The sequence below is a fragment of the Pipra filicauda genome, unplaced genomic scaffold (assembly GCF_003945595.2).
Source record: "Pipra filicauda isolate LSUMZ 115617 unplaced genomic scaffold, ASM394559v2 scaffold53_size3534045_pilon, whole genome shotgun sequence".
Lineage (NCBI taxonomy): Eukaryota > Metazoa > Chordata > Aves > Passeriformes > Pipridae > Pipra > Pipra filicauda.
Genome location: NW_024104687.1, coordinates 422174 through 494262, shown reverse-complemented (window position 1 = coordinate 494262; position 72089 = coordinate 422174). Strand labels below are relative to the sequence as shown.

The 72089-nt window shown below is 40.0% G+C and overlaps 1 protein-coding gene across 1 annotated transcript; it reads left to right on the top strand.

The window, feature by feature from the left end:
- Window positions 1-13025: 13025 nt before the first annotated feature.
- Window positions 13026-46980, top strand: RAB11FIP2 (RAB11 family interacting protein 2). Its single transcript, XM_027730467.2, has 5 exons — window positions 13026-14152; window positions 25131-25573; window positions 26266-26728; window positions 38769-38814; window positions 42484-46980. Exons 1-5 carry the CDS (start codon window positions 13800-13802, stop codon window positions 42709-42711), a joined length of 1533 nt encoding a protein of 510 aa, XP_027586268.1. The 5' UTR covers window positions 13026-13799; the 3' UTR covers window positions 42712-46980.
- Window positions 46981-72089: the final 25109 nt, after the last annotated feature.

Below are 72089 nucleotides of genomic sequence, written 5' to 3'. Positions count from 1 at the left end.
AACAAGGCCCAGCTCAACAGCATTTCTACTGTGATTTATCTAACAGCCAACTTCAGGGCCATTTCTTCTTCTTTTTTCTTTCTCTGACAATACTTTCTTGTCCTTTTTTTTTTTCTTTATTTCAACTAAAGAGGCTCTCAGGGAAAAAGGAAAAAAAAGAAAAGGAAGTTATGTTAACGAAATTGTCTGATTCCCTTTTAAAGATACAGGTATAATCTTTTACTAACATGCCTGTTGCAAATTCAGGCATGCAGGATCAAAATTCAAAATCATTATCACTTTCAAAATTAAAACAAATATGTAAAAATCTCTAGAACACAGATTTCTGTCACAGCAGAGAACACCACACCTTGAAACCAACAGCTGAGTTCATATAGAGCTGAAATTCCACCTCTAAAGGTTTTACTTCTCTGAGACTGAAGTCAGACTATATATTCTTGCCCTCTGTCATTTGACAGAGGAATGTGCTGAGCCCCCTAACATTTGCACTGCCTGTCTTGCTGACATCGTTAAGAGAACCTACTGCCTTGTAAAAATGGAACTACACGTGTTTCATAAAAATCGATATAAAAATAACAACACCGGGGTACTTACATCTTTCTGGAACAATTGAATTCTGAAACAAGCATCTCTGGTTCTTCCTCCTGCAAATGGATCAAATTACATTTCACTAGGTAATAAAGTGTGGTACAATAGCCTGCCCAATCTGTTTTCATCTTGTCTCGGACAAAGTTTCAGATCTACTCCCTCATTATTCACCCTAATGGGGCTGCTTTGGCATATATTGAATGTTAGCACTCTCTGTGGAAGCTGCAGAGGTTAACTGCTCCTAACAGGCCCTTTCCTTCCTTTCTGGCCATGTTTTCCCCATGAATAATAGAAAAACCAGAACTGAATGTCCCAATACCCCAGAATGAAGGTGCTGGTACAGACCACAGCAAAGAAAAAATGGTAGCAATTTTTTTGTCCTAGTCCTTGATCACCCCAATGGAACTCAGTCCATACCTGGAAGTATTTTGAAATGTATCAGGGAAGGAACCTACTTTTGCCAAAATGCTTGCAGAATTGAAGGTCCACATTATTAAGCACTATTATCATTCCTTATTCACTTTATTGATAGTGTTTGCATGATTGTGGCTCTCCATGAGAAAAAAAAGCACTGTCAGAGTCTGAACTGGAGATGTTACACCCTCCACTCCATTACCATTTCAGAGGAGAAAAAAAAAATCTTTTCTAAATACAGATGAACTAATTTAATGTTAACTGTGAGCTAAATAATGGTCGTTGTAGTCCTGTAGGTGGTTCTGCTGCAGGAAGTTAAAAACAAACTTACTTTTAAAAACAGAAGCCTGAAAAACATATGTATATAATTTCTAGGCTCTACAGCAAGGAATTACACCAATTGCTAATCAGGCACCAAAATGAATACACCGTTGATACGGTTGAAATGTTTTCTTTGCTCTTGTTTTGTGCCATAATATTTTTCTAGTCCCTGCACTCAAAGTAGATACATCACATTTTGATGTAGTCAGGCTCTTTTCAAGGTGTGAAATTGGTAAGTACCAACACCAAAGGAAAAAAATTCTTTTAATACTGCGCTGTGCCACTTGAAGGAGTATTACCCTCTGGCTTTGAGCCAGCAAACTCCAGTGAGAACTATTTTATAGCACATGACTATAATAAAAGATATTTAAACATGGCCTAACAATGGATTAAACTAGTAAGACATAGTTTGTGTTAGATCCCAAGGATGAATATCAAAAATAGAGGCAATAGTTTTGAAACAACAGCCAGCAGTGAAAAGTTTACTTCTAATGTAAACCAGACAGTCCCCAAAATAATTTGTGGTTTATTTAATTCTTACCGTTCATCTTGTGTTCTTTTGAGTAAGCTAAAGTAAGACACCCGCATAAAAACACCAGCTGGTTTAGATTTGGATTCTGGATCTCTAGTGAGCTGAAAAACTGTAATCTGCATCTGCAAGGGTGGGGAGGGGCTTTTGTAAACAGGGAAAATAAGGATTTGCTGCAGGGAGGAGGGGCAGTTTATGAGAAGGTGTGTTTTGGGAGAAGAGAGAAAAACCAACCTCGTTAATATATTATAATAAATTACTGTTTTGTCATTATCTGGTTCTATTTGCACAAACATCAATGGCATGTGAGCCCTGAAAAAGAACGTTTCATTGCCTTTAATACGCACTGCAGTGTGCACCCATACAAAATCATTACTGTAACAAAACCAGCTGCGGGTAATAGAAAGCAAATGATTTACAATGTTACTATAAGAAACTACTTTATTTCATATTATCATAAAAAGAACAGCACTGAAAATTTGCATGACAAACGCAAGAATCCAGGAAATTCCAAATCTAATTCATTTTTAGGTTTTAATAGGTATTAACTTACGGAGGTGAATTGTTAAGCACATTTCTTGAACAATATTTCCAGAGAGTTTAGCTGCAATATTGGAACTCATATTTAGTGAAATGTGAACCAGCCCTACAGAAGAAGAAAATGCATAAGCCTTGAATTCACTGCTGGAGTTAAAAAAAGCATATTTATTTTTATCACCATGCTATGGTTGAAGGTTTGGGTCTGTCAAGGATCTCTCAAGTCCTTAGGTCTTCAGTCCTCTGAACAAAGACTGCTGGATTAGATGCTCTTTTAAAATTTCAGTTCTGTTACCAACCTGCACAGTCACTGTTTTCAACTGTTGTGAAATTTTAACAAATAAACATGAGCAGTTTCAAACCCAAATTCTGCCTGGTCGTTGGAGCAGCTGGGATACTCTGCTGATTCAGCAGATTGGGAAGGATCAGATCCCAGCTCTGTCTCACCCAAGTCATGAACCAAGGTTCTGTTGTGTCCTGGAAGGTGAGCCTATTGTATTCAACTATCCAAGGAGATAACAGCTGTTACCAAAAAGGTGGCAGGCATGTAAAACAAAAACCGAACTCTTGAACAAATGGAGCTTTATAAGACCCAGGCAGAACTCAAACAAATGTTCAATGAAAGTCACTTTTATGGCTTTACTTCGGTTTATCACAAGGCAGTAATAAATGTGTCTCATTAAAAGCCAGTAAAAGAACACCACCTATTGCTGTAACTGCAGATATAGCAGATCTGGAATAGTTACCTAAAGACCCTCATTTCCTAGCATTTAATGCTTCCCTGTCCAAATAAACTAGCCTTCTATGGATTTAAAGACTGTTGGATGCTAAAAGCAGCAGCTGTTCCTGGGAAAACGACACTTTGAAAGCCCTGTTTCTTTCTCAAGGTGAAGTTAGAGGAAGGGTGAATGAACATGGAACTCTCCCTGGTGAAAAAAAAATTGCCAGAGGAGAACATGCCAACAGCAAAACAAGCAATCCCCCCAGCCTGGCTGCAGTGTTAGTGTTTGGCCTCAGCTTTATTGCTCAGCGGGTCAAATTCATCCCTGGTGAAACGGCAGTTCCCATGGGGAAGCTGCAAGAACACTCTGAAACCTCCTGGCACCTGTCAAGAAAGGGGGATGTGAAAGCGGGGGGAGGAACTGGCATGTAGAAGCTGGGATTAAGGGTGGGAGCCACCACATAAAAGGTTATTCTTGTTCTCGTTGTTAGAACTTTTTTATTGCGCGGAATTTACATACATGCTTATTAAGTGGTTTAAAAAAGAAGCCTGACAGATATTAAACAGCATGCCACACTCTTTATGCTGCTGCCATACAGATGTGTCCAAAGCATAAACAGACTTACAGTCAGCACTTGATTGCTCTATGGGAGAGTATCTCTGCAGTAAATTTCTCCAAACTTTTCAGGACAATTAACTTGAGAATTGGAAACTTTTTTTTTCCCCTCCCAGATTTGATCCTTTGCTTGATCTCTCGCTGCTTTCCAATTATGCAGGAAAAATATATAGTAAGGTTTTAATACCCTAGATTGAATTTCCTAAACCTAAGCTAGCAGCAGAATTACTGGGCCAGGGATTCTGGCACAAGAAGTACAGCTGTGTGTGAGCTGGTGGGAAAACTACTGGAATATCATGACTAGTCTTGGTGTTCACACTTCAAAGAAGCCATGGAAAATTGAAAATAGATCAGAAAAGAATGATTTCAAGATCTGGAGTATCTGCCTTTTAGGGATAGATGTTTGCAACCTAATCTGTTTACTTTATCAAAAGAAAGCTTAAGAGACTTGATCGATATATTAATATCTACATGTGGAGCAGATTTGTAATGGCTCCGTATTTAGCATATAAAAATTAATCAAGACAGAGAAGCTGGAAATGGTCAAGTTCTGATTATAGATAAAGTAGATAGAATTATTAACAGTGTGGTTAAGTAGTCATCAGGAAAACTTCTACAAAAGGATTGTGGGTTCCTCACCCCAGAAGCTTTTCAGTCCAGACTGGATGGCTCTCGGACACAAGGAGAGCTGTGAACTGGGCTGGGTGCAGGTTTCCCAGGCAAGGCATCCCAGCCAGGGCAAATCTGTTAATCATGTGATCCCTATGGCCATGGATGTGCTGGGGCAGGTCTTATTCAGCTGAGCTAACTGGCAAAATCCACATGAGTACAGGAACCACAGTCAGACCTACCTGAGGAGTCCTGCCTGCACAGCCACACTGATATCTGGGAAGCCCTGCCACCTGCACTTGGCTTGGTGATCAGCTCCCTCTTTCCTGATACCCTCCATGTCCTTGCTTTCCTGTAGAAAATACAAAAATGGAGCCAGGTAATCTGCTTGGTCCAATTCCACTAGTGCCATGCACGAACCAACTGCTCTAATCTTTCTTCTACCTCTTTACCTCTTTTTTTTTTCACGGACACTCAAAATTTCAGACTTGCTACTGGATAGAAAAGTCTGAAATAATGTCTTCTTTGGGAACATATACTAGATACTTAAATGTTGAAGTGAATCTCTGTCTCTGTAATGTAAGTAATTCCAGAAGTCATGTCTTGGCTGGGGTGATATTTAAGTCAGTACCTACAACTGCCTGTGAGTTTTGCTGAGTAAAGGTTATTTGCACAGTAATGTTACTCTTGGGCCTGTTCAGTCAGCACTCTCCAGGCATTACCATGCTGCTCAAACTCAGCAATGGTGCAATTATCAGTTTCTGTGATATCCTGATATTGTCACTAGCAATGGAAGGACTCGGGTAGTGGCAGGACATTGCACAAAAGACCCATAGATAAATAAATAGCAAGAATATCTGATTGCCAAAGTGAAGCATCCAATCCCACAGCCTTTTCTATCACTGGAAATGAAGGTGGACATGCTGTTACAGCAATTGGGGGAGAGAAAAAATGAGACTGAGCAACAGCAAAGAAACAAAGGAGAAGCTGAAGGAAAACAAAATATGGAGATGATTTAAAATCACTTGTGAGACCTGTGCCTGCTAATGCATTTTTTCAAATGATTATGACTTACAGAAAATACATTCAGACATCTTCTTCTCATTAGAAACACTGAGTTGAAAAAGATATAACCAGTATCCCAGTGTGTTCCTCTAACATGAGCTTTTGAACCACAGCTACGAAGTTGAATCCAACACTGATATGCCTTAATATCATATGTTGCTGGATGATGAGACATCTGTGTTCTGACATGGACAATCCCATTCACCCCAACAGCAGCGAGAGTGTTCCTAGAGAACAATTGCTGATGTGTTAGCATGGTTTCTATCTTTCCATTGAGGCTAGTATGCTCCATCTTTGAGTTCTTAATTTTCTGGCAGATGGGAATTTCAAAAGAGCTGCTGTAGAGAGCTTTTACTGTTATTTACTGCTTTTTCACAGTTAGACAGACAGTGCTGTCAAACACCGATGGAAAAAGCGAGAGGGACATTGGTTTAAGCCATGAAGCTGCAGTGAAAACCCTAAGGTAGGGACAAATCACTTTTTTTAAAACCAGGTCCATTTAAAGTGGTGGGTGAAGAAGCTCAGAGGGTGATGTCTGTATTACAACACTGTCAGTGTTGACTTTTTTAATAAGGTTTAACCAGAAAGAGCTCCAGCTGCAAACTTTTGGAAGCAAAGACAAAGGAGCGTGAAAAACAAAGCAAAAAGAGGTTGTGACACCAGGTAACTGTTCTCATTTTCATTTACTCAGACTCCAAAACCACCCAAATCTGACGCCTCGCTTTGCTTCCATGTGCACGTGCACTTCCTGAGCACAATCCTAAAGCAACAGTGGCCAAAGTGACAGAAGAGCCTCAGTAGATTACCAGTGTAGGGGAGAGGCCTTCAGAGCTGCAAATAATAATCAGAGACTAAATTCTGCTCTCTGTCACACTGGAGAAAATTCAAAGTAATTACCCCACTGACTGCAGTGGAGTGATCCTAGATTTATATTACTGTAAATGACAGCAAAAATTGGACCCAGTATAGAGATAATTTATCTAAGGCCCTAAGTATAGTTAGCTGCACAATTCAATCTGTAAATAATGCCTCTAATGCACATATGGCTAATTTACATCCAGAGTATGAGAACATATCCAGTGCTGATTTCCAGGATGCTTGAAGCACTAGGCAGTGCCAAAATAAATCTGCAGTATTCCCATAGCCCTCACAATCCTTCCAACTTATGGTGTTGGGAAGAAGATGCACTACAGATATTTTGGAAAAGTGAAATTCTATCTGCTACATTACTAGTTATTGGATAATTCTTACCAAAAGGCCATAGAAGGCTGTCAAGCAGCACTCCATGTCTATTTGCTCTGCAAGCTCTCTCCTCTCAAAAAGTTGTTTTTATCTAATTTGTCTCTTACTGGGAGCAGAATTCTAGGAGCAGCTTGAGTTTTCTAAGAATAAACCACACTTCAATGAAAGGAAGGCTTTAAGTAACATTGGAGAAGAGTGCTTGGAGTACATACATTTAACACCCATAAAACTTAACTACAGCGATTTAATTGAGATTCCTTCAGTAATCACATATTTGTCTTAAGACCTTGATGAAGCCAAATTCAAATTTATATTGCTAGGAGGCAAACCTGATATAAAAATCCAAAGTATTCAGCATCTTGGCAAAAGAAAAAAATTCTGCCAAAATACGAAATATTGTTCTGGGGCTTTATATCAGCTTTGCAATGTGGGGTGAAGGGTTAGAAAATCCATGTCTTGGTTTATCAGGGCTTGAAAGGAGACATGCGCAACAAACACATCAATCCTTCTTCCTTCATTCATTAAATATTTTATTTTATGTTATTTAATTGTTTGTTTGGTTGGGGTTTTTCTCTGTATCACCAGGGAAGAAGAGTTCTCCTGTTACAAACAGGCAGGAGGTGTTGAGACCCTGCAGTGAACTGCAGATTAATCACGGCTGGCTCAGGGCTGCAGGTGGATTCCATTAGACCCTTCAACAGCAGAAGAGACACAGAGTAGTCCTCTGCTAGAAGAAAAATCCCTGGGAATAAAGTCTGGGGGCAGCTATGCCTGGGAAAAAGTCTTGGGAACAAGCAGGAAGTTTAAGTGTGTTGTTTTAGTTAAGAAGACCAAACTTCAGTGAGGACTTTTTGCTCATTTCAAGGCATACACTGTGCTTTAGGGTGGGTTGGTATTTTACCCACTTGCTGCTAACTTATTACATAAACCAGTGATATAAATACAACAATTTAATCTTTTTAAAGATAATTCCCTTTTGTCTGTCTTCATAGGCAGCCTACTGATGTTGAATGTGTAGGTCCTGTAAAGCCCTCTGAGGTCCCAGAGAGGGAGAACCAGCAGAGAAGTTCAGAACTTCCACTGAAAGAACTTCTTTTAGGACATAATTTTATGTTATTTGCTGAGATTCTCCTTAATAGAGTTGATAACTTTGGAGAATTTGTGAGATCTCTGAGATCCTTGGAGACCCCATAAAGAATAAATGACCTAGAGAATAAATTCAGGAGTTATTTAAACCCAGGAAAAAACACCTCTGAAGAAGCCTTATACTCAGACATTGATAAAAATCTCTATTTTTTCCCCCCCTGGTTCATTAGGAAACCAGAAAGAAGGTCATAATTTTGAAATTGTTTGTTTCTATTATTAATGTTTCTTAGGTTCTGTCAAGCACAAAAAAATACTATTCTCTGCAGAGATGACAAAATTATCCTCAGCTCTTCCTCTATTACTCATGTCCCTTTCCAATGCATAGAAGTTATTTGTGACCTTCAAGCACTGGACATGGACCGAAAACGAGAAGAGAATGTGCATATTTAAGTCTAAAAATAGATGTGATATAGCTGATTTCCATTTCAATGTAACTCTTCAGTTTGAGCCCCAAATTTGTGTTTCTGTGATTTTTGAACTTTTTGGTACTTCTCTATGGGTCAGCCTGGAGGTTTCCATGAAGTCTTAGGAGAGCCAAGGGCAAACCTGGATCTAGCCCTTGGAGTTCAGCTTTGGAAGAGTTTGGTGTGGCTGGGGCTGTCCCCTGGGGAGGTGTTGCTGAGGACAGTCTGGATCCTACGGGTGTAGGGCAGGGTGATGGCCCTTCAGTGTGCCTGAGGGATGGCCATGGCAGGTTAGAAGTGCTCAAGGGCTTTGACAGAAGAGCACAATGGTTTGCCTGCTTGCAGTTTGTGTAAAAGGTGCTGAGAACTAGGTGTTTTCATCTTTTTAGAAGACTCAATTGAAACCTAACCCAGACAGCTGACTAACATCTTGAGACACAGGCAGTTCGGGTCAAATCTGGATGACTGGCAAGTTTAATTATAGTATTTGATGACTGTTTTACAGCATTTAAGCCTCTTTGAACTTCACAATGGATGAGAGCATTGAAAGGCTGTGAAACACGTTCAGCTAAAAATGAACAAAAAAGATGATGCTTGCAACACTGTCAGTGGTACCTGGCATTTATTTGAAGTCTGATATTGCACAGAGTACTCCCCTGTCTTTGACTCCAGAACAATGGATAATTCTGTGGGGTTTGTCCTGATTTCAAGCCCTCACTCTGATCTTCAAAGATGTATTTCCTTTGCTGTCTCTTGTATGACCCTGTTCATTGCAGTAGTGCAAGACAGACAGGTGAAGAGTGAGGCAGAAGAGACAAAAATTGCCTGCTGAGCAGAGGGTAGGATGATCCCATAGCTGGCTAGAGAGAACAGTGGCACACCAGAAATGATGCTGGCAGGACCTGAGAGCTCAGGACCACTGAGGTGTGCGTAGGACTTCCAAAAGCTATCAGAGAACATTCAGCCCTAGTGATGAGGCCAAAGGTCTGCTCCCTCTGAGGAGATGTTCCCTAAGAGTGAATGTGAAAGGTAAAAGAAAGCCCCCAGAGCAGGACAGTGGCCTAAGTCACCCAGCCTCAGAAAACCTGGAACATTTTGGGATGTAACACTTGGGCTCATAACACAAATTTAATGAATATCAATCCAGCTTTTTACATCCAAATGCTCCCAACTTAATGAATGTTTCTCCAACCAAAAAAACAGTAGCTTGGGAAAAACCTCCTAATTCACAGTGGTGGGTTTGAGCCCAGCTATTTGATTTCTGCAGTCAATTAATGCTGGTGAATTCCTGAAGAAATCACTAATTGAAAAAATAACGACAGCTGAGATAAAGCAAGCTAACAGGCAACAATGTGCAGTCTCAAAAATTTCATAGTCTTTCTGGAAAACATGCAGCCTGGACAGTTGCAACAGCTAGTGAAAGTTAGTCAGCCAGGCAGAAAGCAGAAGTTTGTCACATGTCTAGACAAAACCAGCCTGTTCCTCCCAACGATGTAACGTTCAAAGCAAACACATCGCCTGAGATCTGCCAACAAAGAATTAGTCAGCAAATAATTTCTAAGAAAAGATAGCATTTTCATTAAAAAAAATAACAAAATGTTTCCTACTTCATAAACAGAAACCAGGGAGAAATTAAATCAACAAATTATCTGCTACAGTTTACCACTAGAAGAACAACTGCTCTGATCCTCTTTAGCAAGTACACAACTGGAAATGAGAAGCAGAACGTGGAACCAAAATATTTTCTTGCATTTTCTTTCGCAAGGGCAGGCACAATATCAAAGCCTATCAGATATACTGGGGGGTTAGGAGGGAGAACTGAGAGCTTATTACAAATTGCTGAAATTGAAAAAAATCCACCATAATTCTTGGAATTCCCTCTTTAAAAAACAATGTTGATCTCCTGGGTCAGAACTGACTGGAAGAACATGTAATAGAGACAGACAGCACACGTGAGGTTTCAGGCTTTGTATCAAACATACACCATAGACATAGCACAGATATCCACTGTTCTGCAATAAACAATCAGTTTTCAAACTCACTCTCATCATTACCTACAAGCAGATGTAGTGCTGGAGTAGACACCAGGAGCAAAGGACAGCTATTGCAAATCAGAAATGCAGAAACAGTTTTCCTAGGCTGGAGACTCCAGTTTGGATGGCTTTCTCTTCCTCAGCAAGAATTCTGGGCTGGCTTTTCTCCCCCGGCTTCCCCCAGCTACACAGGTAGTGGCAGAACAAAGAAAAGGGACAAGGCAGAGAACAGTACAGGAGCTCCCAGCCACCCCTAGGGAGAAATCCTTTTTACCACAATGTAGCATTCGAGGGAGCTACGTATGAGTGCAAACTCCAAATGTAATGTTTTGAGCTCAAAATCCTCCAGAAGAAACCAAGGACTAGAAAATTCGTGACAGGGTATCCCCAGAGTGAGTGGGCTTGGACAGAAAACACGATACAGCAATAAGAGTGAGTTTAAGAGATTATTATTACAGACCAACAGTGGATATCTATGGTGTAATGAAGGAATGGTGCAGTCTTGTAACCAAAGTGTTGCCTAGAAAATAAAATGGATTTTCTAGTGTGATATTCCCTAAATCATGGACAGTGATGAGCAAAACCTACAGTGCATGCAGGCACTGAGCAGTAGTGGTGGCTTAGTGAATGGGAGTCTGAGTCATTTCTGGATTAATGCTCTAACATAGTGCCAGGGGACACTGTGTTGCTGGAGATATCATTATTTCTCTGAGATATTTTGTCATTTATATTGCATGTTTCATTCCAGAAGATGACAATTACTCTATTCCAAAGAGGACAAAACCAAAAGGCCAGCTTACAGCTTGACCCTGGAGGGGTATAAGAGGGAATAAAATATATCTGGTGCACCTTTGAGCAGAATTTTTTATGAAGCAGAATGGTGGAGGAGTTGAAAGGGCATTTCCCCAATGCCTGCTCCACCACCTGAGCAGGGAGGAGAGACATGAGAAAGGCTCCACATTCCTCTTCTCACATGGCAGATTGCGCACAAGGAGTAGAGAACTATTAATCTGTTTATTTTTGAAAGCAGAAAAGGAAGATTGGGTATTGTATTGATATATTGTCTGCAGAGGTGCAAAAGTTCTTCCACCTTCCCCTCTTCAGCTGCCTGCATATGTTTTGCAGTCAGCTGCTGTTTAGGAAGAAGACAATTGTATGAAATTAGAGAACACTAATAAAGCACAAATCCTGCCTGTTATAAAATCTCATAAAATTTTCCTAAGACACAGCATGCAAGACATGATGTTTGACTTAAATTTCTGATTAAAGAAATACATTCTGCCTACCTAAAATTCATTTCTTGTTTTGATTTGTTGAGTGCATCATGCTTGGTTTCTATTTAGTGCAATGAAGAATGTTGTATTAAAACAGAACTTGTATGTGGTAAAATTCACTTAAGAAATATTCTGATGTACTTATGTCTCTCTGGTTTCCAACAAGAACCCCGTGGCTTTCCCCCATGGCCTAAGTTTCCTGCAGAGCACTGTCACCATAATCCCTTCTGGCTCTTCCACCCTGAAATGCTGCTGCTCTTTTCCCAAGCACAGCAGCTCACCCTGGAAGCTTGGCAGTGAAACATTTGGGAAAGATACCTGAGGACGTGGGAGAGTGGCAGCTGCAGAGTAGGGGAAGGGATTTTCAGGTGAGGAGGATGGTGATTTATCCCAGGGAACTGATGTGCTGCCCTAATTGGCCATTAGCATTACAAACCAAGGCAGATAACCATAGCATTTATAACTCTTTCAGAAATTACTACCCCCGATAACCCATTTACATGTTTTTGTCTAAATACGGTCCCAAGACACGTTCTGAAGTTACTATTTGCAACTGGACCATCTATTTTCCAATATCAACAAAAATCACATACAACACGGAAAAAAATTGCCAGCACTGTCTCAGGTGTCCCAGCGTGCACAGCTGTCATTCCCAGCCAAAATCCAAGGGCCAATGAAGCTGTTATTGAAATTGTGCACAGAGGTAACGTGAGCTGGGACCCAGGCTGATGACTGTGTGTTGACTGGTGATCCCCTGCCTGTTCTGACCCTGCACAATAACTCGCTCAGTATTAAGAATTGTGGGCAGCATCATACTTTACTTTCTCTAATGGCCTTCAGCTTTAACTTTTTAATTTCCTGTAGGTCTCAGCAGTACAAGGTGGTCTCCCAAGCTTTTCGTTGCTCGCTAACCTGTGAGCTGCGGACTGGGGACTCATGAGCGAGGGGTGGCAGATGAAGTATTATCTGACTTGGCTGCTGGTTTCCCTGCTTGTTATGGTTTGCAGGGGTGGGATACACAGCCTTGCAACCCTAATGCTCTCCTTTTTTTTTTTTTTTTTTTTTTTTTTTTAGAAACAAAGTTAATACCAGTGACTCCACTTTCAGGTGTGCATGTAAACACACAAGTCTCCATCCTCTCCATCAACAATATTATGTGTTCTCAAAACATCTTTTATTGTATTTTTTTTACCTTTTATTGCTGTATTTTTAATATTTTATTATTGCATTTTTTATCTTTTATTATTGTATTTTATATTAATATTCATTAATATATTATTGTATTTTATATTAATCTTCATGAATATATTTTATATTAATCTTCATTGACATATTTTCGTATTTTATTATTTTCACTTTCTCGTTGAAATCCATGAGAATTGCCAGGGTGGGTGGACGGGATGGAAAATGCAGACATCCCGGAGCGGCTGGCAGCAGGATGGGCTCACCAAAACCCCCGGTCCGTGGCCGCCCCCGAGCCGCTGCTATTAAATAATAACAAAAGTAGATGTCTTCATTCAGGCTCCCTCCCCTCGGCAGCTCCTGCAGGGCTCTCTGCCCGCTCCAGAAACAAAAATAGCGATGCATTAATTACCGGGCCGGGGCTGTGAGCCGGGAGGGGCCCCGGGAGCCCAGCGCTGCCTCCGGCCGGGGGAGCCCGGCCCGGCCCTGCCCGCGGGCGGTGCTCGGTGCTGGGTGCCCGGGGCGCGGCGGGGAGGGGCAGGAGGGGAGGGAAGCGGAGGAGGGGGCGAACCCTGCCCTCTGCCCTCTGACCGCCGCCCGCAGCATGGGGAAGGCGGAAGCGGCGGAGCCGGCCCGGCAGGCCGGGCGGCGGCGGGGGGGCAGCGCGGCGAGCGGCTGAGCGCGGACGGACGGACGGACGGACGGACGGAGGGACAGAGGGACGGACGGGAGGGAGGGCAGCCCGGCAGCGAGCCCCCCGCCGGCCCCGAGCCGCGACGGGCAGGGACAGCGGCCGCCGGCCCCGCGGCGGAGCGGCCGCGCCCGGGGGATGCCCTGGGGTCTGCGGGGCCGGGCCGGCGGCAGAGGCAGCGGCAGAGGCGGGCAGGGCGAGGCCGCGGGCGGGCCCGGAGCGGCTGCGGGGGAACCCCGGCCATGGAGCCGCGGGGGGGGCTGCGGGGCAAGGGGGGGACCCGCGGGCTGGGCAGGGACACCCGCGGCCAGCAGCGCTAGGGGAGCGCCGGCAGAGCCCCTGACAGGTGTCCCCGCCGTAAGTGCCCTTAGGCGGCCGCTCCGGGGCTGACGGGCTCTGTTTGTTGCTGCTGCTGCGATCTTCAGCGATGATGCTGGCAGAGCAAGCCCAGAAGTGGTTCCCAACTCACGTGCAAGTTACGGTCCTTCAAGCCAAAGGTCTGAAGCCCAAAGGTAAAAATGGCAGCAACGATGCCTACACCATCATCCAGCTGGGCAAGGAGAAGTACTCCACCTCGGTGGCAGAGAAGACCCTGGACCCCGTCTGGAAGGAAGAGGCCTCCTTCGAGCTCCCTGGATTACTCATGCAGGAGAATCCAGAAAAATACATCCTGTACCTGATTGTCATGCACAGGTCGCTGGTGGGGCTGGACAGGTTTTTGGGACAGGTGGCCATAAGCCTGAATGATATATTTGAAGACAAGCAAAGGCGGAAAACAGAGTAAGTGATGGTTGGCTTTCTTTCACTGTAATTTGTATGCCTTGTACGGTTGCACTTGGGGAGGGTGGGAAATAGCCTGACCATCAGCGTACTTTGAAATTAAATCAGAACAGTTCTCTGTGAAATGCTGTGGTCAAACCCCTTAACGTACACAGTTATGTCATTATGGCCTGACCTCTTCCAGAGAAGTTTACTGTAATCACAGTGGTTACCCTGTACAGGGAGGGAGTGTCAGTAACATTAACTTTTTTGACAAATTCTTGTGTGTAACATGAACTCATCACAGTCTGTTTTTCTAAGGATTTTTCTTTATATTCTGCACAGGGCCATATCCCCATTCAACTCCTATCTCAGTCTGCGCCATGCATGAGACTCAGATGTCCTCAAAGCCTTGTGTTGTTCTCTTTAAAATTGTTTTCTTTCAGTTGCTGCAACCAAGCGTCTTTATAAATATTTTATATTTATGTTTTAGTGGTCAATGAACTGTGACTTAATGAAGGCTTACCACAACAGCACAGTGCTTTGCTGATCCTGATTAATCTTAGGCCGTGATCGTGCAGGCTGCACTGTACAGCAGGCCTCAACAGAGAAGACTGAAGAGAAATGTCAGCTGTTGCTGTAGCTTCCATCACTACCTACATAAACCTTTGTCAAATGAAATTGCTGCTTGCCAGCAAATTCAGACACTGGAATGCAAAAAAAAAAAAAATTAAAAAAAAAGCATCATAGCAGTTAAGCTGAACTGTAAACTTATCTAATTCTCTAGGTTTTTCAACTAAATAGGAAAGTTGTTATAATTCCTAGTAAGGACGTAGTCGCACAAAGATGTCTGGTACCTGTGTAATTTATCCTCCAAAGTCTATGGGAATAAACTGTAGGTATGAGTGTCCTGCAGGCATGGCTGGGACTGCACGGTTTGGGTTTGTTTTAGTTGTGCTTGTCCCACAGAAGTTGTCTGGGAACACGTGGAGACCTCCAGGTGAGGTCTGTGTAGGCAGCGGTGTACGAACACTGACAGATCTTTCTGCAGGGGTTAAGAACTTCCTGCTCCAGATGGTTTTCCTCCTCCAGTGTATCTTCAGTAGAACAGAAAGGCTCTGTAGAAAAATCTCAGCTGTTAAAGCCTGGTATTCATAATGGTGGTGGGTCTGCGGTGAGGTGCTGGACTTGGCATCAAAGTGACTAAAAGATTGGCATCACTTTTCTGTCACTGACTGTGCTGGGGTGTGAACTCACAGGAGGATGGAAAGGTGGAAATCCATGCAGCAACGCCAGCCAGGTCTTGTTCATCAGACAACTGTTTCTGCAGAGACCACCTCAAACCCTGGTCCTGCTTCTGTGCAGTGGCTGAGGTTGAAGGAGCACCAAAGACAAGTCAAAGCTGTCTTTGCCCTGGTGTTTGTTTGTTTGCATTTGTAAACTACATATTTAGCAAAACAGGATGTTAACAAACCATATAATAGGAAAGAAGAGGCCCATGCTGAATATCTTGTGACTTCATTGTCTGGAGTATTATGCTTTTTAATTGCTTATCACTTTAGGGACAAACCAGTTATCTTGATGCAATACGTGGTAATGCCTGTAGCCTTAGGGTCTTAATTTCTATTTATACTTGATTCAAGAAGTTTCAGTGCTCTTTAGACATGCATCTTAAAAATTCTTTAGTCATTAGTTGTAATTATCTTGCAAGTCAGTAGGTGACTGCCTTAGTTGCAACACCTAGATGCTCTACAGAAAAAAAGGGGAATGAATGAGGAAGGAATGCTACTAAATGTAAAGGCTATAAATATAGGTAGAAATATATATTCAGAAATTGGAGGGAAATATGTAATTATTCATGTGTTACTGTGAGTAACAAAACCTAGAAAAAGAACCATAGGCTCTTGCACCAATTTTGGCAAAAATAGTATTGGAGACTTGCAAAATTATTCCAGAAATTTTTGAGTGGGGTCATTAACATAGTCCTTGTGATAGTTAAACAAAACATTCAGATCTCTGCACTACTCATATATGAAGTTATGCAGGGCTTCCTAGGTGTTCTTTATTTTTTCATTCCTTTCTCTAAGTGTGAGAGAGGAGCTCCTGCTATGGGGAGGTGCAGCAGTTCTCCCAGAGCTGGGATCCCCAGGGCTCCCCGGGACACCCGCACGTTCCTCGAGCTGGACTGTGCAGTGTGGGGCTGGGGGGGGACTTTTACAAACAGCCTGAGTCCTTTCTTCAGGAGTTACTTGGGCATTTAAGATTGCAAATCTTATTAAAAGTTGATGGGTGTTAGGCTTCTAGAGCCGAACAGCCGTACTTGTAAAAGTCTTATGTAAGTGTAAAAGTGTGGCTGGTGGGGGTTTTGGCAGCGTGTACTCGCTTAGCGCCGATTTAAATTCTTATGAGGAAGGAGCCACTGAAAGTCCAGTTTTCCCGTTGGTGTCTTTAGGTGCTTAGAAACCTCAAGAATGTCCTTTCTGAAACTCACTTTTGAAAAAAAAAAATAACTCTGAGCGCTGAGGTGCATGGACGTTTTGGAAGTTTTCACGGCTGTGTGCTCGCGCTGTTGCTGTCCCCTCTGAGCGTTACGTGGACATGTGGGTGCGGGGTTGGGACGTGTGTGCAGGAGGGCAAACTTACGAGAATATATTTGCAAATGTGATCTCCAACAAAGCACTCTTTTTTTGTTTTCCTTTTATTAAATCCTTTTTGATACAAAATATTTCTAGTCCTGTGTTGGCAGTAAACTGAGGGTAATATATTTGGACCTGAAGGCCTTCTAGCTGTGACTGTGGTGTGGGAACTGAGACACCCAGTGCCTTTCCCGACCAAGTCCAGAGCCTTTGTAACCAAAGTTTTCTGAGGGTTGAAAGCTATATTCATTGTTTCAGAAACACTAATCTGTTTTATTAAGCAATGTTTTTACTTTCAAATATGTTCAACAGGCTTGTGCTGTTATTAAATCCAGAGTTATTTTCTTATGTTGATGTAACCTTAACATTTCTTGCTTTGTTTGGGGATGAATGAGATCCAGTTATTTGATGAAGTGTCTATTGGTAATATTTCTACTTTTTAATATATTTAATAGCTTCCTCTTTCCAACACAGCTGTACATATGGTGCTGTAGGAGACAGACTCAAGAGTCACCAGGGTATTGCAAAAAAGATATTTAATATTCTGCACAATGCTGAACCCTGTCAGCAATTCCCTAGTGCTTTTTTAGTAAGGAGGTATGAGAAGTGAAGGCTACCAGCTGATTTTGAATTCCTAGGAAGACCACGGGGTGTGTGACATTTGGCTTTTTGTATATTTTTTTGATTTAATATTTTATAATTTGGAAGAAATAAATTTCAAAAGTCACTGCGGATTTGGGAACATTATGTTAGGGAAAAATAATCCTTTTTTTTGCCTGTATAGCTTTTTTTTGTTATTCGTCACATCTTAAGAAACATACTCGCTGCATTAAAGTTTTCAGGCAGAGGCCTCATGATAGGATTTGCACATCTTGTGTTCTAATAAACTTGCTCTGGCTCAAGAGCTAATGAAACAAAGCCCTCTATTTACTACAGCTCCTAGTGAAAGTTTTGTGTGCACCTCGGTGCAGTGGTGCAGTGTCCTTTTCCTGCTGAAACTGGTGATTTTGGGAAGTATTAAAAATAAGTATTCCTGGAACAGTGAGATCCAGATGCGGCTCAGATGGGCCCTGACTAGGTCTGTTCCAGAGGCTTCATCCAAAGCATCTGCAGGATCCCAGGTCGTGTTCTTGCCGTCTCAGTGCGGAGATGCCCATCACCCTGTGCACGTTTGTGAGTTGGTAATTGGAAATGGACAGGGACTTCCCACTTCTGCTCTTTTCTCAGAGCTGAAAACTAGGCTGCAGATGTGGAGAGATTTTAGTGAGGTTTGTCAGCAGTTCAGAAAGCTTGGGAGATACTGCTTGACTGGAAGCGTGTTTAGCATAAGTTTTCAAATGTTACATTTCTGACGTGACTTTTATTTCTTGCAGTGGCGTCGTGTGAGTTTTTTAATTCATCCTGAGAAATACATGACAGGTTTTGTGGTCTGCTCTTGCAAAATAAATATACCTCTTCTACTCTTGCATTTGAAATGTAAATTATGAGCAACAAATGTGCTGTTTTAAAGCATGTGTGCTTTTTTGTAGTAATTTCAGTTCAGTTATAATTCATAGTTGCCTTAATGCTGCTGATAATGACTGCACAGCATCAAAACAAATTTTTGAATTACCATGGAATAAAAAAATACTCATTTACTGACATGTCTTAATTTATTGAAGTATTTTCCAGTCGTTTTTCATAATGGCCGTGCTTAGGTTTTTTTCACCTGCGGGCTAAGAGAACACAGCAAGAGAAGAACAAATTTCTGTTAGCTTTCACCATGATGTTACTTATTTCATCAGCTTTTGCTTCATCCTTGTTACTAATTCCACTCTGTTTATTGTCCATTCCTTTATTAGCTTTCCTGGACAGCTAATTTTATTGTATGTTCAGCTGATTTAAGATGCAGCTCTTGTCTGGAATGTTATAAATTTGAGGAGGCAGGAGATACAGAGTTACTATTTCTTATGGAAATGTCGGAGGAGACATCTTTTATTTGTGATTTAATTCCTCTTCTCCCCGGCGTCTGTAATACCTCAACAACACCCCCCTACACACACACTCACAAATTGCAGCACTCTTGTTAAAAACAATGCTTATTTGAGCACAGTGAAGGAATCTTGGCCTCATCTAAGAGACTTCTCTACTTACATTGATCATAAAAAATAGTCAGAACCAGCTTCTCAGCAAGCAAATAGAAAGAACTAAGGACTGACCACAGTCACTGCCCTGTGTTATAGGCACTTACTCCTCAGTGCTGCTGAGCTTCCTGAAAGATATCCAAACTGTGCGTCTTCCTCCAGATTAATGTGAATTCTTTCCTGGCAGCCTCCTGCTTGGATATGAACAGGTTCCATCTTCAGCTGCCTCTTCTCTGTCCTCTCTCTCAACTGTGGCAGCATAGGCAAGAGGAGGCACTGGAGTAGGTGGCTTCAAATACAGCTTGAATTATGAACAAGCAAACAACTGGTAAATTGTTAGTATGTTAATAATATTTCTACAAAATATAGCATACTATTATGTACTAATTTTTAGTCTTAAATTTAGGTAAAACCAGAAAAATGCATTTTAAGTGATAAATCTCAGTAGCAGTGGAATTAGCAGGCTGTAACAGAAAAAGTCAAAATGTTGTGGTTGAAGCAAGAGAAGAATCTTGTTCCACTCGAGTCAAAAGTGGGAAAAGTAGTGACTGAGAAATTTGTTAAAGGCACAGAAATAAAGAGGAGCCTGGAGATTCCATATGAGTAGTTTTGTGGCACCAGTCAGTAAATGTAAAAAAAAATGAAGGAAGGTTAGTAGTGAGGAACAGAAGAGAAAATGGTTATGGGAGAAAAGAAAAACTTCTGCCCAGTTGTAGCTTTATGGAATTATAGTGATATTTTCAAATTATCTGGTAATATTCCCAGCATTTACATTTTGACAACAAATGCATGCACATCCTCTGAGTAAGTCATAGTTCTGAGTCAGAGTCTAAGTGCCATCTGGATGGAAATGCTTCCCCATTGTCTGTGCACACACACACTGAAATAACTGGCCTTAACTCTCATACCTGCGGTTATTTTGTTTCTAAAATAAAAATATTCGCATGTAGCCTTTAGCCAAAATCAGAAGTAAACTAAGACCACTTTCATTACTGTGATTGCAGTCGATGTTGGCTGACTCCATAGTGAGGGTGTTGTGATGTCTGTCAGTTCCCATATGTTTTGTGGTGTTACAATGTCACTCTGTAATATTTATTTTAAACTCTTACTTTGAATATGTCGTTTCACTTGGCTTCCAGAAAGTAATAGTATTCATCTTTGTGAGTGTCATCACTTATTTTAATAAATAATCTGTTTTCTTCTTAATTTCCCCTCATGCACAATGTCTGTGCTCAGCCCCTTGCCTTAATTTTCCTACTTGCTGACTTTTGGGGCTGTCTCTCAGTGTGGTATCAGAATGATTTATCACAAAACATACTTCTGCATTTTTCAAAGTGCATATGCTGCTAATGAAAATGTCAGTTGTGGGCTGTGGGTGCTGGTTTTTTTTTATCAATTAGCTGTGGACATTTGTGTTAGTGGGGTTTTCTGAAGCAAGTTTCTTCAGTGTGCCTGGGTTGATAGTAGTCATCTGAGATGGAGAAGTACTTCTTGCCTGTGACGGTAATGGACACGTTCTGTCACTGGCATTCTGATGATCTTCTATAGGTTTAGAAGTATTTGCTGCTATAGAAAATTCCCCTCATTCCTGTGTAGCAGATGAAAGGTGTTTAGGTCAGGATGCTGATGTGTAAAATCAAGGTTAGAAGCCTTGCAGATGCTGTGACGATTATGGGGCTTTTTGAAATACTCCTTCAATAATTTGTGAATTAAAATAAAGACTTTGCAAAATTTTTGGGTGCAAACTAATGCTTCCAGCAAAACAAAACTACATCAGCTCAATAGATAATTATTGAGTGGAGTGAAGGCAGAGCAGTGTATTTGAGAAGCAGGGAAATGAGTGAGAAAATTCCTTCAATACTTTCCAGCTTTGGTACTGGCAAGAAGACGGAGTCAGGAGATCATCTGTCATGCACAGGTTGAATGTTCTGGCTGGAAGACTTATGATTCCTGTTGGAATTGGTAGACAAGTTACCCAGTGATTTTGGAGGCAGTTAAACTATATAATTAAAATGTAATTGAAATTATGTAGTGGTTTTTCTTACCCATGCTGTTACTGTTTTTCTTACCCACACTGTCAGCCTGTGCTGGTCCCTGTTACATGGTGAGTAGAATAGGCTGAGTGATGCTTCTTCAAAGGAAAGAGAGGGATGTGACTTGGAACTGTCAAATTCCATGGCAGATTTGGGGGACAAATTAAATTAAAAAGGGGGAGGCAAAAAACCAGTTGAAGAAAATGTGTTGGAAATGTCAGTACATTTGTAGATCACTAGCTATTTAAATGGAATAGGCAGGCCAGAATTTTGTAACTTGCTCATTTATAGTAGCTTATTTCAGTTTTCTCCTTCACTCTTCCTGCCTGTCTTTAGTAAGGTAAAGGGTTCATTGCTGCTAATACTGCACAATTTACTTTATGGTATGCAGAAGATGGTTATTGTCTTTGCTAGAAAAAAAGGGAGTTTGCTTTTTCCACCCCTGATTGTAGATATGGCCAAACCCAGGGGATTTTATCATGATTAGAAAGTAGCCATGTTTCTTCAGTTAAAAGTTTAGCTTTTCAGGACTGCCTGGTCAGCAGGATTTTTCCTATTCAGCCTTGAATGTTGATCATCTCTTTGCATGTTCAAAAATTGTCAGCATACAGAGTGGCAATTATGTAAAAGTAAAAATGATCAGAACCCCGTGCAAGGCAGGCAAAGCCCATCAGCGCACTCAAAAACAGATGAGAGAAAGAAGCAAGGGTTGTTCTGATGGAAGCCATAGGGAAAAATCCGAAATTAGGGGGTGTATGGAGGACATTGCCCTACAGAACATTGGAAGGTGAGAGCAAGAAGTATGAATGTGATTCAGAAGGCAATAGGGCTTCCTTTGAAGTTGGGAAAATTTGCCAGACTTTGTACAAGGTCTGTTTAAATAAAGACTGTCTGCAAGACTGGATGTAATATTTGGTTATTAAATAAAAGGGCATCTGCTCTCATAAAAGCCACCCTGTTTTGTTCATGTGTGTTATTGGCTATTTTCCTACTTTGTACAGACTTTCTATAGAATCAGCTCGTGGCAGCCTGACAAATGGAGCATTTACTGTGGCTAAAAGTACTGTAAACAAAACCAAAATAGCAAGTTTTATTGGCTTTTATAATACATTACAATTTCTTAAATTGGCAGTGGTATAGTGGAATTTGGTATTTTAGGACCGAAATGTTGTTATCTGCAAACAGCGGACTTCATTTTCCAGTTCTTTTGTCTGTTACACACAGTGCTGCTTTTTCTGTTTGTTGCTCACGCCCATGTGTTGTCAAAACAGATTCTAATAAGAAACATTTACAGGCTCAGTTGCTCCTTCACGTGCAGCTCCACACAAATGCATTGCCTGCATTTGTTCTCATCTGTTTAAAAAAGTAATTAGTTGCCTTTGAATTGGAGGGAAATCATGATTCGAGTCTGCTTCTCATATTGTCTTGTTATGAGCTGAAGCATATGGAACCTTCATTATAACTAAAACAAGATAAACTCTCCAAGGTAACAAAGAAACCTCCTTGAAATGCCTGTGAAAATTAAATATCTGTCTTTTATACAATGATCTGATCCAGCAATCGTTATTCAAATAGAAATTCCACTGAAGTCCAGAGGAATTTTGCTGGAGTAAAAGAGTTAGTGATTGAATTCTGTTGGAGTCAGCAGCAGTGTTGAACCTGGTCCCAGCAGGTACGAGGCTCAGTCCCGTGTGCTGTTCTGGTGTCTTCCGTGGGTAAGGAGAGTTCCTTTGTCTTCCCAGCTGAACTTGTTTTTAGTGGTGAAGAAGAGGTGAATTTCAAAATATTAAGTGGAGGTATTGCTGTTAGCAGGTGAGTACTGGCAGTGGCACAGAGTGTTTGGTGATTGATGATAAGAATGCCAATAATTGAGTTAAATTAATTTTTAAAATAAGATACTTTCTTCCACACAGCAAAAACTTAAGAATTTGTGTCTTGATATTGTTGTAAAACAAGTTAACAAGTGTCATACACCAGTTTCAAGCTTTGGTAGTTCCTAAGTAGGAACATATGAAAATTCAGCAGTCTGATCAGAGGTACAGTATTAATGTTTAAGACCCGTGAGGAGAGGGGAAGAGGGAATAAGGGAATGTTTTGTTACAGTGTAGGCCGAGCCATTAAATTTAAATGTCAAAAAGTGAGGTCCTCTCTGCCTATTAAGTCTCTTGAAATACTCATGAGCCTTATTTGTAGTTATGTGTATATTTAATGTCTGTCTAAGGAATCATGGGAGCACTTTCTCAGTTACAGGGTGACTTTGGGTTTGAGCTTTTCTCTGCACAGACAGCATCTCTCTGAGCAAGGGCTTGCCCATTATGGCTGTGTATTTTTTCTTATTTTTTTAAGAAAAAATGTGAACAGATTTTCTTTTAAAGGAGAGTTTTAAAGAAAGTAGGCTGTCTTGTCTTCCCATTTTTGCAGTATTATATAGCACAAAAAAACTTACTTGTGGTTCTGTTGTGTGTGTTTTCTGTAATGAGTCTATAGATGACTTAGAGTGTTTCTGGAATCAGTTACCAAAGAAGTGAAATGTTATTAACTAAAAGGAAAAACAATCCATCTTCTTCAGACACATATTTCAGGTTTTGCATTTCATTTAAAATGCATAAATGAAGTTACCTCACAACAGAAGAAAAACTTTCTTCCTAAAGGTTTAATTATCCTCCTACTGGTTTGAACTTCTGGGTCTACTGGTCTGGATTCATGTTGTTCAGTGCCAGGACAGAGGAGGTCTGATATATCTTAATTATTCTGGTTCAGTATGAAACCTAAAATCTCGTGGACATCACAAAGCAACAAAAAAAGGCTTAATACTCTCTATCCTCATGTTATTTCTTTAGTGTGTCATTTTTAGAAGTATTTTCTCAACTCAAATAACAGTATCTCTGCCTGAAAATTTTATTTCGGCTGTCACCTTTAAAAATATTTATGAAATCTGAAAGGAAATGGAGGGTTATTTTTCTCCTTTCCTGACCTTGTTTTCTATATTTGACAGGACTGAATAATGTATGAATAACTCTGCAATCAGTTTTGCATCTGTGCCGATAGGCAATTTAATTTCTTGGTCTCCAATTCAGGAGTTACTTCCTCATGGTGATGAGCTACTCTGTTAATCTGTGTGCATACAATTCTCCTGGCAGTGGGTTTAGAGCATTCCTTTGGAGCTGCTGGATCTGAAATATGCCCTCGTGCCCCTTTTGAAATAGGGAAGGGCTGTTGGTGATGGTTGTGGAGAAGGGATCATCTGGGTCATTCATTTGGGTGAAGCTGTGGAGGGGAGATTGAGCCAAAATTCTGCAGATGCTTCCATGGGACAATGGAGCACAATCGAGGATGAATAAGACACTTGGATAATGATAAAGCTTTAGTTGGACCTGGCAAGGAAGCACACTTGGCTTTTTGAAGCAGATGATCACACCTTTGATCTCTTTTCAAGGAGTGGGGATTTACATCACGGTTCCAAAGCCTGTGGAAATATTTCTGAAGTTAATCCTGCTGGTGACCTGCAAAGGAGAGGATGGCTGTAGATGCACCTCTGTGCTCACAGCTCTGCACCTCATGCTCCTGGAGTTGCTGTCAGCATCCCTGGGGATGCAGTTGCAGAACTGAAGTGGTAGTTGGCTGTTCAGAGGTCTCAGACATCTCTTTGCTCATGCAGTTGACAGAAATCTTAACCAGCGGTCAGAAGGAAGGGGTAGAGGGGAAAACGTTTGCTACTGTGTAAACCTGAGCAAAACCAAAGGAGAAAAGGTTACCAGATGAGGGAGTTGCCACATTAATATACGTCATATTAATGTACATTAATACACATCACTGATAAATATAGAACACTTGAAAACTATCAAGTGTTCTTTTAAATAGCAAAATAAAATGTAGCTGCATTTATCATTAATATGAGGTACAAATTCTCCTTCACAAGCAGATGTGAGCCCATTAGCTTTGATGAAGTTTAGTAAGCTTCCAGGGTTGGTGTTGGTTTTCAAAGCAGGTGAACACTGTAAAGAGCTCCCTACTTGCTTAGTTATTTTCTGTTGCAAAAACAAATATAAACAAAGAAGCTTTTCAGTACAGGAATAATTGAATCTTGATACAGGATTTGGGTTTTCATCTTTCAGATTATACTGACCCGATGCATTAACCCACTAACCAGAGTTTCATGAGTAACCTCCAGAACACACAACTGAATTTGCTCTTTTTCTCCTTTAAGGTGGTTTCCCCTAGAGTCCAGACAAGGGAAGAGAACTAAAGACAGAGGAGAAATAAAGGTCAATATTCAGTTTATGAGGAATAACATGACAGCAAGTATGTTTGATTTGTCAATGAAGGACAAAACCAAATCCCCTTTTGCTAAACTAAAAGACAAAATGAAGGGTCGGAAAAACGATGGGACGTTTTCGGACACATCCTCTGCAATCATCCCAAGTACTCACATACCTGATGCAAACATAGAGCTGTGTAGTGGGGAAGTACAGATGAAAACCAAACCAAAAAAACCTTTCCTTTTGGGGCCTCAGAGGTTGTCCTCAGCTCACTCGATGTCGGATCTGACGGGCCCGCACGTCTCCTCCGAGAAGGTGAAACCCGGCACCGTTGGCTACTCCCACCTCTTCAGGCGCCAGCTGGAGTCCTTTGGCTCCGTGGATGAAGGGGGTGAGTAAAACTCATGGCCATTACAAGCACAGTTCCCTGTATTAGGGCATTCAAAATCTGTTTCTTCAGTTCATGAAGCAATACAAGGCCAAAAAGTAAATAAATATTGCTGACCTATTTTTTTTTACTTCCTTTAGTTGGTGGTAGCTCATCATTCCTACTTCTGCGCATAAGAAATGACTTATTTTGTGAAAATATATGAGAATTTAGCTTTTCTTTTTCTTATGTTCTCATTTGAGAGTATATTGTAGTGAAGCATTGCATTCTGGGACTGTAGGCAAAATAGCACCTTGTGAGAAAAAAGTTTAATTAAAAAGTTGAAAACTATCACCAATTTTTAAATGTGATTTATACAAAGAACTGAAAATACTTTGCTGTGTTCAAAGTTATTATGCAGCAATAGACTACTATCTCTTTCTGGAATGGCACACTAGTCATAGCTGTCCTCTCTGTAGAACTTAGTTTTCACACAGGAAACAAAAATTTCCTGTAGTATCTATCTATAAACATTTCTGAACCACAAAGTCAAGCTGTTAATTTATTTTTTTTTTAAATAGCTTAGTTACTCATCAGAATTTTGAACTGACACTCCATTGCAGAGCTCCTAGATCTGAGCTAAACTGGGTTTTCTGCATGTCATAAACTGTGATACTGTGTCTGTTGATAATATACTAATGACAGATTGTTTGCAGGGAGTCTAAAATCTCCACACAGAAGGACATTAAGTGTTGATACTTCTAAAATGAACCAGCTTGACAGCACGGTTGATGAAGCTGCACTTGAAGCACAAAATGACCCATTTACCAATGTGAGTGCTTCGTTACCCCAAAAATTCGCCACACTGCCAAGACAGAAGAACCCGTTTGAGGAGAGCCCAGCAACGTGGGATCAGAACATAAGTCTGTTCTCCAAACCCGGGGAAATCAGGAAAGAACTTAAGAAAGAGAAAAAGGAGAAAGTTAGTCTTTTTGAAAGAGTGACTGGAAAAAAAGATGGCAAGAGGTCAGATAAACTCAGCAATGGGGGATCAGACAGTTCCACTGACCTGAAATCGCCCGGGGTGGCCGGTGAAGCTCATCAGGAGAGTTTTGATTATGAGCCAACTAATCCCTTTGTGACGAACTTCAAGCCCACAAGCATGTTGCCATCTTCAAGGTAGGCTTCAGTCTGATATCTTCAACATGTGATATAAATGTGAGGTGTTGAGGAACACCATCTTTGTGCTTCATATGCCTTTATATCATTGCTTGTCTGTTTCTGAGTAAGAGTTATAAACTTTTTATATAATTTTCTTCATTTTGAAGTGACTTTTTATTACTATTTATTACTGGTTTTATTACTATTTATTTTATATGTACTGTGAATGTTCTTGGGTACTTGCATCTGTGGAAGACCTTGTTTGTGCTTCAGAATGGATTCTTCCTGAAAGTCTTCTGCTTTCACTGAACACTTACTGCTAATTATTGCATTGCCCTAAGTCAGGCTTTTAGAGGGAAAAATTTCAAATCTAAGGGAAGGATGAAATGAAATAAATAAAAGAGCAAAGAAAATGTGGGTAGTGAAAACAAATCCTGTGGATGTCACTGTGTGAGGGGAAAAAAGAGTATTTAGGTTCTATATGTTAGAGTACAAGAATTAAATACCATTTTATTTCTAACTGGGGACATCCACATGGCCACCCACCTCTCCTGAATTCATTTGGCTTTCTGTGGATGGAAATCCTTGCACAAGGCAGCAGTTTGGGGGTTGAGCAGAATGAATTAAGTCCCCAGGGCTGATAAGAAACTTTGATTTAAATAATCCACTTTAATCTTTGTTTGTCTATCAACACTTTACTTGGTGTCCTTAAGAAAAAAAAGTGTATAACCCACAGTTAGATTTCTTTCTGGCCTTTGTTTACTAGTGAGGAAGATACACTCTCTGTCTCTCTGTCTCTCTGTCCACACACCCTCACATATACTGTTCACAATAGATAAATGTTTAAGAAGTTAAATAATTAACTTTTATTCATTTGCATTTTTTAATTGTATATTGTATATTAATGTCCTTGTTTTTTCAAGGTAATGATTAATTTCTATTTAAGGACTTAAATTTGGTAGAAAATGCATTTAAAATTAAAATGCTCCAAACTGTAATCTTAAGATTGGAAAATAAATCACTGTTTTAAATGGAAAACATGTTCTAACAAATTTTCCTTCTCCTGTGTATTAATTCCTTAATTAATTACATGGGAGTAGTTTCTTAAAAAGAAATAAAAACTGGTTTCTTGTTATCTTGTTCTTTAAGATTTTAGAACAGGGTGATCTTATTGTATCTGAACTCAGTTTTATTCGTAGGTTAGAATGCATGCACTCCTGATTTAACCTTAGAGTAATTTTCTTAACAAAACTAATGGTGGATGTGAATTTGATAAATGGGCTGAACTGGAACTGCTGTAGAAAAGATTCAGTTGTTAGAAGCTCACACAGACTTCAATGAATTATCTTCTTAGTGTCTTCTGTGAGTCAAGGCAGTTCCTAGTGTCTGCAATAACATGTTTACAGGCAGTTCTGGAATATTAGTTATTTAATAAAGGCTTTCTCTGGATTAGAGGAAGGTTAGGTTGTAGCTTGGTTTGTCAGAAGTTAAACTTCCGTTTAAATAAGCTGCTTTAAAGAGAAATAATTTAAATAACAATTAAAACTACATAGCATTTAATTTTTTTAAAATGAAACACTGTATTCAGGCAGATGCTAGATATAAGCAGTGAAATCTTTTGAAGTTCTTGAATGCAGCAAATCTTGATAAATATAAATGTTTAATGGTAATCATGATGGACTTCTTTTTCTTTATTTTGTAATTAAAAAGCTCATCACAGTGCCCATTCAGAAGGACTCTAGTCATTTGTTTCCTTCTTTGTATGAGAGTCTCTTTTACTAGTTCTTGACTTTTATGTAAACATAAACTTTTGATAAAACAAATAGATATTATTTTATTTTCAAAAAGAAAAAAATAAACATTTTGACCTTTTCTACAAGACAGCTATTATGGAATAGTATCTAGCGTGCAATAAGTTGAGTTAGAAACTCTTGATTTTTATGTGTTCCATTATTATGTTCTGTGCAAACCTTTTAGACTTAGTTTACTTTCTTTCAAATGTATCTTGTGCAATTATTTTCTTTTGAAGTAGAAACTAATACAAAATGTGCATATTTAATAAGTTTACAGTTTGAGTTTACCTTTTATCTGTGGAGGATTTGTCAAAGAGAGTCCCATTTTTAATTTTTTCGAACTAGTAATACTGTAAGAAAGAATTGCATGAATCTGTGGGCACAAAATACATGAGGCTGGGTAATGAATTCAGTATGCAGAAAGCATGGACAGGGAATTTAGACACTGAGTTGGTTTTTATTTACTCAACATGCTGTTAAGCTCTTCTGGATGGATCCCATTTCTGCAAGCAAATGAGGCAGTGTGTTGTTATTAAGGTGTGTCCCAGATCAGTGTTCTGCTGCGGGGAGGTGTTTGCTCTGCACTTGGATCTCCCAATTAACCCCACTTAGCTTTGGTGTGAGGGATGGAACAGTCCTGGGGCTGTGAGCTGGGTTCCTGCCTGATGAAATTCAGCTGGAAGGTGGGTCCCAGGAGCACACTGGAACCACAGAAGGACAGTCAGTCTGTGGGACCAGGCTGGAGATAAAGCAAAGTGGAAGGAAAAAGAAAATAAACAAACCACAACAACTCTTCCTCCAAAAAAAAACCTTGACCCAAACCAACTCGTCCCTGTGTGTGGTGTGGGTGTGACCTCTCAGCAGTGATGGGGCTGTGCCTGTGAACTTGGTGGGAGGCTCTGCAGTGACTTTGGGGAGCTCTGGGTCCGGTCCTAATGACCAAGTCCATCCTAATGAACTGTGGTTGGTAACGTTACTGAGCAGGAAATTGTGGAGAACATCAGTGCTGGGTGGGTGAGCTGCAGACAGAGCTGCTGAACAGCCCTTCACCCAGCCCATCCTTCCTTCTAGCTGGGTGTATGCATACTCTGTCACTAATTACTCTGATGTACTAATCTTCATTCTTTCAATTAGTAAATCTGCCACGTGTTTCTCAGCTGATGATACAGAAAATGTAGAAGTGGTTCAGCAACAGTTACGGGATTTATTTTTTTCTAAAAGCAGGTGTCTCAGGATTATTTGAAAATCATTATTTATTTTTGTTACTATTATTTATTATTTTTATTTCAAGGAGGTTTAAGAAGTATTTTGGAAAAGCAAAACAAAACCTGCTCGGTTTGTATGTAATTCTAGTTATCAGGAAATCACAAAATATGGACCATCGATTTCTGTTAATCTCTGACCTGGCAAAGGCTTTTTCTTTGGCTTTTCTTTGACAGATCTAAATCACTTAGATCTGTAAAATGGGGATGATATTTTGTTACCCCCTGCAAATGCTGAGTGGATAAATTAGTATTTTTTAACGTTTTTATAGATATTGTATTGCAGTATTACATAAGTGTTAAGATTGAGGGGTTATATTGTTGGGTGTAGGCGTAATACAGATATTTATGAGCTGACTTCCTGACAATTTAAAAATGCAGGAGTCTCATAGTGAAACAAAAAATGCTATTTTAGCAAATATTACAAAATCTGTTAGTTCCAGAGGTTTTATATCATACAGCCAGTGAAGAATTTTTAAGCAAACAATATGTCCAGTGTTCTTCAGGCCAGCATTTACCAAGGACAGCTTTGTCTTCCTACTTCTTAATCCACTGCTTTGAAACTTTGACCTAATATTGCCTTAAATTGAATTCATTCTTACAATCACTGCTATTGTCATGGCTCTCAAGAGGTTAATTTGCAGTCAGAAGCCACGTGGATTTTGTATTGAACACAGTTAAAGAAACTGAGGGTCCTCCTGGAAAACAAAGGTTGTTTTGTGCCACAACCAAACCTTGCGCATCATTTTTCTGAAATTGTTTTTGTTTAGGAAAATACATGACACCACACTACAGGCTAATAAACTGATGTGCAAATTTCTCAATTTACACCACTTGACAAGTGCTAAAAGAAAAGCATCTTTAATTTTAATGTGTTATTAGGACCTTTTTAGAGAGATTGTACAAGTTATTAACAAGGTCCTCTGAGACAGGAGACGGGTAATTAACAAGACCTACAGAAAGAGAGTTTAGGTAATTAATGAGATCTTAGGCACTGGACACAGGGAGACAAACAGGCCAATATTTAAAGCTGACAGGTTGTTACTCGTCTGATCCAATTGCAGATCTGGGAAGCTGGATTGATAGGTGTTTGGGAGCTTTCTACTAAACACTGTATATAATGTTATATACATAATTATGTATATAAAATACATACACATATACAAACAAGATAAGTGTGTGTCTGTATATACATATATATGTATGCACAGATAGGGAGAAGCATTAAAAAACCCCTTCTAAAATATGACTTCTGTTAAACTTCAGAGAAAAGAAGATAAAGCTTGTGCCTACGTACAAATTACAGTTTATCTCAATTTCTGACAGCAGGATGTTACATTCTAACCAGTGTGGAAGATGGGATAGTGGAGGAGAAAGAAACCTGTGTCTTGCTGGGATTCACTGTAACAATTATGAACCATGCTCATATTTATAACAGTCCCTGGTCAATTGGAGCATAAATTATAAAAACACTACTTAATATTATTTTCTGTGTTCTCTTACTGCTTGAGCGTTGTATAAAATTTGCAGCTCAAAAAGAAAAAAACCAGCAACCCAACCCTTAAGCTCTTTCTGCTTTGTCATTTCTGAATGTGGTTATTTTCTTCAGCCTTGTGCTCTCCTCACATGTGGCTGTTGGAGCTGCCTGCCTCTCCAGTGGCACTGTTCCAAAGAGTTTCATTCTTCCTCATGGAGGAATATTCGAAATCAGCAATGTCGCTGCACTGGGACAAGTTCATTATTAGGCTGGTTAAAAAACAAATGAGGTGCCATGAAAACACGAGGCTCTTGGTAAGAGCAGTGTGTTTGGATCCTGTTGAGTTTAAAGAACAGCTGATGTCTGCTCCATTTCCACAGACATTCACATTTTGTGTGTGTGATGGTCAGCCAGCCACAGAAGCTTTGCCAAATCGTGCTGTTCCCCTGCCTGGGTCACTGCTTGAGCTGAATTAGCAGGTGCCTGTCCCTACTCAACTGTAAAGTAAAACCTGTTCCCTTAAACCACACTGAAGGTCAGTTATTAGTGCAATAACTCCAACATCATCAAAGAGAACTGACTGTTAAATGGGTTCAATCCTATGTAGTTACTGGCCACAGCTCCATTGGAATGACCCCCAAAAGTTGCCTGATCAGAGCACAGGGTTGTAATGGTTGTATATTTATTTGCCAAATAGATCATCCAGTGTACAGTACAGTTCACTATTTCTAATTTTCACATGCCTTTTTGGGAAATGTTCTTCTCTCACGAGTTTATTACTGTGCTTGCTGTAGTAATAAAGTCTGTTCTGACATTTTGGCATATTTATGTCTCTGTTGGTCAAAAAACAACATCAGGTGAATTATGCTATTTTCAGAATTTTGTTTCCTCTATCAGTGTTAGCATGTCTTATTTTAAGAGCAATGCACTTCTGCATTGCTTTTCTTGAAATGAATGTATTTTTTTCAGTTCTCTATGGAAGTTAGACTAGACTTTAGTCAGTCTGATCTCTAGTCAAGGTAAAATATTGATGGACTATGCCAGTGCTTCAACTGTACTGTAGACTGTTAATATTTGTTAATTCAGCATGGTAAAGCTGTCAGTAGAGTATTATTTCAACAAAAGAAATACCTTGCTGGTACATGAGAGGTAAAGGGATATTACAAAGCAAGCAGAAGCCATGCAGGGATTCTTGGTCTGTCCTGCCAGGTCTGTTACCATCTGGTTTAGAAAGATCACTGCATGTGATGAGAGAAGAATGAAATCTTTTGCAGAGCTCCTACAAAGCAATGGGCACAGCATTTGAGGCATTACTAAGGGGGGTTGGAGCAATCAGTTCTTGCAGAGGCATTGTAGAAATACTTAGTATTAATCTTGACTTTTCAGAGTCTTCATCAGAAATCACTCCTAATTAGTTGACTGTTTTGGGAATACCAATAGGAAAGTTCATCCTGCTGGCTGCATGAAGAGATTTTTTCAAGCTTTCACTGTCTGTTGGTGCACATTAAGGCACATGAAATCTTTTTTGAGAGCACACATGAGGCACGTTATCTTTCCCAAGGGAAAATGCATGGCCTGTTCTATCTTATTTTACAAAAGAATAATTAATAGTTATACCCAGTTTATTAATATGTGTAGAAGCTATGTAAAGATGATGAACAATTTTTTTTTTCTGTTTCTTTATAAGAGCTAAAAATTAGTTCTATTTTTTTAATAATTTAAAAATGGTTCTGGAAGTTTCAGTATAAAATTTTACTTTAGGGTTGTTTGTTTTTTTGGGTTTTTTCTTTTTGTTGACTTACAGATCTCCAATAATAGGGCCTTCTAGTGAAGATGCTGGCACAACTTTTAGTATGACAGTTCTTTAGTGGTCTCTAGAGAATAAAATTTCATTAGCTTTTTTAGCCATAGCACAACTGCTTCGTAAAAGAAAGAATTTTTATATATTTAAAAATAATAACTTTTAATGTAAAACTGTTGTTGCTTGTTTCCTGAAACTGTAATTATAAGTCAGCTGAGTACACTTTATGAGATCACTTTTAATTTTAGAATGTCTTGTGAGTCCTGAATAACAAATGAATTTGCACTAGTAGTGTGTCCAGCAGTGTGCAAGTGCAAGTGTTATTGTTTTAAAATACTACTTGTATTTTGGCAGGAGAAGTCCAGCATTCTGGTAGGGCTCATGCAGGCAGCAGTGCCAGACAGCTCAGGTTTGGTCACCAGCCTGTTGTGGATCCCAGTTCATGTGTGTTGTCAGAACAAAGGCAAAATTCTGTTAAATTCTTCAAGGTGAATTAACTGAAAGTTTTTGTGCTTCTGTGTAGCTGCATTGTGGTTTTGCTGCTCTAAATTTGAAATACACGTGAGCCCCAAGAGAAGAGGCTGCTCCCCTGAAGGGTGTGTTGTTCAGGGCCAGGGTGGAGCTTTGTGTTCTGAGACTGGAACTTCATCTCGTGCAACTTCTTCATCTCAGGGAACTTCTTCATCTCAGGGAACCTTCTGCCCCCTTTGAAGGGCAGCAGTGTGCTCCTGAACAGACCACTTCCAAAGGAGTCTATGGAAAGAATATGTAGCTTGAAAACAAATGATTTGCAAGAAAAGTAAGCAGAGTTCAGGTTTTTCGGTCCGTTTTCTTCACTCTTGGTATCAGGCTTTATAGGAATATTAAGAAAACAGAGTGATAGCAACAAAACCTGATACTCTTCTTGTGTTCCTCTGGACACAAGCTCCAAAAGGCCATGGAAGGTGGCTTGACAGCAGAACAATTTATGGAGTGCAGTCTGTGAAGTGATGTTCCCCAGAATCTAATTGCAAAATAAGTGGTAATGTGCTTATTCTGTACTTATTTGGCTGCCAGACATGACAGTCATTCCATCTCAGAATATAAAGTGAGGTCTGCAGTGCCAGGCACAGCAGGCCAACAATATTCTGTGGAAGGCTAAGTTTCTGAATTTCATTAACTGTAGCTGATTTTATTCGTTTCTTTTGGTTTGGGTTTTTTTTTTTTAGTGCATTAGTAATAGCTTAAATGGCATCCTAATAATTTAAGGTTTTGATATATGTTGTGAGAATCCAAAGAAAAATACATAGGCACTGTAGTTAAGAATCAGTCCAAAGACCAAGAAGTAGGAATAGGAACATATTTCAACTCTAATGGAAAATGAATATGGTAGAGCTTTGTTAATTACCTGTGTGCATTCATTCCATATTAAAGGAAAAAACCTGAAACCTGGGCTTATTATGGGTATTTTACAGAGTATTAACATAGATTTCAATACTTTGAATAGTGATGATTAATGTAAATATCCTAATTTTAATTTCTAATAGTATACAGTGCAACGATCACATAACTAATAGGAATAGCAAAAGATAAGTAAAAAGCTTTTGCTCCTTAAGAAAATACACTTTCCATGGAGCATAATTTAGGAGTCTGATTCCCATTCATTATGTTGTCAGAGTAAATGGTTCAGGCACTAAAATGTTTGAATCAGTTATAGGAAAGATTTCATAAAGATTGTTTTAATCTCTAGGCATTCAGAAGCTAAATATTTAAGCAGCCACTAGACCTAATGTTTGAATTTTTAACTACCATTAAACTTCAAAAGACAAAATTACAAGCTGCACTCATAAACCTGAACTTGTGATACATCCCAAACTCAACTCCACTGAGTTGCAGTTTCTATACAAACCATAAATTATCAACAGGCAGTGTGAGTATTTAACTACCAGTAAAAATAGGTGTTATTAAAAAAAAAGTAAAGTTTCATGTAATTCTAATGAAATGTATTTAAATAGGGAAAACAGCAATAAAGTATAAAACAATATGCTTGCTATGGTTATGAAAGAGTAATCCAAAACACTCTGCAGAATCAGCACTGCAGTATGTCTCTCTCCATTATTAGTTTATACTATTTTTATTTCTCATTGCTTTCACCCCTCAGGAACATGGTGATAGGAAAGGGTTCTCATCTCAGATGAGCTAAAATTGACATCCAAGTTAATAAAACCCTAGAAATTCAAACAAACTTTACTATTCAGGGAAAAAATGTAAAGAAAAAGTTATATCCAAAGCAATAAAATAATGGATATGATTTAATCTGGTAAAAATATGTGTTATAAAATAACTGCTAAGGAAATTAATGGATTTCCCAGATGAGTGAGATGAGACTAATTGCTGTGCTAGGCTGGAGAAGTCTGTTCTACCTGTAGTGGGGTAAGGCTGGTGTAGAAGTTGGGTGTCTTGCTTGATCCCACTGGAGCTGATGTTTAATCTGTGCCCGTGGGATTTACATCCCTTTTAGTAGTTTCTGGTTGTCTCGAGGGTGATCCAAGTGTATGAAAGTTTCTTGTGTTAAAAATGGTTCAGGGGCCTGGGCCATCACCTTGGGGCACGTGAGACTCCCCGGGGTGAGAGGGGGAGTTCAGTGCTGTCTGGGCAGGTGGAAGGGTGGAAGATTACTTGATTCCTTGAGGAAGGCTACAGGAGCAAGAAGGTGGATGGTCTCTATTCAGGGAGCAGGAAGAGGAGTAGTTTAGTCAGTGTGTGTGGGTTAGAAGGTATGTCCAGGGAGGAGGTGTTGGATGTGCCAAGACCTGGAGTTACACACGGGGTTACAGGTGATGAGCCAGGGAAACCCAGGCTGACTGCAGTTCTCAGAGTGAGTTGGCAGAAAGGCTGTTTCTTGGGAAAGAAACATTATTTTACTTGTAAACTGAGCAAATTTAGTTTGGGCATAATTGAGAAAAAATAATGACAGAATCCTGCAATGCTAGATTTTTACAATCCCCGTTCACAGTAAGCTGCACTCAAAAGAACCCCAAAAACAAAAAGATACTTTTTCCCTAGCTGTGAACATATGAACTTCTTCCATAGCAGAGGTTCCCCACCAGTTTATCAACCCCTGGGGAAAAAAAGAGGAATGGGACTATAACTGGTACTATCACTATGAACTAGGACTGTAACACAGGGAAAACTGACGTTGTTTTTTATAGTTGCTTAGATCAGTGATTTCAGAATGCTCTTAGGAAGTTAAGATAATGGCTGCTTGAAGGAGGCTTGTGATGGTTGTACAGCATGTGGGCTGTAGTCCTAGAGGCATGTTTTCTGTAATTATTGCCAGTAATCGAGTGAGAATGGTGACTTCAGGGGTGTATTATTATGATGAAATTTAAATTAAAAAATAAACGCTCTCATTAATTTCAGTGCACCAAGCAGACAACTCCCCCAACTTAAATGCATTCGTAATTTTACAGTGATTTCTTTTGAGGGGACAGTGAAATATGGGTGCAGTGGTGGGAGTCTGCATCTGCTCACACTCACCTCGGGCAGGGAGCACTGGCAGGAAACCCCGCAGGGCTCAGCGAGGCCAACGAGCTCCCACCTTACTGAACAGACACTTTGGTTTAAAAAAATGTTCTGTGCAATCTCAGCACCTGTTTCTTCCTTGAGAAGCGTTATATTTTCCACATATCTCTTTAAAATATGAGTAAGAGTATTCATGGGGTTTGGGGGTTTTATTGGGGAATATTTTAATAGTTTTTCATTTTTTGCAAGCGTATTCAAATTTCTTCATGTGAAATACGCAGATGTGCTCTCTTGGAACTGCATTTGTGATGTCCACAATGTTACAGAAATGATTGCAGGTTTTTTACTGCTTAAAAAAAAAATTTAGTCCATATTGCCAGTGATTTATATTTGTAATTTTCAAACAGTACCTTTTCATAATCAGAACCAATGCTTTCCTTTTAAGCTGCTGCTATGCAAAAGAGTCCTAGGACTTATTTCACAGAAACTATAAAGTCATTCAAGGCAGTGAAAGATCTTGCTTTTTTGACCTTTCAGAAAGTCACTCAGTTGAGCAGTCAGACCGTATTATTGTATATCTTGTCTAACATGAGGAAACAGTCCCCAAAGAAAGATATCCCAAATTAACGCCACACTTGGTTAAATAGAGACATTCTTGGTTTTCAGCAGGCTAATTCAGTGCAGTTCAGCTCACCCAGTGCTTTGTGCTGGGATCAGGGAAGGCAGCCCTCAATGGAGGGAGTTCATCCCGGGTTTGACACGTCGGTGAGGGGCTGAAAGGAGGTCTGGGAGGGAGAGTCCTGCCTTTGGGCTTGAGACAATACCCCGGGAAAGAGGCCCCTCATTCACAACTGGGCTCCAGCAAACGAGGCAGACTGCTGGGGAGCACTGGGACAAACAGGTACAATGGGAATTAGCCACAACTTGACTCGGCAGACACCTCTTGATTTCTGGTTGCGGCTGTTCTTGTAATCCAGTCCCTGTCTGATCCCTCAGCCCAGCAGATGGTTCACGGGATTTCGGTATGGGCAAAAGACTGCCTGCTTTGGAAATGAAAAATATTGTACAGAATAAAAGAAATGTAAAAAAAAAAAAAAAAAAGAACTCATAATATAAACAAAAATTCTTTACAGAAAAAAATCATGGTTTATATTTTACATCGTTTCAGTTTGTAAATTTTTGTCCCTTCCGCTTTTACACCGTGAAATATATGGCTTATAAATTCAGATAACAAAGAGTGATGAGCAGTCACAAAATTCACGTTCTGTACTTTAACCTATCTTTAAAATTTATTTTAAAAAAGTCTGGACATATTTTTGTCACTCTCAGTCAATAAATATCACCCTCACAGCCAGTACATGCAGTCTAACGAAATAGTAGATGCTGTGAGGTGAAAGAATGATGTCTGCTCTGTTGCTACCAAGTTAATAGTGTTTGTGAGCCATATCCAGATTTTGAACACACTTTCAGAGCATGTTTTCTGTCCAAACTTTCTGCAGCAAGTCCATCAGAACATAGCAACACTCATTTTTGAAGATACTTGCTAATAATGACACCAACCTGAGAGACCAGTGGACAGTTTCTTAACCCTGACACTTAGACAGTGGCTGCTTTTATCAGTATCAACAACCTCAGGAAATAGCTTTGCTTTTTGGATATGTAGGATAAAAAGAACTGATTATTTACTCAGTTTTAGGTGTTGCTGACAGAGGGTTGCTTTTCAGCTCTGACTTAAGCTGGTGATCTCACTGGAATTTCCACGGGACCTTTCTCCTCTCAGAGCTGCCATGAAAGCTGGGAATACATGTTAGTCTGCAGGGTTTGGTGGTTGTTTTTCAGCAGTCTCATCCCAGGGACCTGTTTCTGGGATATTTCATTTAAAGTATCACTTTTTGCTTAGAACCTTAAGCTAAGTCTAGATACAAGAGGAGAGACAGGGAAGCCCAATCCCTGATAGCCTTTCTAGCATTTCTTAATTATTTATTCAGATTTTATGACAAAAAGAACTTGAAAAATACCAAAAATTTTGAGCAAGGAGTACATTAAAACTTCCTTTCATTTTGAATATTTTCTCTTCCTGAGTTCAACAAATCAAGAACATAAATCATATTAAATATTTTATAGCTATATACCTAATTCAGTACTGTCTTCTAGTAGATGTTTTGGTCAAATAAGTGTGCACTACTAATATTTGTTTGTTTTGGGTTTTTTTCCCACACAGTTTTCATATGAATCCTTCTGGCATTGAGGATCTCAGGAAAAAATCGGTGAGTTATGAATGTTATGGAAAGACATCAGTAAATGCCAGCTAATTGGTGCTTGACACAATATAACCTTATATTCTTTTTTAACCTCCTATACGGAAATGTTGGGGTTTTTTTCTTTCTCTTTTGACATACCCTGAAAATCTAATTAGAAAATCACAGGCTTAATGGAAATTTGGGAATAAAGAAGAATTTTACACTCAATACACAGAGTACCTGTGATGTGATGATGAGGAAGGAAAAATTTAGGTCTTTGCACAAAAAGTAGGAAAAACGGGAACCAAACTGTTTCTTTGGGGGTGCTTTAGGTGACTAATCTAGAGAAGTAATGGTCAGGTGAGGAACTCTGCATTAGGCAGTGGTGTGTTGATTGACCAAACAGGAATTTACTGTCACTTCGATCAGAGACTTGAGGACAGTCTGTAGATGGCAAATCAAAATGGAAATAATGAGCTGATATATGATAGGATTAACAATACACATAATACATGAACAGCCTCTCAGAAAGCACTAAAAAATAGAAATACTAAAAGATATTATTCCAAGTGCTCTTCGTTCTCAGAGTACCAAGAAAAAATTGTGTACGAAGAAAAGACAAAAAAAGGCATAGGCAGTGTCTTTGTTTGAAGGAAAATGTGGTCTTACTGGGGTTTGTTCTCTGAATAGATGAAATCTTTATAAGTGGGTTTGTTTTCAATCTTTAAAATATATAGAAAACAAGGTTCACAAGCAAATATGGCTTTGTACTGTTTGTTTTTTGCTGGTTTATGTAAATGATTTGTCATAACAATTGATGTTATTGTAAATGCCCAAGTTTTTATAATGTGAGTTACTGGTGGGAGATGTCAGAGTATTTGAAGGCTGCCTTTGATCAGATAGTAAACTGAATTCTACCAGGCAGTTACTTAATCTCTGACAAAAAGCGACATCAAAAAAATTGATTTAACTTAGCAGCCATTGTCTGTAAAGTAACCATAATTACAGTTTCTATGTGCTTGCAAATGTACGACTGCAAATCATGTAATTTATTGCTGGTAAAAGCATCAGTTTAATTCTTTTAAGAAATAAGATGTGAGTTGTTTTATTTAAAGGATTTAAAGGTGATAAAAGAAATCCTTGATGATTTTTCCTTTGGAATACCAGCTATCCTAAATGTCAGTCGCAGGATTATGAGGTGGCGCTCATTTAATACAAAATACAAATGAGGTGGGGAAGAAATTATATCTCAACCATAGTTTTGAATGAAACCATTTGATTTTTTTTGAAATATTCAAGATTGCTTTCTAAGGTGTTTGAAGTAATTTATTATTAGGTTCTGCAGTAATAGCCCTCACCAAGTTATTATTTTTCTTCCTTGTGCATATTATTTAGTAATTATGTTTGTATGTCTTCCACTGTGATGCCAACACCTGTCTGTGAAAGCAGTGTTTAAATGGGAGCAGTAGCCAGTTGAAAGGGCAGCGTGAGCTCTTTAAGGCCTAATTAAGAACTGAAAGGAAGATGAAGTAAGTAGGACAAAAGATGTGAAAGTAGCTTAGATGATATTCCCAGAGCAGAATTCCTCATTAGAACAATGAAGAGATGATCAGAGATTGCCTGGCCTTCATTTTATCTAATGCCATTTCCTCTGCCTGGCAGTGTGTACCCCAATAGCACTTTGTAGATGAGACAATAACTTGCATATCTTGTTCTTTAGAATCCTTTTTTTTTCTTAATAATTCATTATAAGATTAATGTTTTGCATTAAAATTGTTTTTTTTGTAAGGACATAGGTGTTCCTTATACATTTAAATATCATCTATTGGCTCAAATTGAACGTTTAAAACCTTCTTAATTTGAACAGTTATTTATTTCTAAGTACTGCTGTACTTTAAATAGAATTTTCTTGCATAATTAATGTGATAAGTTATTCTCCCCAAAAGATGTGCATGGAGCATGAATATGATACAACATCTTTAAAACATATGTATTACACAAACTTTTCAAGTAAACTTGATAGAATAATTAAAGACATCATTGCATCTTAATTCCTGCTCCTTTGCCAAATCAAAAAATTAGGCAAACTTTGTAGTTCAGACATGTAAGTGTTAATGATATCTTTTCCAATGTGTACAAAAATTTAGTAGCCTAAGGAGAAAATTTTACCTCCTTCTTGTAGAAGAAAATCTGTTAAAAATATGGCCAAAAGGTGATTTTTCTCTTCTATACTTGTTGGAAGTCAATTCCTAACGAATTTATAGATTTCATCAGGTTAACAATTTTAATAAAGTGGGAGCTACTGATTACTTACAGTCCTGTGACTTGGTAAGTTTGAAATACTGAATACACGTACATAAACATGATATGAATTAAATGGAGGGAAAAACCTTTAAAAGCACGTATTTTTGAGAACTGCTGCTAGAATATAATTGATGGAGAGAGGCTGATCTGTTGCACTTCAGCCTATTTGCAGAGCACCATCACTTTTAATTGGGTGTATTTGAAAACTTTGGCCATCTGCGTGTTTGAATGGTTTGACATATGCCAGTGTGCAAATATGGAGCTGTATGGAAGGAAAGGGAGTGGAGCATGGAAAAGGAATGGATATGACTTTATTATGCACTGTGCTTCTTAGCTGTGCAAGCTTTATATTTTTTAATGCTTCTACTGTAAATAAAAACTGTCTTGTGTTCTTCTGCCCTGTTAGAGCTGCAGGGCTTTTTAGGTTCCATATCTTCTAAATGTTTCCATTTCTGGATGAGACAAAACTTGCTGCTTAGCATGTCTAGCAGCGCTAATACTTCTGTAAACCAGCTCTCACAATCTTTTTTCAGTTCTACATTTCAAAATTGTTCATTGTCTGGTTACGTAAGGTCACAGCTAATTCTTGACCCAGAATAAGACATTCAGGTTTTTATAGTGGTTTGGATCACACGTTGCCCTTTGTTAAGAGGACTGACTTGTCCATCTCTGCTAATACCTGCACTTACTGAGTCATCAGAAATCATTACAGAAATAATGTTCCCTGCTGCTTAATTCTGGGCCCCTCCTGCTTTATGGCAAGCGAGGAGCAAGCAAGGTCTTTTATAAGCACACATTTCTGGTTTCAGTGCTCGGGTGAAAATAAGATGCAGCCTTTTACCTTCACCTGAAATTAAAAATTGGAAGTTTTATTACGTGATTCAGAAACCAAGGCCTGGAGAACCACTGATGACTAAAAATAGAATATGAAAGACAGATGAGGGCTGATGCCATTTAGGGCTGAGTAAGGGCTTTGCTGTGATGTGCTCCCAAAGCGAGAACTCGGGGAAGTTACAGCAGGACTTGAATTCTCAGGGCTCTTCTCTTGTTCTTCTGTAATAAAGGTTACCACAGAGTTGGTTTCCCAAAATGGGCCTGCCATTCTTGTGGTCGCTGCTCATATGGTCATTAACTGTGGGTACACCTCACTGAGAAGAATATTCTTCTCTGAGATGACAGTGTGGGATTCATCCATTGAGCTGTGCAGCCTGTCCCTGGTGTCTGCTCCAGTGGGGTGTGGCAGGGAAAAGATCTGGAGCAAATGGAGGTGTGTTGTCTGAAAGGAGCTGCTTCTGTCAAGAGCTGCACATGAGAAATGTATGAAAAGCAACAACCCATCAATTTGCTGAACTCTTTAATAAAATCTGGTGTTTTTTCTAACCTTCCCTGCAGGAAGGAAACCCTTTCGATGCCACTGCTGGATACCGGAACCTCACCTACGAGGAGGTTCTGCAGGAGCTGGTGAAACATAAAGAGCAGCTGAAGAAGAAGGACACCCATATCCGTGAACTGGAGGACTACATTGACAACCTTCTGGTGCGAGTGATGGAGGAGACCCCCAGCATCCTCAGGGTGCCATACGAACCTTCTCGCAAAGCTGGGAAGTTTTCCAAAAGCTGAGACAGCGGGGCTTGCTGGTACTTCCTGCTGAATGCTTTAGTGGAAGGAAATCACACTTCAAGATTTTGGCTTCTCTTCATTCCTTTTCTCCTAAGAAATTCCAGGAATCGCCTTCCAGGGAGAAGGGGCAGTGGCGTGGGGTTTTTCTTTTGTTTTTTGTACTCCAAACACTAGCAGGGACTGCCAGAAGTTATACTCTGTTAAATTACCTGAGGAACTTTTTTTTTTTCTTTTTGAAAACACCTTTAGGTCCCGAATACTTAAAATAGAGTTAATAATACACATTAAATATGTCCATGGAGTTTATATACATAGTGTTCCCCATGTGGCAGTTTCAACTGGGAAGCCTGTGCTGTTATGGGTGTTTTCTTGAATGATTATTGGTATTAGGCAAATGTATCTATTCTTTTATTACAGCATGCCACCAAGACCACTGTTTTCAGGCCAGTGTAGTAGTATTCTGCTAAAGCTAAGTGTGGTTTATTGCAGTGGAGTGTAGAGGCTGACAGTGATGCACAATCTTTGCAGAGTAAATGCTGTATTCTATACAATGTGCTTCTTCTATAACAATGTAAAAGAACCTGTGCCACTTCTGTACTGGCATATGCTGGAACCAGTTATTTTACACATAAATGCTGAATTTTGTGTGTAATGAGTGAACTTTGGTGGCGAGCTCATGACATAAGGTTGTTTTGAGGATCTTTTTGTATGAAGTTGCTGCATGCCTTTTTATGTGTTAAAGTCCTTTGAACAGTGTTAATAGAGTCAGAAGTAGGACTGGAGAGAAGTATGGAATAAAAATACGAATACTTTTGTTCAGTCAAAGTCTACTGCAATGAAAATGTAGCAGAAATGGAGAGGCTGACTTAAATAGACACGATAATTCAAAAAATGTAGAACTGACTCAATGTAAAGTTGAGTTTTACATGATATATGTCTTAACTTTTTAAATCTTATGACAATGAAGTATATGCCTTTAGAAATAGGCCATGTTGCTTAAACACATATAGAGTACTTAGACCTTTCATTAAAATATCTGTATCCGTGTAAATAGTTCTAAAAGTCAGTTTTCATTGAGGCAAGTGAAAGAAGAATGTAGTAAATATCTTCCTGATCATTTAATAATTGTTCGTGGAATGACATGAAAATGGTATCTGTTATTCAATGAATTGGCAAAATATAGTGATGTACATGTAATGGGGAAATACTGTAGGAGAAGAATCCTCAAAATATTGTCAGAAGGAGATTTTAATTTTAATTTCCTTAATAAGAATCTCAGTTGGATTGTCTGTTGCTGTGAAACAGTAAGATAATATTAACAAAAAAGTACAGAGAATATTTTTGATCTGGGTTTAAGAAAACTGTCTTTTCCTTTTCTTTTTCTTTACTTGATCTGTTTTTTATTTTCTTACAGCACCATGAAATGGTTGTTGATGAGGTGACAAAAAAGCTTGAAATTAAATTCCAATTTTTTGTTGTTGTTGTAAAAGACTTAAATATACTTTCATTTTTAAAACTGCAAAAATTGGTAATATGTTGAATAATCATAAGTGAAAAAGTTGTGTCTGAATGCCTTTGACGCCGTTAGTATTGTATGGCAGCACAGAATTCTTCCTGTTAGGGAGAAAGCTTCTTTGTACAAATATTCTCAGATTTCATTTACCTGTTTGGGGCTTTTTCTCCTTTATTTTCTTCTTTTATTTAGCAGCTACCTCCCACCCCCCTAGTGCTGTCCCTGAAATCTGTGCAGCCTGAGTGTTCCAGCCCTGCCCACATGCAGAGCTCTGCGCTCAGATGGTGGAGCAGAGACCTGCTCACACATCAGGCACTTTCCCTTTGTCAACCTGAGGAATTATCAAGCTGGGTACCTCATAAACCACATGAATGTTCTTTTTGACCCACTGAAGATCCAAATGACTGTAAATTTGTTGTAATGTACTCCAAGTGCCAAAGGTTCTGTGCTGGGTTATGGTACGTTTGCTGTTGGAACTTAGGTTTTACACTCAATTAGATTTTCATTTCCTAATTACACCAAGATGTATTTCAGTTACTCAGTATTTCCATAAAAATTCTCAAGCATTTTCAAATGCTTGGCCCAAGCAAGTGGGTTTCTCATGTTGATGGGGAAGTGTTGTGCAATTGTTTGGAATTCCACAGTCATTTTCAGCTAACTGGTATGAGACCATCTCTAGTATCTGCACTGCTTACATCAGACACACCAGTGGGGATTAACAAATCAACTAACCACAGAATGTGCTCCAATGACTTTTCACGTGCAAGCCAACTTATAATTATTAAAATGAAACTCTACTATATTTAGCACCTCTGAAATCACTTCTTTTAGAATGTAAATGTAGAATATCAAACTGCATAATTGACTAAAAGCAGATCATTTGACATATTTGCATACCAAGAACGATAAGCAGATTAAAGGTAGCGAAAAGATCAATTTTTGTGCATTAGTGAAGAAATTTAGTGAAGCTTTCAGTGTACCATCTAGTCGGTATCTGATCTGCATGTTGAATAAAAGCACCTTTTGTTTCTAACAGAAAGAGGGGAGAATGACAAATGCAATTTAGGAAAAGGTAAAATTATTTAGGGAGGCAGAATGGGACATTTACAACTATGAAAATATTTTTGTGGAGTTCTTTTAGGTAAAGATATAGGCTGCTTTTGGAGGAATTCTTGAAAGATTATATACACATTTTCTGTTTAGTTTCTATATTTTGAGATTATTTTTGAAAAGCGTCTTCACCCTACACGTGTTTTTTGAATCATGCAGCTTTCAAAACAAAAGATTTCATACAGAGTAATTTATATGTTGAAAACAAAGAAAGTTCTGTTTCTCCCATAGAATAAGATTGTCAACTTTCTTACACATCATTTTAAAACCATAATAACTTGCTACTTATAGTCAGTTTTTCTTGCCCTCTAAAATGTAGGAATGAAAATTTTTAACATCTCCATATTATTTTGATATTTTCTCTCAAAAATTAGCATAGGAGTTCATCCATGCATGCACTATACTTTGAAATTATCCTTTGAAACAGCTCTGCTCGTAGCCATGTGTTTTGGTTACTTTAAAGGACAAATATGAAGGCCATACTTTATTGTTGTAAGCAAGAAATTTAAACTTTTTGCCATTCAAGAAGGTTGTTTTATGTTTATGTATGTTACCCCTTGCTGCTGTATTTTATGTTTAGCTTGGTTTTCCACCTACTAATGAATGTAGCATTCTCCCTAGATTATCCATAACTACATTTATTGCTGTTGGCTCTGTGTCAAGAACTATTTGTAGTTTTCCAGCTGTGAAAAATGTTGCCTTGCATTTAGAAAGGTTTCATGATTTGGGGACCTAATGAAAATCATGCTCATTAGCTCCTAGTCTGCATTTCTTTCTGCCCAGGATGCCCTTTCCTTGGTGCATCTTGACAGGAGCAGAACTGCTGTCTTAATGTGTTTACTGCTGCACTGGAGGGTTATTTACACTTCCAGCTTTAAAGAAAGATTGTTGTCCTACATCAGCTGTGTAAAGTGAGCTCATGCTTTCTGCTCTTTCTGTCCCCATTGCTGCTGTAGGTTTGGTAGAGGCTTTCCCAGGGGGGATGTTTAAAGCAGGGTGACCAGCTTGCTCTCCTTGAAGTACTTGGTGAAGGATTCTAGTGCTGCTGTGTTGGGGATGCTGGATGTAAGGGGCTGTCAGCACTTTCAGCAGGAAACCCTGTTTTCAGGGATCTGTAACTTAAAAATGTAGATACAGCCACTGGAAGTACTTAATATGCAATAGGTAGCACTTTAATGTGTCTGTGAAGGGTTTGGAGGTCTCCTAAAGAGCGGTGGGCATTCGCTGTGTCTTTTATAATTTCTGTCTTGAAGAAGCCACTGTATGTTACAAGTGGTAAAGCCATTCCTGTTCATCCTAGAAGCTTCCAGATGTCCTGTATTACAATGTACTATAAAAAGCTGAAATCCAGGTTCTATAGCAAGTCTGTGAAAGATACGAACATTACTTATGACTTAAGGGTTTATTTTGTCTCGTGCAATCAATGGTAGTTTGTCTACATTTAATAATGGTACAGAATCATAACTATATGCACTTATGAGAACTATAAACTTAGAATGCATGAAAAACTTTATTTTTGTTTCATTATTGCAAGTTCAGATCCTTTTAATTTGATTAAAATGTTATCTTAATATTTTAATTTTTGTTCATTAAATAAATATTGCATGTCTAACACTAATAAAGCACCACAATGCACTACCACAGTATTTCTTGAATTGTGATATTAATCTGTGTTATGCAAAGCATGTAAGTCCTAAGCTGTGCTTAAGTGTGTGTTTGTAAGAGCCACGCTGTTAAGGCTCTCAGACCACAGAGAGGGGTGTTTCCTTAAGGACAGCTCCAAATGAATATCCCAGATGTTTGCAGGGTAGCCACTAAAAAAACTCCATATTCTTAAATGTACTAATCTTGTATTATCTTTTTTCATATTGTGTCTGCAATCCTTTTAAATGCACTATTCCTGTGATTCCCTGGGTGTGTAAATATTACCAGGAGATCTTTGGCACTGCAGGCCAGAACTGCATTTAGCATGAGGACAAGCACTTCAAATTTCGATATGGAAAACATGACACATATTTCTCTTCATACTTGACAGAAAAAACCCGGCCAGAATGACGGAAAACTCGAGCATCCTCCACCCCTGCCCTGCCCCGTAGGTATTTTTTTCAATGTGCCCACAAGTTTTTCAACAGAAAAACTTTTCCCAGAAAAAATAGGCTTTTGCCTGTCTTCTTTTCCTCTTCTGTGAAGCAGCAATATAAGAGCCCAACGTGGCTAAATAGCCTCCAGTTTCCCCAGCATGGAGTTAGTTTTTGAGTTTTTATTATTAACCGTCTTGACCCCCTAATAAAGGTTTTCAAGGATATTTTAAATACAGTTTAGCAGTTAAAAAACTCTTGAAATTAGATGTGTCATTAAAGACAATTCTCTCTCCGGTCACATTTATAAAAATATTTTTTATGGAGCCGTAAATATTTACTCTGAAAATCAGGATTTCATTTCCATATTTTAAGTTGTTTAATTTGTTTTTATGGGAGTGTTGTGCAAGTTCTGACTGCAGCTCACTTGGGATACATTGCCCTTTTGTGTAACACTGGGCATGCTTGTAAAGTTATAAATAATGATGATGAAAAACAAATCTCATCTCTTATTCTGCATTAATGAATTAAGTGTTGGATTATTTTGCTGGATTGTTTTGTAATAGTGCCATTTTATGAGAGATGGGAATAAGACTATCTGCTAAAGTGAGCTGTTTTCTCTTGTCTGTACTTATTGAGTAATGACAACAGAAGGCTGCCACACTGAGTCCAGCCCAACCTGGAGACTGTGGGGCATTGATTGTGTAATGCTTATATAAATATCAGTATATTCAGTGCTGGAAGCCAGTGGCTATTACATGGGGATTATTGCAATGTATTTATAATGTGTTTTAACAGCATTTAGTAATGTAGATCAGTCTGATAAATGGATGATGATTTAGGACAGAAAAGTACCCTATGTGGCTAAACACTGACATGTTTATACTTTAAAAGTAAGCTGCTTATGAAGGTTTTAGGGGCATGCAACATTTAAATGAAGCTGAATATTAAAAAGGGGGAAAACTTTGTGGGATGTTTTCTTGTTTCAGCCTGAACAGTGTCTGCTGTGTGACATACAGAGAGTGAGTAGAAGCAGCACTGGGGAGATTCCACTGTTGAGAACCATAAAAACCACCATCAACAAGAAGTTAGTAGGGCTGGGAGTCTGGTTTTAGGGGATCTATTTGCCTGGCATGTGCCAGGTTCTTTTTTTAACAGGAAGAGTTAACCCAGCATCCTTTCCCAGCAAGATCAGTGTCAGGGTGAACCCCCCCCCACCCCAAAGGTGGTCGTTTAGCAGGAGGGGGAGTTCCCAAAGTGCCAGGGATGTGGGGCAGGTGTCAGGCAGGAGCATAAGGCTTCAGCCACCTGCCACTTCTGCTTTTATAGCCCCCCTGACATTAGTATTGATTTCAGGGATTAAGCAAACCACTGTCCTAGGAAAGTCAGGAAGTGTCAGAGGAAATTTGGGGGTTGCAGCACGTGGCTGGCCAGATTGCTCTGCTGTTCCTTGAGGTAGGTGTCTGGCTCGGGAGTCACCACAATGTGTCACATCACCCCCTTCTCTGAATCATTCATTTGGGGCCTTCTTAGGTGGTGAACGTCTCCTTCTCCGATAACTTGCTGCTTACATTATGAATTCCTTGAAAACTGACTCCCTGGGACATCTTTACAGGAGACATCAAGGGTCTCCATTTAAATTTAATGAATATTATGTAATTTGCCAAGGACTTCTACAATACAGTAAGAAAATCTGCCTCTTTGAGACCAGAGCTTTGCCAAAATAATGGCAGCTTAATGGCATCCTTTGGAAGCAACTGCTGACTCTCAGTCTATGAGTATTTTCCATTTCTTAATAAAATGTTTTCCCATTAAAGCAGCTTATTTCATTAGTTTATAATTCATAGCTTAAACATGCTTATATTTTGCTAATTGTAGATTACTTAGTGCTTATTTTTAAGGAACACTGAAGCACAAAATACAAAATGTCAGGGGTTTTTTTAAACGAAAAGTCTTGCCTTGTGCATAGCAATTGCATTTGGATAAGCATTTTTAAATATGCTATTTTTAAAGAGTTTTTACATGCTATTTCAAACTAAATAATTAAACATCTAAAGCAAGAAACAATTTGAAGTGTTCATGCAATTTATAGCTTTAGTTCCTTTATGGATACATGCTCGAATATTTTGTAGTTATGATTCAAAAGCTACCACAGTTACATATTTTAAATTGCAATCGTGTGATTCCAAATTATTCTTTTCCAAAGTACACAAATCCAAAGTATCTGATACACTCTTTTGTGTTTTGTAAAAGTCAAAAGTGAGCTCTGGGAGAAGTAAAGTCTTCCTAAGAAGTTGTCCAAGCCTTTGTGTTGAAGTGCAGTGCAGAGAGCTGTGGCTGTGCAGCCTCAGGCACTCCTTTATCCAACAGCCTGACATCAAATCTGCCTGATTTCTTTCTAGCTGGGGGACAGGAGGATAGGAATCAGTTTGCAGCAGGTGCTGGGTGCTGCTTGTAAGGACCGAGTTAAAAGATGTTCCTGCTGTGCGAGATGTGCTCTTGGCTTTTTGGTGTTTGTGAACTGTATTGCATGTGAATACCAGCCTCACATGTTTCCAGGGTCAGATATAGAAAACTTCCTGTTTTCTTATATTTTTCACATTAAAAAAACTTGTGTAAATTTTATTGTTGGTGGCCAGATTATATTTGGCTACAATACATGTAACATTTCACTTGATTAATGTTACTGCTATTTGAGACCCTCGTGTAATTGGCCTCATAATCCTCACACAGAATACTGTGAAATAGTGTGAATTTGAAGCTGAGAGACTGATGAAAGGAACATCCGTCAATAGTGGGGAGAAATAAAATAATCCTAATTAAAACCAAAAGAATTGTGTGATCTGAATTAAGATTCAGCTGGTGGATACTTAATCTGTATTTTTTCTGGTAAGTATTTTTATTGTAACTTTCTGGTATAATTGCTTTGGAAAAAACCTCATCCTTTGTGTTTCATGGTATAAACTTTACTGGCTCTCTCTAAACCAAATACTGAATTAAGGACTTGGGCTTAACCTTTGTTTCATTGGACGTGATTTCAGAGGGGTTAAGCAGCTTTTTATTGCTGGAGCTGATGACGACAGTTATATTTGCTAACAGGGTCAGAGCTGTTCTTTTCTCTGTCTCAGGGTTTTCTGTGTGGTTCTGAGTTCTGAACATTTCACCACAGTCTATTTCGAGCACGATTTAGAACTCGTTCCAGTTCCCTTCACTCTTACGCACGCCGACGTGTTGGACTGCTCCAGAGACTGGCTCTGCTCTCACCATATTTGGAGGCTGTTCCTCTGCTTTGCTCTTGGGCTGTTCTGGAAGGGAATTACGTCTAAAGTAACAAATGAAATATGTGCCGGGAGCCGACTGCCAAAACCGGCACCAAAGCCAGTTTCTGAAGAGCTCACTGGAAAACTATCCTGAACTTTGGGAGGGTGACTCAAAACCACACTCTAAATAGAGCAAACCACAGCAAAATGAACGCCAAGGGAGAAGGGATTTCTTGAATAAGGTGTGTGTCCCTCTGAGAGCAGACAGTCCCTTCAGTCTGAGGGAAGAGGAAGCCAATAAGCAGATGAATTTCCAAGTGCAGATCAGTCAGGGTGGGTTGGTCAGCGTGTTCTGGGGCTGCAGGCTCACAGACCTTTGCAGTTCCTGTTTGGGCTCACTGCACACAAGTGTGTTAGTCAAAGAGCATTCAGACTAGAAGGTGACATTTTGTTGATCACGTCATATGGGGCATCATTAAGTTGTTTGAAAAGTTGCCAAGTTTGAGGATATGTTCTGTTAAATACACTCAGTGTCTTCCTCATCTCACTTAAAACTATGAGAACATTCAGCTTCGTTTCATTAGTTTTAGGCAGTTCACCTGAATAAAGAGGCCACATTTTTCCCTGAATCCTTCAGAGGAAGGTGTAGACTTGCAGAAGGCAGCTGCTGTAACTGAGGGGATGGCTGTACCTTGTGGTTGAGGGGGTGTTAAAAAAAGCTGGCATTGGAGAAAAGAGAGTTCTGTGAAAAACCAAAGCCTCTCTCACAATCACAGGATCTCTCAAACTCACAAGGCTTTAAGTTGTTCAGAAATAGCTGGAGAAAACCATCCAGCGGTGATGGTCTTTAGCAATTGGGAGTTGTAAAGAGAAACAGGAATTTTAGAAGGAGAGGAAGTAAAAGCTTTTAGACAGTGACTGTGTTAATGTTGATCAAATGCTAATACATGAGGTAGCTGGAGAAGGGAACAGCAGCTCTCTTAGAATATAAAAGGTGCAGAATGAGCTTGTTGAGTTTTCCAGTGGCAGACAGGAGAAGCAATAACTGCTTCCTTCCAGGAGGCAATAACTGCCTGGCCGTGGTGAGCATCACACGTCAGGAGTGTGTGAGATGCTGTGAACACAAACAGCAGCAGATTTATCAGGTTTTCCTAGTGCCTGGAAAAAAGCACACAAATTGCCCTCCAGAGTAAATTGCTTGAAGTACAAGCTTTTGATTTTATTTATTTATTTGTTTATTTATTTGTTACCCGAAGGGCATTGGGAGATACACAAAATATTAAATTTTTTACTTCTTTATTTGATTCTACCTTCGACTTGTCTTGGAAAGAAAAATCGTGGATTTTAATCTGACTAAAGGGTAACAGAGTTGGTGGTTTGTTCAGACTGACACGGAAGCAAAGAGTGATGCAGTTATAAAGGGGGGATGTCAGGCTGGTGGAGTTATTTTTACAATTAAAATCTTTCAGTGAAGGTTGGTGTTCTGCCAGGAATGCTTCTGGCCATCTCCTGGGACAACACTTCCCTCCATAAATCCCCACAGGGAGCAGCTGACATTCCAGCTTGGGAAGTGTTACTGGCCAGCTGAAATAACCACTGACTGCAGGCCCAGATACAAAGTGGTGCTTTTTCTGAGAAGGCAATGAGTTCTCATTAGAGCACTTTCAAAGATACTGAGTGATAAGATCATCACATCCTAAAATTTGCAGCATTTCATCCTTTTCTCGTTGCTGACCTAGGACTGGTGCTTGGACAGCCTGAAAACCTTGGAGCAGTCAGTTCTCAGCCCTTGCAGTTTGCACAGTAGCAGATCTCACGTGACATGTGGGTTATTGTCACCCTTTTCCTGCTGTCCCTAATGGCACCACTGTGTGTTAGATCAGCTTGTGTCACAGAAACACAGAAGGGTTGGGTTGGAAGGGACCTCAAAGATCACCTTGTTCCAACTTGCCACCAGCCCAGGTTGCTCAGAGCCCCGTCCAGCCTGGCCTTGGACACTTCCAGGGATGGAGCAGCCACAGCTTCTCTGGGCAACCTGTGCCAGGGCCTCCCCACCCTCACAGGAGAGAATTTCTTCCCAATACCTCATCTATCAACCCTCTCAACTGCTGGAGATTAATTATTGCGACTGCTGGAAAACTGCCCCTCCCTGCTTCCCACAGGTATAAAATGTGTTCATTTTGATGTGGCCCTGGAGTTTACACTGCCTGGTGCTTCCTGTGAGAAAAGCTGGCAGCATATCTGCTAAGAAACATGAATCTCTTTTTCTCAGACCATTTCTCATGAGCAGCAAAACTCAGGAGGCTCAGTCCTGTTCAAATTTATTTTTTTATTTGTCTCCAGACCCTTACTAAGTATCAAGCCGTCAAATTCCTAATAAGTGTAATTATTTTTTTCAAACTTTGAAATTAATGCAAAAATTTGGCATTATACCAGGTCAAAATGAGCTTAAAAGGCTACTAAATCCCAATATTAACAGCTAGTCCCAGTCTGCCCTTGTTTTAATGACTATCTTAGATCCAGGGCAGTGGACCCTTATCCCACCTGTTTTCAAAGCAGCAATTTGCTTTGCTGACATAGAGGAAAAATTAGGACTAAATATAAATCCTGGTCCTTGGGAATTAAATATTTTGGCTTGTCTGATATTAAAGTTGCACAAAAAGTGAAGTGTTTGTAGCCCAGGATTTTGGGGATTTGGCAATAGCATCAATCTCTTTCTTTGTGAGTCTTTTTCTTCTGGCACACAGCTAAGCACTTGAAGACACTGATTGCACAGCTTCAGTTCTGGATATAAGCTTTTTCTTCAGCTATTGAAATACTTTCTTACCTATTGGTGCACCTGTACTTAAAATTTGGCTTCAAATAAGTATAGAGCATGCACTTTGGCAAGTTGTAAAAATTAGTTGTAGAATAATAACAAGTAAAATGGCATCCTGCCCAAGCATGTTGTATTTTCATTACTAATATAATAGCTCATTGAAATTATTTTCCAGATACAGCTCTGTATATTTAAGCCTGTATCTGAATAGCTGTGCTTTTAAATCAAGAGTCAAGTAGCTACTTTGTATGCTCTGCTTATCTTAAATAGAGTTTGATTTAAAACATTTATCTTCCCCGGTATCATCTCCCGTGTCAAAGCACATTTAAATCATGCTCTGTTCCTAATATCACTTGTGTTTAAAATGGTATCCAAGTACAGAAAAGTTGGATGATTGCTCTGTTGTTTGTCCACTTTGCAGTTATTAGCTGCTCTCTCATTGTTTTCAATATCACTGGAGCTGAGAAGGAGAAGCTTCAGCAAAGTAAACTTTTAAAAATTAAAGCCAAGGTCAGACTCCAGGGTTGGCAACACTAGAAGACTGCAATTTAAGATGAGTCCAATTATGCAAAATCATGTGTTGAGTTACAGCCTCGAGTCTCCTTTGGGATCTGGGAGGTTGCCTGGGTAAAAATATCAGGAATTTCAGGAGGGGTTTTCTTTTGTTTCTCCCTTTATCTTGACAGAGAATGATGCAATTCTGGCGGTGTTTGTGGGTTTTAGGTAACTCAGAGGGAAAACTGTTATTCCAGGGGTGTTTAGTCAGTGAAGGCAGCAGACCCAGCACAAGGCTTTGGAGATATTGGGCACCTCGTTGCATTTTATTGCTCTGCACTTGTAGAACATTTAAACAACACCTCTGAATCCACAAAAAAATCAGTTGAGGCACAGCAAGTGACCCAGGAAAGCAGAGCAGATTTTACTGTTTATGTTCTTGATATTTAAACCAAGCACCATCACAGCTAGGTGGTTTTTTATAAGATCTTAACTTTCCCTCATTTTTTCTTTATCTTTTCCTTCCAATAATTGGAAAGCACAAGCATGCAGTGGTGCCAAATGTTGACTCCCAGCAAGGCTGCAATGAAGGGATCAGACTCGGTTTGCTTGGATGATTTGTGTGGAAGTTAGGATAATTAGTTTGCCAAAAAAGTCTATTTTACTTCTCTTTTTCTGGGCAAAAGAACATCATGTGCTATGCTTTTAAAGTACTTATCCCCAAGCCAAAACACAGATAGAGATATTTTGTCGTCTTCCTACTTCAGAAAACATCAAAAGTTACCACTGTTACATTTTCTCAAATTCTCTGTGAATCTGAGGGGTAAGGTTTCATCATTTTGATCATTTGTATGAAAGCATTCTTAATAAGAGAAACAGAGAGATTATGTTCAATAAAACCAGAAACACAATTCTGAATATGTTTTAACAAGTTTTTGCATTGATAAACAAAACTACTGGGTATTTTTTTCAATCACTCAGACACAAAAAAAGCACTTACTAAAGAATTTGTACAGTGCTCAGGGCAAGTTACAGCTGGATCCTCTTAAAAACCTCAATCTTTTCTAATAAATGACTCATAAAACCAGTGTAGCCATGAAGTTTTTCAGAAAATATATGTAATTAAAAGGGATTTTCACCATTTGAACAAATAGTAAGTTATTGTAAATATCTTCTTTAAGTATGAGGAGAAAACCCCACGTGTTGCTTTTGCAGAGCATTTCTCCTTCGAGCAGCCCAGAGACTGAGTTTCAAACCTGACCAATTTACTGCAGTAATTGTTCAAATGTTTTTGACAGTGATACTTCCTCCTGAACAGGGCCAAGGCACCTGGGAGGAGTGTCCTGTGCATCTCTGTGAGTCCTCCTGAGCCAAACAGCCTCCCCTTCCTGATGCATTTGGAAATATTGCTGAAATTCCATGGAGTCATTGGCAAGGGAAGTAAATTCAAACCCTGACTCCTCCTGCCACCCTCCAGGATCTGCTCTCATCTTTAGGTGTTCTTTAGCCCCCAAGACATCTCCTCTGTCTCCCACAGCTGGCAGGTGAACTCCTGGATTAAGCTTTTCCCTGCATCAGGAGCTTTTCCCTGCATCAGGATCTGCCACGCTGGAAGCACTTTCCTCTCCTACCTGTGTATCCCTCTGGATTGGGGGACTGGCTGGGGAGGCATCAGGAAAAGCTGCCACTGAGAAGATAATGACACAGCCTTGGAGAGGAGAAAAAGTTAAATTTAAGCATCTTGTCTTCTTTATGTCCATTCTAGCAGAAACAGTGTGTGCAAGAAGGGCATTAGCAAGTCTAACCAACAAAGCTGAATTATTTCTTCACACCCAGAGCACTGGGGGGAAAGAAACTCCCAGTTAATTTTAAAGATGCCTGGTGACTCACTGGGATGGGATGTCTATCCTGGAATAATTCAGGTTGGAAGGGCCCTCGGATTGGATCATCTAGTCCAGCTTCCAACACCTTCAGGCAACATCACCTTTCCAGGAAATCTGTGTAATTAAACAGTTTCTTCACAGGAATGTAACCAGCTCTTGTGGTTTTTTGTATCTCAAAATACAGAATTGCACTGGGTAACATCTTTGGAGAGGTAAAAACAAACAAGTAAAAGCCTGTTGTAATCCACAATTCTTCTACATTGCCCTATTTATGCTAACAGGACTATGTTTGTCAGCAATGGGAATGGGATTAGGTCATCTTCTAGTCAGCTGATTGATCTGATAATAATGGATTTGAACTCAGAACCTCCCAGAGATGTGTAAAAGTAAGTATTGCCTCTGTGCTGTTGTTAGAAGTGACTCCTGCTTCTAGAAATCTAAAAGAAAACTTTAGTAAAATCTAATATGGACTATAATAACAAGTAATATTGGGATTTATGGTTTTGTTCTGATAAAAAATACTCAAGCAATATTAGCAGCAAAATTATTATTGTAGCAATAAGGACAATCACAAGCTTTATAGAAAATTATTGTAATAGTGTATAATTATGTATTCTTCAGGGGCCATGTTAGAAAGGGCCAGCTTGTAAAAAGGATAAAATTGTATCTAAATATCCTGTCAAATGAAGTTCTCATAGGGAAAAACTACCTAGGTCCTCTAAATAGATTTAGTTGTAGAATACAACATGGGATAATCAGTCTATTGTTTTACCTACTGATAATAGAGAGATCAAAATTAGAATAGTTTGGGGAATAATTTAAAGTGTTTTGAGGTTCCCACAACATTGGTGTTTACCCAGAGGTCAGAGGAAGTAAAGGGAGCTGAGCTGATAGAACTGAAATAACGTGTGTTTGAACCAAAGTGGATGAGTAAATCCAAGAAGCAAGTTGGACAATCATGTTCTGGTATCCATAAAGCTCTGGAGTTTAGCAGTGCACTCCTTAAACTGGCAAAAATCACAGTCAGATAAAAACTATATCAGAATAACATTACTGAATTTCTATGAACCAACCTCCAAATTTGAAGCACAGATATTGATAGCAAGGTCTGTGTGTGGCACAGGGAAGGTGTGAGAGCTAATGAGTTTAAGGAGGTGAAATGGGAAATTCTGCAACAGGCACAGAAATGAAAGACTGGGAGCTTTGCACTCTGGGAGGACTGAGGTTTCTCCAGCCCAATCCTCTGGTGAGAATGGAGATGTGCCATTAGAGGTTTGCAATAAAGCCAAGATTTAAAGCTGATTTAAGCCCAAATATAAATATTTAATTTAACTAATATTAATAAGCAAGGAGAACAACTTTAAAGCTGCCATAACTTTGTCTTAAATTTGCTTACATATAGGCCACACTTTATCTTGTATCTATTATTTAAGATCTTGTATAGATTTGTTTCTATTTGCATTTATTGTGGGTTGGATTATGGTTGTATCCTCATTTGTGTAGAAATTATAATTCCAATGGATAAAAATCTAGGAATTAATCTTGATGCTACTGAAATAAATTATCTTGAGTAGGCTAGATACATAAGAAAACAATATAAATTCATCTAAATTCAGTTACTAAACAAAGGGAATATTGTATTTAATTAGAAAATTGAATGGATTTACTTACATTCATCCTTATCCTTCATAATTTTAGAGACGATAAATTTCTCCCTCTTACACTGTATTGTTATACACAGACAGAAAGAAGAAAATAACATCTCTTCCATTTTTTGATTTCTGTTGATTATTTTCCAGCTTTTTTTTAAGGATGAACTAATTACTAATCAGAACTAATGGCCTAAAGTAAAGTGATACAGGGTTAGGCTGGAACTTGTACCTTACCTTTGAAATCCCAAGTCACTGGGCTGAAGCAAAACTCCTGGTTCAGAAAGGCATATTTTCACACACAAAAAAAGCAAAACCAAACAGAAAATAACAAATCTTCTGAAATGGACTTTATTATTTGGGTTTGATGGATTTAGCTTTTTTTTTTTTTCTAAGGAAGACTTAGAAAATAACTGCACTTAATGTGCAGTAATTAAAAACTGGAGGATTTACTGTGGTGCTGCAAGGTCTGGTAAGGGCTCATGCCAAACAGAGTTCCAACTGCAGCTGCTCTGGTTCCTTGGAGCTGCTGGAGTTGGGAAGAACTCCCAAGTTTCACAGTCTGGGTTTTGTGAAGTGTATTATCCCAAATGGGTCAGTCTGGAAGTCCCCACAGTGAGATCTCATTGTGTTTGGGGTCTGCAGAGGTTGGGAGTCAGTCCCACACTCAGTGAGGTCACACCATAAATGGATATGGACCAGATCTGTCACACTGAGCCAACAATGACCTTCCTCTGCGTGGCTGTGCCTTCCCTTTCTGAACTCCATTACCAAGATATCTGTTTCTTAAGCCCTAGAAAGTGCTTTTCTTGGGAAAAATCCCTCAGCCTGTCAATTTTTCAACCAGTGATTATAAGGAGTCATGGTAAATCCTGCAAACTACAGTGAGACTAATCCTGGGAGAGAAAGACCTGTGCAAGTGTCAAGAGCACACAGGTACCCAGTTTTTCCAAAGAAATGAAAGTTTATTTAAGTATTTAAATAATACATGAATATTGAAAAAGGTGCACCAGTAAGTTTAGAGAAGTTCTTTGCATTACATTTCCTGAGAAACTGTTGGGCAGATTTCCATCCGAATTTATCATCACATACACAATTACTGCAGTTGAGAAAATTGCTGTTTGATGTATAAAGGAGGGAATTGTTCTTCTGAAAGCAAGATATTGTAGGGCTTGGCAGTTGTTCTGTGAGGGTTTATGGACTGTGAATGTCCTACAATGTTCTCCTGTACCAGGACTCGAAGTGTTGATGCATCTCTGAATGAATCTTGTAAACAGTGGTCCCATGGGTGCACTCCAATTGTGGAGCCTTTGTTACAGCAAAGGGAATAAAGGTTTTGATAATCCAGTGACATAAATGCAGTCTGTAGCATGAAAATGACACCACTTCTGTTTCTCTAGATCCACTTTGGTGTTACCACACACTTCATATGTGCTTATAGAGTTTTTTACACTCACTGACATATGTGGAAAAGTTTTTTTGCAATACACTGCAGACCATACATTGATGCAAGTGAATTTAAGGACAGTAGGAAATATTTAAGCTGGTATTTTAATTTATTGGGCCAAAGTAAGGTGTAGACTCCACTCAGCTAGACTCTTCTCTGTAATTAAAATGCTTCTGTAGTTTCTTTTAAAAATGGAAGTGATACTGGCCTTTTTAAAATTTTATTTTAATGAAGGGAAAGAGGAATGTGAGGAGGATAAAAAGCACATTAGTGACTAGAGGCCTTGGCCAAGCCATAGGAAATTCAGGTTCTCTGTCCTGTTCTGCATGACTGTGCTGGAGTCCAAACCATCTGCTTCCCAGGAAGATGCTTTTGCCACTGGCTGTCACAGTGCTGGGCACAAGGACACTCCACTGGTGTGGCTGCAGAAAGCACACAAAGGACAGGGCTGGTGAAGGCAGGAGGCACAATCTGAGCTCTCTAGCGCACTGAACCCTCAGAGGGTGGTGGGGCTGGGCTATAGGCTTTGAGGGAGTTTTGGTGTTGAAAATGTAAGTGCATATGTGACCTGAGGAGTCACAGTGCTGTACCTGAGTGCCTGCATTTCACTCTGTTCTTCCTTTTTGTGCTTGCATCCTTTGGCAGGTGATGGCTTTGGCCATTTGCCACAAATCCTGCAGAAAGCTGTAATGAGGAAGGGAACTGAACCAAAGCCACTGTCTTTCAGGCTGGGGACATAATTAGCAAATCATCCTCTGGCCCTGCTGTTGTGTTCTGGGTGATCCCTGTGAAGAGGATCAGGTTTGTTTGTAAGTTATCCCTTCCACGACAGATCACAGGACTCTGCAATGGAGAACTCTAAAAGGCTTAATTAGGACCCACTGGGGTGACCAAGCAGCTATTTACAAATAGGTGTGGGAAAACTCTGCAGGTCCAGCAGGGCAGAGAAGCCTGTGGGGACACTGACAGCTGTCTTGGGGTGGTTACAGCCATGTGGACTGGGAGAAGGGAAAACCACCCCAAATGTGCTCCACAGTCTGAGTCACCTGCCTGGAGAGTCGTCCTCTCCCAGTGTGACAGTCTTCAGTTACACATCACCCATTTCCTTGTCCTGCAAAATCACTTCTTTGTTCATCCATCAGTCCAAACTGACCATGGGCTCTGAGCTCCCACATCCTCTGCTGAGGCACTGGCACCAGTTCATCTGGCTTGGAGGTTGTAAAATAGTTAACAAGTAAGAAACATAGTGAGACAGTTGAGGGCCTGTAAGTGTCTCTGAGAAATGAGTCTTTAAAGCTCATCTCCTCCTGCCAACAGAGAAGGGCAGGGCAAGAACAAGAGGTATAATTTCAGCTCTTAATGTGAGCACAGTACATCCTCTGGAAAAAATCAGATGAGAATAATAAGGCAACCCTAATTTTGTTATTTTTCAGCTTTGAAACACTTGACTTTATAAACTTATATTCTTAACATTTCTAAATCCATAATTTGATATAATTTTACCATAGGGCTATTTTCTACTGGCACTGGGAGAAATTATGGGCTCAGTCTAATGCAGGTGGATAATCTTACACGAGTCACACGAGAGTAAGCAACCGTATTAACAAATTTAAGAGTAATGATGCTGTTCCTTGGTGTTCCAACAGGCATCGAGGTGTCAGTAAGGTTGGGAATCTCATGATATATGCTCTGGAACAGCCTGTTCTTACAGTCTTTAGAGGCATGAGCTGGCAGGCATATATTTGCCTGCGGTGCTTTGTGCCGGAGCGATGAGCTTTGTCAGGCCCTCCTCAAACCTCTGGGTGCTGCCCCTGGGAGACTCTTCCCTGCTTGGAGTGGAGGTGCAGCACCCAGTCGTGCTCTGCTGCATTCCAGGAGTGCTGCCCCAGCCCAAAATAGAAAACCCTAACAACCAGGGGTGAGAACTTTGTTTTGTAAATCAAAGAAAAGTGTTAGTTACAAAGCTGCAGGAGGCCACAGAAAAATAGTTATTTATCCTGGATCATAAAAAAATTATACACACAGTTCAAAGAGTGCAGATTATAAATAGGTAAGCTTTAGATCAGATTCTGTTCTTCACATCAAGACATTCAGTGCAAGCCCAAGCAACGCTGACAAAAGCTGTATTGCTCTGTAGTTCCTCTGATTGAAGGGCTCACACTTTGGACTCAGTTACCTATAGCTAACATGGATCTAAGCTATATTCTTGGAGCTGACCCTCATATTTGCAAAAAGTTCAGATGAGCTCTGGCCTTAAATGTGGCCCCCAGCTCCCATCTCACTCTCCAGCTGCAGTGAACACACCTTCTGAGTTTCCCTGTGCCTTTGCAGTTGGACAACTTCAGAAGATAAAAAGTTAATATGATACAAATTTAGGGCCACATGCTCGTACTGTGAAGGCAGGTTAATCAGCCTCCTGACATCCCCTATTTCCCCTGGCAAGTAAAGACATTATGCTTCAATCACATCAACTTTTTTTTACACTGCCCTCCAGAAAGATTTGGAAAAGATAAACATTTCCCATAACACTTTTTCCCCCCTGACTTGCATCAGCTATATATGATTTATCTTTTAATGTGTTAAGGCCAGCTCAGTACTCCCTGCCCAAGATAATCTCTCATTGACTCCACTGGGAGATTTTCCCATGGCAAGAACATTAAACAGAGCACAGATTTTATTTTATTTTTAATGTGCTCCTGACAAATTTTTTAATTATTTATCTCTTTTTTTCATTTCTGTCTAAATGATGCAGTAGAGATAATTTACTGGGATATATTTGCCACACTATTGTTTCAGCCACGCTTTAACACCTGCCATGGATGATAAATAGATAGCCTGGCCACTGGTGTAAATTATGGGAGTGCAAGTATTGCATTAGACTTCCTAAAACATTGTCAGCCACCAATTGCTTAATGGTACCCAGAGTGAATAGGACATTAACAGTATTATTGTGGCCAGTAGGGAATGTACAATTGAATGTAGGGCAGGTATTTGCATCACAGGTGTGTGATATGCCAGGCACAGGTATATCATGAAATGTGATTCTTTCTGCTGTGCTTTGCTTCTAAATTTATTTTTTTTATGGTGGTCTTTGTGCATAGGGACCGAGTTCAGTAATTTTTGGTTGGCAACATTGCTGTTATCAGTTATTTTCTCTTCATTCACTTTGGCATTCCAATATTTTCTTCAAATCCATCCTTTTTTGCTACAAAGGCACTATGGCAGTGACTTGGTTTAAGAAATTGAAAACCTACATAAACCTTGTCTTAATATTGTGGACTTGGAAGGTAAAAAGCTTTACACTCTTCTTTTTGTGCTGTGGAGACAGCCCTAAATTTTATCATGTATTTGCTGACTTAAGTTCCACTCTTGAAAAAGCTTGTATTTATGAATACATTTAGTAACAAAAAAAAGTACTTATGAAATCGATGCTGCTATTTTGCTATTAAACAGGCTTGGAAAATGAGGTCCTGCATTAAGACACTATAGAGAAATTAGATTTTCATTGGCAATGTTCTTTTATTCTACTCATCATGTTTACTGTCATAATTAAATGCTTTATTGGAAAACATTTTTTGTTTATTTCTTGGAAATAAGTTTTGATTTTTTTTTTTTGTACGACATGATCAATTTAAAACAGTTCCCCTGATGATTTTATGAGGCCTTTGAATCTTTTTTCCTCGTTCTGTGCAGTTACTGACATGTAACCAACTGCAGGATCAAAAGATGGTTTTGCTTATGGCCCGTGTTGTGAAGCAGAGTGACATTGTCCTCTCCATGTTTTCACTGGGATGCTCAGAACTTGCATCTCCCAACTCATGACAGTTCCAGTGTGAGCTTTGCCATCCAGTGATATTTAATATGAGGAGTGGGGTGATGGCTTTGTTTTCCTCTGGGCTAAACAGAGAATCAGGGAAGTATGTGACTGAGGAGGCAAAGTATTGGAGAGGCTGTGTCATTGCTGCCTTCCTTAGTTCCCTCTGGTGTCCTGGAGAGGACTGGGGGCAGCAGGACAGCCCATGGAGAGGCTGTGACACCTCTGTTTGCCATGGGGGGCCAGTCATGCTGATGAGACTGGTTTTTCAGCTCTCAGTGCCAGCCAGCTGGAACCCTGAGGGAAGGACATGCCTTGTTTGGCCTTGTCTGGTTTTGGTGTGTCAGACCCATTTTGGGGATGCACGGGGGGCTGGCAGGTGTCTCCCCACCTCCCAGTCCCTGTGCTGCCCTGATGTTTGGCACAGGGTGTGATGGCCCTGCAGTCATTGACTGCCCTGGTGCTGCATTGCTTTCAAAGCTGCAGAGAATGTTTCAGGGTGGACTTTCACGCCTGCTTTCATAAATTAGGATGTCTTAAACAAATAAACCCTGAGATCCAGTGCCACAGCTGAGCCTGAATCTCCATCCAGACCGGCCAGGTTGCAAAGCCCTGCTGTGGAACCGACCCTGCACCACTGCACAGCTCCAAAGCACAAAGTCCAGAGTCTCCCCTGGCTCCACTTGCTCCACTTGTGTTTTATTTGTATTTTCATTATCCCCACATCCCACTTTCTTAGTAGCAGAAATGGTTACCCTGCCTTAGAAACTGTGGGGCCAGGTGTAGTTTCTGAAGAACAGCCAGGAAAAGCAGAGGAGGCCAATCCTTAGCATTGTCTGCCACGGTAAGAGACCTTAGTAATGGAAACAAGGTAACAAGCAAAAATAGATTAACGTCTACAGGCTTCAAATCCAAAACAGTAAATTTGTCCCTGGGTTGATGGGTTTCCAGGCATCTTCTGGCTAGAGTGTGTTTTTCCACAGCTTGGTACCTCCACAGGTGTGGGAAGCTCATCTACACATTGGTTGTATTTCTGACCTGCTCAGTAACAGCTCCTCTCCCTTTGTTGTGTCAACCCTGAGTACGCTCAAGTGTTAGGAACACAGGCAAGGCAAAGTGCAGAAGGAATTAAAATCGTGTTTCAGATTGCTGCCACTGTATTTCCTTCATTCTCAGTCATTCCCATGAAGGAGGTGGTTTCTAGAAACATTTCTGCTCTGTGCCTGCACTCATTGCAATGCAGACTGAAAGCCTCTGCATAAACAATCAATCTGACTCCTCTGCATCAGGCACCCTTTTGATAGATGCTGCTGTAGCAACTTGTTTGCACAAGGTGAAGACCTATCACTTAGAAACATTTACTGGATATATTTACATATAATTCTGCATTCTCCCAAGACCTGTTGGCAGCATTAAGTTATTCCACAATGTCAGCTGTTACAAGGTTGGAGTTTCTTGGCTCTTCAGTGTTGCACAGAAACAAAGCACTTGCAGACACTTTGCCATTTGGCTGTAATGTTGCTTTCCATTTAACAAAAAAAGCATTTCTGGGATGTCATGTGAGCCCCAGTGTCAGATTTCGGAGCGATTAGACCCCTGGCACAGGTAGATCTAAAACTGTTGCTACCCCTGGTGTGTGCTAAACCTTCAGTAAGGTCTTTGATGTTCTACCTGAGCGCTTACAAACTGTTGCCACCTCAGTCTGTCAGCATTTTTGATGTTCCACAATGTGAAAACGATAACTCCATATCATTAGCAACCTGTTGCTGTTCAGAGATAAAAGCCAGTGATGGTAGAAGCACTGTTAAAAGCCACACAGTTATCTCAGAGACATCTATGTGAGTTGTCCTGTGCACAAGGATTTGTCTTACCACCATTAAAATAATTAATCAGCAAAATGGTATGTTAATGAGGGCTCTGGAGATGCCTAGATGGGTCCATAAAAATGATCCTTTATACCTAGGGCCTCCAAAGTAATTCTGTTGGCTTCAGTTGCATTTATTCTTGACAGCATGCGTGAACACAATCAGAAGCAGATCCATAAAACTGAGGGGAAGTATCATATGAATGAATGATTTTTTAGAATGATTGTTAGATTATTCTGAGGGAGAAAAAAATGTGGAAACTGCAAAATATTGCAAAAATTAGCTGTGTCACTAAGAACTAAATTAGGGCAGTGGTTGCAACTGAATCATCTGTCACTGAAATGTATGCAGGCCTGGATGATAGCTGGGGAAAGAAAAACCCCCTAAATGTTGATAGGAAAGTGCTTGGAAGCGAAGTGCTTAGTAACAATCAGAAGAGATGACAGATTGTATTATTGCACAACAATAAGTCTTCAAGGTATTAGAGGTATCAATTTACAGCACTTTCTATACCATCATTACCTGCCACAGTCTGACTCTAATCACAGCAATAGAAACCAGGGGAGCTCCATGGGTGTTTGTGACTTTCTCTGAATATTTATGAAGGTTATAAATGAAATCAGAATCTTGCTCTCTGTTCTTAGCCCATCTGTATAACCATGAAGGCCAAATGAAGCTTTTAGTCATTATACTTAATTGGATGAATGGCCTTCAAAGCTGTCAATAAGTGGTGTGTTCACAGCAAGGTAATTAATAACGCTATTTCCTTTTGGAAGACATATCATTAGCCATTATTTCTCGAGATACAACACTGATGTCTTTATTCAAAGAGGTAATTGCAGGTTACCCACCAATTCCCCACCAGTGACATCATCTTTGCAAACTGAATCTCACAATCTGTCACTTCTGAATCCATAATTAGGATATTTTTCTAATGACAAGTGAATGTTATTGAAAGAAATACCTACTTTGTCGTTGCAGGAGTGAGCACAGCCATGCTGGAGAGTGAGGGGCTTGGAACACAAATAAGCCTGTGAGTTGTTAGACTGAACATCTGGGGCCTTCAGAATGACTGTATTGAAGGAACCAGCAAAAGTCACAAAGGCAGACCCTCAGCTGTACCAGAGCCAGTGTGCCACCAACAATTTTGATGGTGCACTTTTAACAGGCATGCCAGAAAAGATTCTCTGCTGCAGAATTTATTTACTAATTCAGAGTATTTTATAATAACTGACAAAGAGATTCTGTTTGATTACCCCTGCTCAGAAAATATGTACTACACAGAATAAATGTCCCTTCCACCTCTTAATTAGCTAATATCCTATGCAGTGTACCTGATTTCTGACCCTATTCTGGGAGGTCAGAAACACGGATAGCAATGGGATACTTTTATTTGTCTATCCTATTTTAAAATGTAAGTGTACTAATAGCAAGAATCCTTCACCAAGAGGTGAACAGCTCTTGGTAGTGTTGTAAAGCTATACAGGTAAATTACTATCTATTTATGTCAGTGTGAAATCCTGAAGTACAGCCATAGTTTTCAGCTATTTCAGAGAATTACTTCTCTTCCCCTTGCTCTAGCCATTTGAGTTTTTCAGTATCTTGGGAATTTTGTGAAGGTATAAGTGACAGCATGGTTTAAGCACTGACTTTGATCTGAACACTTCAAACAAATACACTCTGCAAGTGTTTGTCACAAACCCAAAATTCTGGCAGGAGCTGGAACTCTTTCTGCATCCAAACCCAGGTGTTTGATTCTGGTTTTGTATCCACACCTCACCAGCAGCAGGAACATATTTTACATGGCTTCTGCTTCCCTGCTCCTTGCTGCTGGTTTGACCTGAGTCCCCTTTCACGTCATCCTCCTCCTGCCTCTGGGCCCTTCCCTCTCCAGCCACCCTTGGCTGGGATGGGGCAGTGGGGATGTGCCTGGGGCTGGTTCCATGGACCTGCCCCAGCTGAACCAACTGCTGCAGTGCCACATGGGGCTAAGGAAATGAGGAGAGCCCCTGTGCAGTGTGTGTTTGCCACACCCTGGGCACAGCAGCCCCTGAGCTCTGCTGGGTGAGCACATGGCCAGGGTGTGCTGGGGCTGCAGGGCAACAGCAGCATCTCACGCACTGTCCAGCTGCAGGGCAGTGCCAGGAGCTGTTTCATATTGCCTTTTACCTCTAAATTCTGCTCTTAAACTGATCTTCTATCTGCACCCAACTATCCACATGTTTTGGAAGTGAGCTGGCCTTCAGCTGACCCTCATTGAACTCGTGTGCTCCCAGGTATTCGTGGTGCAGATGGAGGGTTGCAAAGGACTTCACACAGAGGGCCAGCAGCACGGCTAACCACCAAGCAGACTCAGGAAAAATCATCTGGAATATGTCCTGAGCAAAAATAGTGTTGATGGCCTTAGTATTCTTGACCCAGGATAGGAAGATTATTCCTTATTTCACCTGTATTGCTTTGCAATACTAACAGGAGCTGTCAGAAGGCTGTAATGTAGTGGAAACTGGAGTTTCTTTCTTGGTGGTTTAAAGATATGGTGTTAAGCAGCTTCTCCTGGTAAAATATTTTAACCAGTGACATAATTTCCTTCAAATAACTGTCATTTTCAAACCTAATAAAAGTGAGAGCTTTATGGCCTGTATTAACTTCAACAGCCCTTTGGAGAATGTCTGACATTTTATGAATACTTATTGTCTGGTTTTTCTACCTGCTCTTAAATAATGAAAAATCTAACACCTGGAAACAAGTAACTACGTTGAGAAGGAAGATCTAACACCTAGTGCTGCCTGGAATATCAGGCACCAGAATTTCTCATTTGTAAACAATGTTATTCTTACAGGGCTTGCAGGTATCAGGAAATCTTTATCTCAAAGCTGCTGCAGGAAATGTTCAGGCTTCGGAGGGTGGGTGCACTATGACTGATGACACACTGAAAAAATTCACCTTCCTATGCTGGAAATTTAGGTCTTGAAAAGCCATAGGCAGCATGGTTGCAAATGGCTCTTGCAGAAGTACAGTGTGAAAGATTGCATGAAATTCTCTCATGGGAATGAAGTGGTATTTCAAATATAATACAATAAAAATTGAGTTCAGTGTCTGATCTCCTTTTCCTTAGGTGACTGTATTTGCTATCTAACTTGCTATGTGGAAAAGATGACACTTTTCTTTCCCCCAACAATTTCATCTCTCTTTAATCTTCTCTTTTCTTTTCTGTTAGTTTTTTTTTCCCTTGCAAACATACCAGTGTAGTATTTACCTATTTAAAAATCTAGGGAGAATTCCAGAGCATGACTACATTTAAAAAGCAGCATTTAGAATACAACTTCTCAATTTATGAAGCAGAAGGAAGGCGGATTTTTTTCTATGCTAATTACTCCAATGTATGACAAATTTTAACACACACTTGCAGAACAATTAAGACATAATTATTGAGAAGTGAAAGTCTGGCAATAATACTTCTTTGAATTTTGCATTTTAAATACACAGAGTTGAATCCTGGAAATCTTTCTTTGGTAGAAATACTTGTGTGATAAAAGGCAGTTCAATAAATGTCCCTTTATCCAAAAGCCTTTCCCAGATGACAGGGCAGATAAAATGATCGAGCCCAGAAGTGTTTTATTTGCAAGACTCAAGTGCCTGTTGAATGAGGGTGGGTTTGCACAGCTGTGCTGACAGTCACTGCAGCCTGTGCTGACCTGGGGAGGTGGAACATGAAGCACAGAGCACATCTGGGTTCAGGGAGAGGGGGATATGTTCCTTCCAGTTGTGCCCCACTCCTGGAGGCACAGCCAGTCCTTGTAGGACTTGTTCTTCCATTTCTGCACTGGGACTGGTGCACATCACAGACAGAAGGAGGGACCAAGGCTCTCATGATGCCCTGTCTCGTGTTTTTGCCCAGCTGAATGAGCAGGATCACAGCAGGACTGTGGTACCTTCTCTGCAGAAGGCTTGGCATTTGGGGCAGCTGATTTGGGAAGCCCTTCCAGATTCCTGAGACAGAGCCTGTTATGGGGCAGTAGAGCTCTGCCATGATGTACTGCTGAGTTATTCTGGCATGATGCGATGAATTCTTGATAAAGAACCTCAAGGATTGTCTCAAAAGCAAGGTACAGTAACACAGAACAAAGCCTTTTGCCAGTCACAAGGCTTCTCACAAGACTAAGTACCAGGGACCACGCCCTCCCCTCCAAACTACAAACATCTTTGTTCTCCTGCTGTCCCTTGGCCAAAGCTGTGTTTCAGCCCTGCTTCTGTGGCCATTAAATCAGTCAGGAAATCCTACTCAGCCTCACAGGAGAGGAGCTGGGCATTATTGCTCAATAGCACACACAGCTGAAAACACTGGCCCCAGGCACTGGGGTGAAGCAACTGGATGGCTGTTTTGCACAATCTCTGTGCCTGCAGATGGCTTGGAGCAACAGTAGCTGGCCCAGGACAGGCATGATTTGTGCCTGATCTGGCTATAAACATATCAGTAGAAGGAGTTATTAATGATCACAACCCATAATTATCAGCAATCTGCTGGATGCTCAGTCCATTGATTATATCCAAGAACCTCTTGGAAAGGTGTAAGGCATGGGCACAGCCACTGTTGCATAATGAAATAATTATGTAATGAACGTGTAATTATGGAATGCATAAATAACCTTAAATGTTGCCAAATGTTAACTGTAGGAAGCACTAGAGGGCAGATTATAATCCCTGCTGGGTACTTTCCTGCTGGCTGCCTGTGTCACAAGTAGGCAACAGCTCTCAGCAGCCTCGTGTCCTGCAGGCAGGTGGGGAACAGAGGGAGACAACCCTCAGCCCTGCCCAGCACAGCCAGCAGCAAACAGGGAGGGGGACACAGAGGAGCAGTCCAAGTCATGTAGATGTTGCATGCTTCTGTTGAAACAAAGGGACAACACTGACTTCGGGCAGAAAACTACTTTATTGCTGTTTCTGGAATTATATGAATGTGATTTTTTACCTTGTTTCTAATTTATGGCACAATCAAAGCTCCGATGGAATAATAAGACTATTTGTGATAGTATGGCTAATTGTGTGCCAGAATGTTTGCAGGATCAAGGCTTTTATGATTATTTTATAAGCTCACTGGTATTTAATATGCATCATATCCCCCCCTTTGTGGTTTTTTTTTGTCCTTTCAGAGTTCATGCAAATGTGTATATTAGTGTAAATTTTCCCCAGTAGCAAGTTAGAAGATATTACATTTTAAGCTTACTTGAAGTCCATACCCCACATCTAGACTTGGTTTTAGTGTTATCATAAAGCCAACCTACCTACCCACATCCAGGACAACCATGGGGGATCTGCTGTGTGCTGTTTAACTTAAACAAGCCAAAAAAAGAGCTGAATGAAGCTGGAGATCAAGACAGTTCTTGTCTTTTCCTCCCCACCGTGGCATACTGATAAAATCAGGAACGTTTCAATCCTTTGGATTTTTAAAGTAGAGAGAGACTAAATATAGACATGGAGGCCTCTGGCTCAACCTGCTGACCCTGAACCAAGTGACTGCAGGTTCCACTGACAAGAGCCCCATTGTCCTTTGCATTAATCAAACCCACTGAGCCAGGTAAATCTTTAAACAACATGAATGGGCAGCATTTTGAGAAAGTAAAATAATTCACCAGGCTTTGGATGTGTTTCTCTTTAATTAGTTTGATGAGCACAAAGTCTGAAGCCTTGTCAAACACCCAGTATTAACTTCTGATGCTGACCTAGAAAAGGAGTATTGCAGAGGGAAGAGGATGGGCAGGTGAAGCTAACTGAATAAGAGATCTTTTTTGTTAAGGCCTCTTGCCAGATGAAAAGAATCATTACCACAATGATACTTCTAATTATACTGTCATTAGGGTACTAGTGCAGGTTCCCGTGGTGCGTGAAGCTTTCCCTCTTTCAACAATGTGACCCAAAAAGGGTAAAATACAGGTATTAACCCTTTCACTGGAAATAAAGCTGAATATTTAGGCAAGCTAAAAGAACACATTTTGGGTTACAGTCAAGTCATAATATCTCTGAGGTTTCAGGCAAAATCACAAGGGTTTGGTTTTGTTTTTTATTAATTTAAATAGTAATCAATATTGAAGAGTAAATTATCTGGCCACTGTGCATTCTTGCCAGAGGCCAGAGATGAAGAAAGGATGATGTGTGTTTCTCAAGGTAGCCAGAAGGGAAAGGAAATGTGCTTTATTGTTGATCTAATTGTCACGTCTGAGTGGAAAATGTGAGGTGAAGTTTGTGGCATTAAGTTGTTGTCCAAAGCATTGAAAAGGAGCCAAGTGCAGATAAGGCACTGGGCTGCAGACAGCAGTGGTGCTCAAGGTCACCTTCAACTCAAGAAGCAGCTGTTTAATCTGTGAAGTGAAAAGTACTTGCATTTTTTTATTACTTGCAAGCTGCAGATGATGCTATAACACAACCTCAAGACTGTGTTGGAGGACTGGACATTCAACTCCTGTATCTGAAATAGATGCAAAATCACCAGCATGCCTGCAGCTACAGCCTGAGGTCTAAAAACTGTGTTTTATTAGATGTTCTCCTAAGAAACCTCCTATGTAGTGCCTGAACAGTCCTAGACATTGGCTCACAGGTCCAAGATGACTCAGCACCCCTGTCTAAAACTGACCTGGAGAGGAGCACCATTGCCTTGCTCTGTCCAGCCACACAGTGGATTTACTGTCCTGGATGGACTTTGGTTCACGTTTTGTTCTTCAGGAGCAGACGGTGGGACTATGGCCTGTTCTGGCAGTATGAAAAAAATCATGTCATCTTCATGGTTTGAGGGGCAGGGGACTTGAACCTTCTGGGTTCCAGGTGTACAGATTTACTAAAGCATGAGGCAGGAGCTCTGCCCCCAGGGGCATCTGACTCTGGGGGGTGTCCCAGACAGGGGCACAAAATGGAGCTGTGCACTGGAGACCCAAAATTAGAAGCCCATCACCAAAGAAAATGGAGAGACACATGGAGGAAGGAGACTTGGAGCTCTGGATCATGCCCAAGGCTTGAATGTTGGGATGAAGTGACAGTCGTTCCGTGGAAGGAACTGAGCAAGGCCAGTGGGTCAGACTAACAGAAACCACAACAGCAAACACCTACAGGCAAAAGGAGAACGGGCAGCTAGGAGGGGAGATACATTTCCCCAAAGTGGGGGGGAAAGCACTATTCCTGTATCTCTGTATTTTGAAGGACTGACTTTTTTGTGCTGCTCAGCCAGTGATGCTGCAGTCCCACGATACAGCTCGTGGCAGTTCCAAGTGAGGATGTGGCTGGGGAGGTTTTGTGAAGCCCAAAAGCTTTTCTTTGATGACTAAGTAGTTATTAGCTCCTTTGAGACCGAGTGCCATTTGGATAATTGGTGAGTGGACTGTGACCTGAAGTACTGATAAACTGGAGGGAAATAATTCAAAATTCTTTTCAGTTTTACTCCATACTGCTTTTGTTTCA

What these genes read in the sequence shown, in the direction of transcription:
- RAB11FIP2 (XM_027730467.2), top strand. Translation starts at nt 13,800, where the DNA reads ATGATGCTGGCAGAGCAAGCCCAGAAGTGGTTCCCAACTCACGTGCAA. An exon ending in TGGCTCCGTGGATGAAGGGG is followed by an intron (nt 25,574 to 26,265) that starts GTGAGTAAAACT and finishes GATTGTTTGCAG; the next exon opens with GGAGTCTAAAATCTCCACAC. An exon ending in AGCATGTTGCCATCTTCAAG is followed by an intron (nt 26,729 to 38,768) that starts GTAGGCTTCAGT and finishes TTTCCCACACAG; the next exon opens with TTTTCATATGAATCCTTCTG.